This window comes from Camellia sinensis, chromosome 14, assembly GCF_055761805.1.
Source record: "Camellia sinensis isolate YWXY chromosome 14, ASM5576180v1, whole genome shotgun sequence".
Classification (NCBI taxonomy): Eukaryota; Viridiplantae; Streptophyta; class Magnoliopsida; order Ericales; family Theaceae; genus Camellia; species Camellia sinensis.
The window spans coordinates 128540266-128612354 of NC_138974.1; the positions used below are offsets into that span (position 1 = coordinate 128540266).

General features: G+C 38.5%; 2 protein-coding genes and 3 long non-coding RNA genes across 11 annotated transcripts in view; 3 read left to right on the forward strand and 2 right to left on the reverse strand.

Annotated features, from left to right (window-relative positions):
• Positions 1-8324: 8324 nt before the first annotated feature.
• LOC145806656 (uncharacterized) lies at positions 8325-28429 on the reverse strand. The gene is made up of 2 exons (XR_014349976.1): positions 28376-28429; positions 8325-8562 (listed from the first exon to the last, which is right to left on the reverse strand). It is a non-coding gene; the product is annotated as an uncharacterized LOC145806656 (long non-coding RNA).
• Positions 10622-12192, forward strand: LOC145807749 (uncharacterized). Of its 2 annotated transcripts, none has more exons than XR_014351105.1 (2): positions 10622-10818; positions 11330-12192. It is a non-coding gene; the product is annotated as an uncharacterized LOC145807749 (long non-coding RNA). The 2 variants fall into 2 exon arrangements; XR_014351106.1 differs by lacking the exon at positions 10622-10818 and adding an exon at positions 11120-11169.
• A 4590-nt stretch (positions 28430-33019) lies between the features above and the next one.
• PFD6 (prefoldin 6) lies at positions 33020-44348 on the reverse strand. Of its 6 annotated transcripts, none has more exons than XM_082904084.1 (6): positions 44121-44298; positions 43945-44015; positions 43703-43827; positions 43511-43592; positions 38899-38959; positions 33020-33572 (listed from the first exon to the last, which is right to left on the reverse strand). In XM_082904084.1, the coding sequence occupies exons 1-5, from the start codon at positions 44197-44199 to the stop codon at positions 38912-38914; spliced, it is 405 nt and encodes a 134-aa protein (XP_082760210.1). In that variant the 5' UTR covers positions 44200-44298; the 3' UTR covers positions 33020-33572; positions 38899-38911. The 6 variants fall into 6 exon arrangements, with proteins under 6 accessions (XP_082760210.1, XP_082760209.1, XP_028101708.2 ...); XM_082904085.1 differs by having other exon boundaries at positions 33286-33572; positions 38913-38959; positions 44121-44299; XM_082904083.1 differs by lacking the exon at positions 43511-43592 and having other exon boundaries at positions 38913-38959; positions 44121-44348.
• Positions 44349-70546: 26198 nt separating this feature from the next.
• LOC114301012 (uncharacterized) lies at positions 70547-70951 on the forward strand. The gene is made up of 3 exons (XR_003642889.2): positions 70547-70594; positions 70684-70782; positions 70882-70951. It is a non-coding gene; the product is annotated as an uncharacterized LOC114301012 (long non-coding RNA).
• A 270-nt stretch (positions 70952-71221) lies between these two features.
• Positions 71222-72089, forward strand: part of LOC114301025 (uncharacterized) — a 1757-nt gene continuing 889 nt past the window's right edge. The window contains exons 1-3 of the mRNA XM_028245919.2: positions 71222-71354; positions 71502-71635; positions 71920-72089. The exon at positions 71920-72089 is cut by the window's right edge and continues 889 nt beyond it. Of these exons, the coding sequence (XP_028101720.2) occupies positions 71222-71354; positions 71502-71635; positions 71920-72089 (437 nt within the window). The remainder of the gene's footprint in view (positions 71355-71501; positions 71636-71919) is intronic.

A 72089-nucleotide genomic window follows, 5' to 3' on the forward strand; every position in this document is an offset into this window, starting at 1 on the left:
CTTGATCGCTGGCCATTAGAGGTTTAGCTTCCTGGACGCTAATCGCGGCTACCACCAGATAGCCATGTATAAACCGGACAGAGAGATTACATCGTTCACCACCCTTAGAGGATTATATTGTTACAAAGTCATGCCGTTCGGACTAAAGAACGCCGGAGCAACCTTTCAGCGGATGGTTACAAAAATGTTCGCTCCTCTCTTGGGCCGAACAATGGAGGCCTACATCGACGATATGGTGGTAAAGAGTAAGGAGAAGTCTGAACACCTTACCGACCTAGCAGAAATGTTCGCCATACTTAAGTACCATAAGCTCCGTCTGAACGCCTCCAAATGCGCCTTCGGAGTTGGCACTGGAAAGTTTCTGGGTTTTCTGGTTACAAACCGGGGGATTGAAGCCGACCCATCCCAGATCAAAGCGATACAAGAGCTGGAGCGCCCGAATTCTACAAAGGACGTGCAACATCTCGCCGGGATGGCAGTTGCGCTGAACAGATTCATCAGCCGGTCTTCGGATCGTTGCAGGCCCTTCTTCAAAACTCTGAAGTCCAAGTTCTTCTGGGATGAAGAGTGCGACCGTGCACTGGCGGACTTAAAAGCATATCTCTCCTCAGCCCCAATTTTGGTCACGCTTCAGCCGAGCGAAGAGCTGTACCTCTACTTGGCTGTTTCTCAACACGCGGTGAGCGCGATATTGATTCGTGCTGAAGGCATCCAACACCTACCAATCTTCTATGTAAGCAAGACCCTGCTCCCGGCCGAAACAAGATATCTTCCCTTGGAGAAATTGGCGCTGGCCCTAATGATGGCGTCGAGAAAGCTGGCACACTATTTTCATGCCCATACAATAGTTGTGCTGACCAAATTCCCTCTCAAGGTGCTCTTTGAGAAGGCCGACTTCACCGGGAGGATTCTGAAGTGGGCCGTGGAATTGGGGCAGTATCACATCAGGTTCCGCCCGCGCACCGCGGTCAAAGCTCAAGTTCTTGCAGATTTTGTGGTGGAATTTGCCCCTGGGACGCATCCAGTTTGCTCGATTGATTTGGTTGGTGCGGATTTAGCACAACCCAAGGTTTTGGCAACGAAGACGAGCGTTGGCTCGCACGTGGGAAAAGGGCAAAGTTTGACCGAACTAGCAAAGTCCGACAACTCGTTGGAGGATGAACCCAATGGAGACGAGAAAAAAGACCAGAACGAGCCGGCCAGAGACATTGAATTGAGAAGCTCCCAAAACCCGTCTGATTGTTGGAAGCTGTTCATTGGCGAGATGTGGAAGCTCTTCGTCGATAGAGCGTCCAACAGGCACGGGGCCGGGCTGGGAATTGTGCTGACCTCACCAGATAGGCTGATTATTGAGCAAGCAATTACGCTCTGATTCCCGGCGTCCAACAACGAGGCAGACTATGAAGCCCTCCTCGCCGGTTTAAGAAGCGCATTGAGAATGAAAGCCACCGCCCTTATGGTCTTCAGCGACTCCAAGCTGGTGGTCAATCAGGTATCAGGGGAGTATGAGGCAAGGGATGAAAGAATGGCCAAGTATCAAGCGTTGGTGCGAGAAAAAATCAAGAAGTTCCCTACGATAAGAGTGGAACAGATCAACCGCGAAGAAAACAACTCGGCTGATGAATTGGCTGGGCTCGCCTCCACTCAGACAGCTTTTCCTAACCCCTTGATGATAGAGTTTTTACCCCGGCCAAGCATTGAGGAACCGGAAGCAACCGAGGTGCTTTGCACCGACTTGGGTCCTTCCTGGATGGATCCCATCATCACCTTCTTAAAAGACAGAGTTCTACCGGAAGAAAAGAAGGCAGCCCACAAAATCCGAGCAAAGTCAGAGCGGTTTTGGCTCTCCCCATCTAGAGCCTTGTATAAGAAGTCCTTCACCGGGCCGTATTTGAAGTGTGTCCACCCCGCCAAAGTGGAGACTTTTCTCTACGAAATACATGAGGGCATCTGTGGAAGCCATACTGGAGGCAGATCCTTGGCGTACCGAGCAATTTCCCAAGGTTACTGGTGGCCGTGCATGCAGGCGGACGCACAGAAATATGTTCGCAGGTGTGAGAAGCGTCAGAAGTTCGCTCACCAGATCCACCAGCCGGCTAGAGATTTGCTCCCTCTCACAAGTCCTTGGCCGTTCGCGCTTTAGGGATTGGATATTGTTGGACCACTCCCAGCAGCGCCGGGCAATCGCAAGTTCTTCATCGCCGCCACCGACTACTTCACCAAGTGGGTGGAGGCCGAGCCACTGGCGACCATAAAGGAAAAGGATGTGAAGAAGTTTGTTTGGCAAAACATCATTACTCGCTTCGGTATACCCAGGGCCCTCGTCTCAGATAACGGCACTCAATTCGATGGGAAGCTCTTTCGCGGACTTTGCGAAGAGTTGAAGATCGAGTTCTACAATTCGACGTCGGCCTATCCTCAGTCTAACGGTCAAGCAGAGGCCTCAAACAAGACCATCTTGGATGGGCTAAAGAAGCGGCTTGAAAAAGCCAAGGGGAAATGGGCTGAGGAACTTCCCAACGTGCTCTGGGCATACCGCACTACCCCAAGAAGGTCGACCGGGGAAACACCATTCGTTTTGGCATATGGCATGGAGGCAGTCATCCCGTTGGAAATTGGCATGCCAACCATCCGCTCTGAAAGTTTCCATCCTGATCTGAATAATGAAGCCGTGGCATTAGAATTAGACCTTGCCGAGGAAAGAAGGGAGTGGGCACTAATCCACATCTCAGCTTATCAACAAGAACTCTCTAAGAAATACAACAAGGCGGTGCACCCCAGGCTGTTCAAGGTCGGAGACTGGGTTTTGAGAAAGGTACTTGGCAACACGGTGGTCCCTGGCGAAGGAAAGCTCGGTGCGAATTGGGAAGGACCATACAAGGTGATTGGTCTAGCTGGCAAAGGGGCATACCATCTGGAAGATTTGGATGGCAAGGCTGTCCCCAGACCATGGAATGTAGCCAACCTTAAGGTTTTTTACTTTTGAATTGTAATTTGCTTATGTTGTTCCAGACCCTTAGCCTCTTGGCACTAGATGTAAAAGATAGCAATGCTTTTGTAATAAAAATAGCACTCTTGTTTGGTATTACATCTCTGTACAATGAAATCGCAAGGACACAAGGCAATCATGGATGCCAGGGGCAAGGAGACCACCCTGAATGAGACCGGTCTGATTTCATCTCGCTGGAATGGAGACAGACCGCACAAAAAGTTTCCGTAGGGAAAAGTTCGCATTAGCCTAGGGCCAAGCTGGTTTCCCTCGCCCGGTCGAAATGTTGGCGTCATGACCAACCTAGCTGAAACATTGGTGTTTTGCCCAATGTAAGGGCCGAGCTGATTTTGCTCGGCCCAGTCGGCATATCAGTGTCTTGTCCAATATGGGAAATGAGCGGATTTTGTTTGGCAGGATTTCTCGGTGCTGGCGTTTTGTCCAACCGATAAGAGGCCGAGTTGACTTGGCTCGGCCGAAAGGAAATGTTAGCAGCTTAACCAACTCACAAGGCGAGCTGATTTTTGCTCGGTCTCATTGATGTAATGGAAATGTATGATTCTGCAAACATTTCAAACCGAGCGGATTTTGCTCAGCCAAGTTACAATGTCAGTTCATTTAAATTTTCAAGGAGCTGAGCTGCCAAATGTTGGAAAACATTCTGGGTGATTTCAGCTTGGCATATTGCGCGGCTCAGCCGACCTGCCGGTTGTGAATTATCAACGTTTAAATCGAGACATTTATACACAAGCCAACCGAAAAGAAATAGACGATATACAAACAAAAGGTTCAAAAATTTCATTGATTGAAGAAGATTCAGTACAAAGGTGGGGCCTGGCCCGGTTACATGCCCAAAAAAAAAAAAAAAAAGGGGAAATTTTCAATCCTTTTCAAGATCTACAGTTTGTCCGACTGCCAGCACCGTCTGCTCGGCCATCACAATTGTCTGCTCGGGCAAGTTTTCCTTGGCGTCGTCGTCAGCTCCATCCCCCACGGCAACATCCCGATCAGCCACTTCGTCATCTTGTGATACTTCGGCAGTAGTTTGCTCGGCTTGTTGCGTGGCGGCGGCTTCTTCCTCAGCCTCCTTCCTTGCCTCCGCAATGAGCTGGTTTTGGGTAGCACTAGCGTAGGCCTGCATATAGACCGGGATATATGCTGCAGGGGGGTTCATGAACATTTTGGCATCTTGACCAAGGCCAACTTTTTCCACGGCAGCCTTCCAGCCGCACTGGAAAAAGATGTCCTTGGTCGCTTGGACTTGGCGCTCGTAGGTTTTCTTCCCCTGCTTATATCCACGGTCCTCTGCCTCATCGACCGCTTTGTCCCTTTCTTCCTTATGGGCGTCGCGCAACTTCCGCAGCTCTGCGAGATACCGAGCTTTCGTCGACTTCACAGCTCATTGTTTTTCCTCGCTAGCTCGGTCGACTTTTTGGAGCAAGGTATCTCGCTCCGCCACGACTGCTTCTTGCGCGGCCTTGAGTTTTGCTATCTCGCCTTTCTGGGCCTTATTCTCCGAGATGGCATCGCGCAGGCTCTGCCACACTTTGATCATCCGGTCGTGGGCCAAGTAGTTCTTTTGCACGGCCTAAAAACCAGCGAGAGATCGTTAGTACTCGAAAAACCGCGCAAAAACCGAGCAAACAGTTTGACATAAAAAAATAGAGAACTTACCAGCACTATGGATTTCGCCACCGAGCGGAGGACCTTGAGGTCGGAAAGCTCGTCATGTTTTTTCATATCGGCGGGCAAGATTAACCCCTTGGTCAAATTGAAACCAAGCGAGTAATCTTTGTCCACGTAGACGGAGTCCTCAGAAGAAACTGCCCGGCCCTGGTATTTGAACGCGGGCGCCCAGACCGGGGGGGTGTCTGGGCCCTTGCCCTTGGATTTGCCGGCCAGCGGTTGCTCGGTCCGGTCCCCCGGTTCGGTTAAGGCGACCTCAGTTGAATCTTCATCAACGAGGTTTTGCCCGGTCATCTCCTTCCTCGTCCTTTTCTTTGATCGGCCAGCCGGTTATTCGATGGCGAGAGCAAGCACAGCTCCTTCTGTTTGCCCGACTGGGGTGGAAGATGTTCACCCGGTCGCCTCTGGAGGCTGGGACAGCCCTTCCTCTCCAGTAATCATTGGTTTGATCGCCCTTATCTTGGCCATTTCTTGCTCGGCTGTAAGGGGGACGAGTCTGATTGGTGGCAAGTTAGGATCTGGTTCAGGGGATGGCGCACGTAGGAAGTCGGTGACTCTGCTCTTGCGCGGCGCTTGGTAATGGTAGGTTTGGTTGAAACCGAGAAGTTTTGATGCCTCCCTCTCCTCGGCTGGATGGCGAAGCAGGACTCTGATGGCCTCTTGGTTGGCCTGGTGGTAGTCCGCTGCTAGGTACTTATCTGCAGAAAGGAGATAAGTGTTAGACCGGTGCAAAATTATAATAATGAAATACAGAAAGAGGATAGTGCGGTCAGCCGAGCTACTTACCAGCACTGCCAAAATCTTTCCTAATGTACCAGCCCGGTATGGGCGCCTCGGTGTCCTCATAAGCACCGGACACCCAGAGAAAGTCGTCGTCGTTAGTTTCTTTGTCTGGGTTGCCTTCAATGAGTTTTGCTCAGCCCTTTTTGACTTTGAGGTACCAGCAAAGCCCACTCTTATTTCTACTTAGGCTATATTGGTGGAAAATTTCTGCAAGACTGAGATTTAAACCGAGCCTCCGGTTCAGCTCGGCGACGCCGTTTATTATTTTGTATGTGTTATTTGAAACTTGGGTCGGGCAAAGCCTCGTCTGCCTCAAAAATTCGCAGATCAAAGCTTGCACGGGGAGGCGAAGCCCTCCTTCAACAATGGAAACGACCGTGAAGGGGCACCGGTCTAAGTCGCCCCATGGTGTGTCTCCTTTTTTGGCGAGTTCTAAGATGACGTCATCAGGAATGTTGTACTCCCTTCTAAATTCGGCCATCGCACCAGGCGAGCTTACCATAAATCGGTACTTCCCCATTATCTCGGTTTTATTTGGTTTAGTGTGTATCCCGGTCAAAAATGCTGGTGTATTTGCTCGGACTTTGAGCTCCACCAGTGGTAACGCTGAAGGGCTTGGTCGGTCCTAGTTTGTTCTGCATTGATTAAGAAAGAATTTCAAGGGTTAGCACGGCATAAACTGCACGGCTCACGCTGGATTTTTTAGCTCGGTGATTGTTTTTGGGTTTTTGGTCGGTCTATCCCTATCTCGGCTGGACGGCACGGCTGATTTAGCCTTCCTGGTTTGGCTCTGATTCTATCTTTGGTTTAGTCAAGGCAAGTTTTAGCTCGGTTAGACCTGTTTGTCGATTTTATTAAGCATTTAGCTCGGTTGCGGCCTCGGCGAGCATCCACAAACCATTCTTGCTCGGTTTAAACTCTCTCTACGGATCTAAACGAGCATTTAGCTCAGTTTTGAACAGTGTTCATCCTGTTCATCTCGTTTATTCTATGCTCAAGGCTCATTCGTTCAAACTAAGGGGAAACAGGGGCACGAAAGCCCCTTCCACTCCACCAGTTCCAGTTTTCCTAAGGTATGGAACTATTTTACTAAAAATGAGGAACCTTAAAGGTCCCAGGCAGGGAACACCAAGCACAGTGGCAGAAAAACGCAGAGAATAGGGAGAACTGGAAAACGAGAGCAGAAAATACAAGGGAGGGGTAGTGTGACTTACTGAAAACGAATGAGAAGTGAGTTAGGCCTCGAGAGCTTGACTGCAACGTCAAGAATGGCAGGCACAGCAAGGGGCAGCAACGGTTGGGAGCTTGGAGCGATGGGAGGCTAGGGTTTGGAGCTCTGGAAGAAGATGGAGAGTGAAGGGTTCGAATGACCCTTGGTCTGTGCATAAAAAGGGGGGAAACCACCCAAACGGCGCAACCGTTTGAATTCTGCACGTGCAGAACAGCTGGCTGCACGACCCAATGGCGTGAAGCCACTTGGCACTGGAAACGCGGCTGTCAGTACGGCTGTACGGCCGTACGACCCTTGACAAGACTGCCGACACGATGGCCGGCCGAACGGGACAGCTCAGAGCCAGATATTTCCCCATGATGCTCGGCTCGGTAATGGCGCAATTCAACCGATTAGCTCGGTCACAGAGGTAAACCCAATCACGATAGCTCGGGTGGGTTTAAGGGGCAATTGAGAGGGGAGATTTGCACCTGACTATACGGCCGAGCTGAGATAATGTCAGACGTGACGGACCGCGTAGCGCCAAGGTAATCTCTGTTGACATGGCCAGCGGCCTGCCTTGTACGGTCAGAAATATTGATCGGTCAGGCACCAACTGGCATAGCTGAGCTGCGTCTTGAACGTGTTGGACGGAGCATGGGTTAGCGGATGCTGACCGGGCTAAAAGGCAGCCCGAGCTAGTCCGTGGGCGCGATCAAGGCCGGTGCACCTTGGACCGGTCAGTCGATATAAAGTGGCTTCGTGTGACCAAGATTGAAGGTAGACCGGTTGGAGGCCGGCATGCCTCGCAACCGGATGGTCATGATGAACCGACCAATGATAGTTCGGCTGAGGTGGGCAGGCTTTCGCTTGATGCCAAGTTATAGGTCGGCGACACATAGCTCGGTTATGAGCATGCAATAGCGACTCTCCACAAGTGACAGGCCGGTCGTGGTACTCCGGTTAAGTATGCCACTTGGGCCAATGGCGTGAAGGAGAGGACATCCGCTCCACGCACGCCTCAATACCGTTGGGCAGTTCTGTGTGTACTGGAGGACGGACTAAGCCTTTACACGCGTAAGGTGGTGAGAGGCGAGCACTGCCACCTGTCCAGGGAAGGACAGCAGAGGTAGTGCACGCACAATCTTGAGGCTGCATGGCCAACCTAGAAATATGGAGGAAGAGGGACGTTGGAGGTAAGCGAATTCATCCTATCAAAAACTCTCTTTCTGATAGCCTTCTTCTTTAGCTAGTGGCCTGACTTGATCGTCGGAGGGTCTTTCCGGCACACCACCGTTGGGCAGCTCACCATTTTTGTGTTGCAGAGATAGACGTCGTCGCAAGAAGCTTGACGACAAAGGAGTACGGAAAACAGAGGATATTTCGCCCCCGTACACATAAAATTCCACTTTTATCCCTATGCCTAACTTTCTAACCTAATTTTCCAAACCCTAACCCTAATCCCACCCACCATCTATATCACCCCAATACCGGATGTCGCTGTCACGTCCCAAAATTCGGACAATTAAATATTAAATTAGAACTAACCCCAATAATATTCCATTATCCAAATCTTTGGGGTGAAACAAAAAAAAAAAAAACTAAACGCCAACCATACCATCTATCATAATTTCATAACTAACCAATACCTCAACATTCAGGTAGTAACAACCAGTTAAAACTACTTAAATAAAGTACGGTTACAAACCATGTCAAATTATTCCAATGCTAAAGTCATTAAAAAAATAATAAATATATAAACTAATATCAACCCTAAACTTAAGAAAACAAAAGAAGTCCAAACGACAAGTCCAACACTACAGTAATTTTACGTCACCACCGTAGCCCCAACTAATCTTGAAACGAAGCTCGACTGTGCTCAAACAGAATGCACCTGAGTTGCCAAGAGACAAAACGGGTCAGTATACAGGTATACTGGTATGAATACAAAATTTAACACCCACGTGTCCACCAGACACAAACAAAAATATATTTAATTTTTGTTACGGGACAAGACAAGTAGTTCCAACCGTACCGAGACGAATGGATAGTTTCTCGAGATACGGTGGCATTTAGTTTCTTTCCCGTACACAACGAAATATAAATTGATTATAAAATGAACAAAATAGAAATAAAAATATGGTGGGTCAGCCCTGCATAAAAAAAAAAAATTAGTAAGACTCACTATCCTGTAAAGAAATAAAGTTAGTATAATTTAATCAGAAGTACCTTGGTGAAGAAATATAAAAATATACCGTTTCATGCTTAAATAATTCAAATTGACCAAAAATCAAAGAACTAAAGTTGTACATAATCAAATTTCCTAAAAGACATCGCAAACGAATTTAACAGAAACTGAACAGGTTGAGAGAAAAACTTGATAGAAGAACCTAGACAGATTTCAACCGAAAAATCTGAAATTGAAAACGAACAGAAACTGCCCTAAGATGATTTTTTTTTCGAAAAAGTTCAAAACATGAAAAGTGTGCAGAATAATGTTTTACTTCAGTTTACGTGAAACCAATAAAAATGAGCTCATTTCGTGAGTTAAAGCAGCCTCTAAAATCTTCATTGCTAAAATGAATCAAACTGACAATAACCAAGATCATCCGATTATAAGTTCTAATCGATCTTTTTAATAACAAGCTAAAACACAAAAGTTGTCTAGAATCACGTATACATGCCTCTACTCAAATTTCATAATTTATCGAGATCGTTTACTATTTTTTAAGATGTACAAATCAATACAATTCACACTATAACAATAAACTCGTAATTCTTTGTACCTTAACTCCCCCACTTCGGCCTCCACTTCCGGCCTACACATATATATCATGTGCCTCCCGTATACCTAACACCGCTCTGAAGCCAAACTTGCACGGGAATATCGTCCCGAGTTTGACCCACACTCCCCGGATGATTAGTATATACGTACACGCGTAAATCCAAAACACTCGTCTACTCATGAGAACGATGCAACAACATACATATACAAAACATCTCACTCTTGAGAACAACATAACAATGTCAAGCCTAAGACATTCAAATAAATCTCATAATCCTCACTTTTTTTTTTATACACTCTTTCTCACAACATTCAAATAAAATAATAATCCATGAAGTCATGGTGGCGTGTAAGGAATTTATCTATGAGTTTCTAATTTATTTTAATTTCATATATCTATAAGGGTGATTCCAACCATAAAATAAATCCATATAAAAATCATAAACCTGACATACACAACTAGTCAAATAATTAAAATCAATCAATCATTAAAAACCATAAATCTTACATACACAACTAATCAAAATAATTAAAATCCATCAAACATCTAAAAATCTTAAACCTTACATATACAACTAATCAAAATAATTAAAATCAATCTATCATCTTTATGTAAAAACATAATCAAACTAACATTAAATATAAATAAATAAATAAAAATAATGAATTAAACATAAATCAAGAGAAGTGGGATTTATACTTACAATATTTTTTTAAAAATCAAAAAATTATTTAAAGAACTAATGGAGCCACCAAAATAAAACCATAATTTTTTTTTTCTTTTTTCTCCACTTTCTCCTCCTTTTTCCGCCGTTCTCCTTCTCTCTCTCGGAATTGATCTCCTGGTTCTTTGATTAATCAATCTCTCTCTCTCTCTCTCTCTCTCTCTCTCTCTCACGCCACACCCACAGCACTCTCTTTTTTGCTTTCTTTCCCTTTCACTCCTAAACCTAATTGGCTACTATATTACATTATATCATATATATAATAACCTAATAAACTATTATATAATACAACATAATTATGATATATATAAATCTATATAATATGGGAAGAGAGTTTTTGAATTTATAGTAGAAACAATTGTCCTACTAGGACATTTGAATGGTAAAGATTTATTTGTTTATTTATATAGATGGCTGAGATTATCCCTAAATATATACCTACACATACTTCCCGCCCAAAGAAAGAGTGAACTTCCTCCTCTCCCACGTCTCCCCTCTATTCTATCCTTATCTCTCTCTACTCCCCTTCCCGCTTGCCCACGTCTCCCCTCTATTCTATCTTTATCCCTCTCCCTTCTCTGTTCTCATCAGTTCGTAACCGACGCTCCTCTTCATCACCGACGCTCCTCTTCATCACAAGGTATTCCTGTCCTTCTCCCTCTCTCTGTTGTATTTTTTTCCCCGAAATACAATCAGATTTTAAGTGAATCAATCTGTAGATTTGGTGTGTGTGGGTCAATGAATTGAGTTTGTGTGTGGGTCAATGAAATTTATGCTTTACGGTTTTTTGGTGATCATAGTTCAGAGGTTGCAATTTCAGACGTTGCGATTTCATCGCTCAGGTATGGCAATCTCTATCACAACTGTTCTTCTCACCCTTTAGAATCAGAATTTCATAGTTCTGAATCTTTCCCCAACCCATTTCAGTCCAGGGCTTCACACCCTTCTCTGTTCTCATCAGTTTGTAACCGACGCTCCTCTTCATCACAAGGTATTCCTGTCCTTCTCACTCTCTCTGTTGTATTTTTTTCCCCGGAATACAATCAGATTTTAAGTGAATCAATCTGCAGATTTGGTGTGTGTGGGTCAATGAATTGAGTTTGTGTGTGGGTCAATGAAATTTATGCTTTACGGTTTTTTGGTGATCATAGTTCAGAGGTTGCAATTTCAGAGGTTGCGATTTCATCGCTCAGGTATGGCAATCTCTATCACAACTGTTCTTCTCACCCTTTAGAATCAGAATTTCATAGTTCTGAATCTTTCCCCAACCCATTTCAGTCCAGGGCTTCACACCCATCAAGTGTTTGTTTGAATGGGTATGAGAGGGTGTTCCATTTTTTATTTATTGCTTATTTTTTGCTTGAATTTGAATTTTTTTGTGGGTTTGGTTGCAAAGTTGCAATTCATAATATTCTTTTGCTGAATTTTTTTGTGGGTTTTGTTTGGTTGGGTTGATTTTTAACTGAGTTTTGAATCTGGATATTTTTCATCTGTAATCAGTTGAATTCTGTAATCATTACTGGTTTTCTTGGTGGTTTTCTTGAGTTGAACCAGTCAGCAATTCACAAGACATTGTAGAGAAAGAAGATGCGAGAACAAAAGGGGAATAAAAATGGAGGATTAGAGAATCATGAGTCATGTTTAGGAGCAGAAGAGGACATGTGTTTGGGGACCAAGAAACCCTTCCAGAAATCAAGGAAAGTGAAACAACTAGAACAAGAAAATGAAAGAAAGGAACTGCAGTAATAGACAAGTGTGGTTGTGGGAGGAGTGGAATTGCCAAGATCCATAGTAATTGCAATCTGATTGTATACCAATTGATCAACTCTTATTTATTTCTTTATTTATTTATTGGGTTTCACTAACAAGATGAGGAAGGGAAGCACTTTGATTTGAAATATATATATGTCTATATATCTATAATAGATATAGATATTTAATTTTGTTTTATATTTGATGTGTTTGAAATTGTAAAGTGTAGTCTATTAAATAGATTTTTATAATTGCATTTTAATCTTAAATTTAAATAGTGTTGCGATAACAATTATTTATACCGTGCCTTCAGGCACGGGCATACGCTAGTATAAATATAAAATAATATATATATATATATATCTATATATATAACACTTTTTTTTTATATAACAAATATAAATATATAGATATTTAGATTAATTATATATAATTAAATAACATATTAAATTAATTAATCACCACATTAAATTCATTAAATATCACATTAAATTCTCATGTGACCACACAATTAATAAAGTCAAAAATAAAATAAAATAATAATAATCATAATAATAAATAAATGACTTAAGAAAATTAGGGTCGCTACAGTCACCCCCATTCCGGCCGACAACCTCCACTACCATGACCAACATCACCTCTAGCCACTAACACCTCCACCCTTACTTACCAACCACTAGCAATGCCACCACCCACACCACTCTTAAACTCTCTTTCTCTTTCTCTTTCTCTTTCTCTTTATCTTTCTCTTTCTCTATCTCTATCTATTTATCTCTGGCTAGATCGCAATCAGGATCACAGAAGATCAGTGATGGTAGCAAATCTATCCTCCTTGCACGATTGTCATGACTGTAGTGTTGCTTATGATTTTTCCAAATTCTGTTCAGTAGCTCAAGGCCGAACCACCACCATTTGTTCGGTGGTTTACATCCAAAATTTCACCGTTTGTTCATTACTGGTTTTCCGAACCAAGCGAGATGATTTCAAATGAAGAAAAATCAAACATGAGCATGTGGAAGAGAGCTCCAAGATAGTTGCATGGGTGGTAGTGATGGCAAATGATTGAGATTAGTACAATGAGAGATTTGGTTGAAAGAAACAAGGTGGAGGATCGCCGGTGGAAGAAATGAAAGATAGATGGAGCTAGAGAGATGGGCTGCTAGAAAATAAAAGTCACCAGTGAGAGAATGGGGGCTAAAGAAGGGTCTCTAGCGGAAGAGAAGGGTTGTGGAAGAGTTGCTAGTAAGGGAAAGGGGCTGCTGGAGGTGGGGGGAGATTGCCAGTTGAAAAGTGTTGGGATGAGAGTTTAAAAGGTATATTTGGGATTATGGAAGGGATCCAAAGAAAAATAAAGAAGGGAACAAATTTGGTAGTGGAGGTTTAAAGAAGTGAGGGTCCTACGAAGAAAGGCATTTAGCAGTTTTCAAAAATTATTATGTCTGTATACTAAATAATGATGTGTACTAAGAGGATTAATAGTGTGTAAATAGAATTACCCAAAACTAATATATCCAAAGCTCATTTATTCAATGAATGTTTTCGATGAAATAGTAAAACAAAAATGCTAGAAATCTCAAAAGTTTTATTAAATATTTTACCAAATATCTCATATGAATGTAGGACTCACATAGTGTGGATGTCACGTCCATATAAAATATTTGATAAAATTTTTAAGACTCCTGATATTACTTACGGTAAAAAGCTCCACTTTCTTTAGATACTCATATCTTGGAGGTCACTTACAAACTCGATCTATATATATCTACGCAAGCACAAGTCAGAGACTCATTTTCATGTATGTATGAAGAAGCACGCTTACTGCGGAGAGAGAGAGAGATGTTATATTACAATGGGCAATGCACTTAGATGGTGGAAGCACACCAGTGTGTTTTCGGTACATCCCTCAACACAATGAATCAAACAAGTTTGAAATAATAGTACGAGAAAGTTACAAATCTACCTAAGATTTTTTTTATTATTAATATTATCAGAACAAGTTGATGTTATACTGCTATGATATGGAATGTTGTCCGGGGTTTTTTTTTTTTTTAAAAAAAGTTTTGAAAGCGTATATAATGATGATAATTGAAATTTATATGTAAATTGGACAGAGCTAGGTGATGGGCCGTTCTATGGGCCACAGTAAAAAGGGCTAAGTAAAAGAGCTTTGCAGTTAGCCTGGTCAAGAAAGAGCTTTGTAGTTAGCCCAGTCCAAAAGAGCCTTGTAGTTAGCGCGGTCCAGGAGAGCCTTGTATTTAGCTCGGTCACCGCTGTTAGAGTGGTAGCAGTTAGCTCGGCTACACCCTTCTGGGTCGAAGTATTTTGAGCTTTTCTCAAGACCTTGCTACGGTTTAGCTCGGTCCAATCTCGTTATGGTTAGCACGATCTCAGCAAGAGAAGCCGATGTACACGCAGTGAAGGGAAGAACCGAGCTAGATAAAGCTCGGTCATTTCAGCCAGTATAGCATGGCTGTGATAGCTCGGTCATTTTGTCATACCACTGAGGTAAAACCATCTCATTTGGCTTAAGCAGTGAGGGGGGTGTTGAAAGATAAGCATTATCTTTCAGGAGTGTGATTTCTAGGAGGACTCTGCATGGAGGAATAAGAGTCCAACTAGGATTGTGCCACGCGAAACCTATAAAATCTCATAACATCAACTATGGAGAGGTAACACAACTTTGATTCTCGAATACACAGAGCTTTTGTCTATTTGTCTATTTTTGCTGACTTAGGCATCGGAGAGGTATCCGGCACACACCCGCCGGCTAGCTCACGTTTGTGTTTTCAGGGAGTAAAGCGACAACGTTTGGAGGAGCGCAGACTTGATCAACAGGATTATACGAGAAGATTATTTCTTGCTCGTACAATTGGCGCCGTCTGTGGGAATCACAGAAAGAACAAAACCCCTTGATCAAAGTTTTCCTCACTAGATTAGATGCAATGGGGCACAATGAAGATTTGCCGCAGTCCGCCATTGACGAAAAAATCCCAGAGGGAGGTGGGAGGCGCGAAGGTTTGCCTTCCATCCCTCCCATGGCAGATTTAGAGCCCTAACGACAGAACCCCCGGAGGGATGCAAGGGGGAGGCGGGGTAACAGCCTCCGTCGCTCATCAAGTCCTGATAGGCAGAGGTAGAGGATCGACCCTCAAGTTTTGGAGGATCGGGTAAAGGAGCAGGACGAGTTAATAAGGAAGATGGCGTCAAACATGGAGGCTATGAAACGCCAGATCAAAGGAAAAAGGGGTGGCGACAGGAGAGGGGCACAAAAACAACACGCCCCTTCACCACTCAGAAGATCGTGGTAGGCATACCACGCCATTGCAAGCAGAGAGTAGGAGCCTCAGAACAGGCGACACTCAATTAAGGACTTCCAGGGCTCGTTACTCCAGGTCTGAGAGAACGAGAACATTGAGGTCTTATACTGAAGGAAGCACCTATTGGCCCTCACGTACGCACCAGACATCATCTAGGCAAACGAAGCTGCCTAGATCGTCCGACTTACGGACTGTGCTTAAAAAAAGGGCACGACGGAAGGAAGATGCAGGGCACGCGACCTGCACAGAGTTTCAGTCCTTCAGCGGTTGGCTCCTCAGACGCATGGAAGCGTTGAGGTAGGAATGCCAATACCGCACCTTGCCTACAAACCAACAGATAAAGCATTGGCAAGGCTACATAGCTCGTCGTTGGTTCCGGCGATTAAGAACGCACCCTTACCTTCAGGCTTCATCCAACCTAAATTTAAGACTTACGAGGGGAAGACAGACCCTTACATGCACCTAAGCCACTTTCGCCAGGTCATGGCAATATACCGGCAGAACGAGGCTTTGATGTGCATCCTATTCCCATCTAGCCTTGGCGACCTAGGTTTAACCTGGTTCGAAAGGCTACCAGAAGGCAGCATAGCCTCCTGGACACAATTAGTGGAGGCATTCGTGACAAGGTTCAGAACGAACACCAAGACGCCAGCAGAGATCAATCAGCTACTCTCCATTGACAGGGGCGACAAGGAGACGTTGAGATCCTACAACAATCGTTATTGGAAGACCTTCAACCAGATAGGAGATTGCCCCACAAATCTCGTCATCGCGCAATACAAAAAGGGTCTTCCAGTCGGAAACAAGCTGAGGGACTCAATTACCATGACGCCCCCCTCACAATGGAAGCCTTAATGGAGAGGGTACACCAGCACATTCGGGTGGAGGAGGATGACACCCGTGCTAAAACAAAGTCTGATACAACCGCAATACCAAATAAAAAGACTTCGGAAAAAGTCAACGCGGTAGAACGTCCAAGCAGAAACGGGCGAGGCAGGCGGGATAACGAAGAGTACCAAGATAAAAGGTGGTTAAGAATTCGTACTGCCATCACCACGGTATTCAAGAAACCGATCTATCAGATTCTCAGTGAAATACGTGATGAGTCTTTCGTCCGATGGCCAACTAAACTAGGGGAAGCGCAAAAGGACTATGACGAAAGATCTTGGTGCACCTTCCATAAGGAAAAAAGGCACCGCACTGAAAATTGCACGCCATTGAGACAGCACCTGGAGGAGTTAGTGGCAGCTGGGCACCTTGACCAATACATAGAAGGAGGGACACAGCCAGCCTCCCAAAACCATGATCACCCAGACGAAACGCCGATCGACGCCCCACCTCAAGGCGTGGTAAACGTAATACATGGGGTATTCGAACCTGAGCGAGTATGTAAGCTCAGGGGAATGATAAAGAAGGCTGAGCACTTATGGGAGGTATTAAGTGCGCAGCCCACCATTAAAAATGGGAGAATAGAGGCCACGAACGTCATGTCGTTTTCAGACAGAGACTTGGCAAGGATATATTGCCCTCACAACGATGCACTGGTCGTCACTCTCCGCATCAAGGATTACGACGTCAAGTGAATTTTGATTGACCAAGGGAGCTCATGTGAGATAATGTATTACGAAACCTTCAAACAATTGAAACTGGAGGACAAAGACTTGACACCTGCCGTATCTCCCCTGATCGGATTCAACTCAATGCCAGAGTGGCCAGTTGGCAAGATAATCCTCCCAGTCAGAGCAGGAAGCATGACGAAACAAGTGAAATTCTGGGTATTGAAAGTCCCTTCCACTTACAACATAATCTTGGGGAGGACATGGCTGCATGCCATGCGATCGGTAGCGTCAACCTACCATCAAGTAATGCGGTTCCCCAACGAAGCCGGAGTAATTGAAGAGGTCTTTGGAGACCAAATTATGTCCGAGCAGTGCTTCGTCACAGTAAATGGCAGCCGAGCTGCCAAAGGATTTGTTCAGATGATGGAAGAACCTGAGAGCAATGAATTGTTTGCGGATGTTGGCAGAGCCGCTGAACATAAGGCAGTGGAAGACTTGGTACAGGTAAGAATAGATGAAAAGGACCCAGAAAAGTTCTTTTTGCTTGGCTCATCTATGTCCAACACCGAGAGAATAGAGGTCATGGAATTCTCGACCTCTAACATCGAAGTGTTTGCCTGAACACCGTATGACATGCCTGGCATTAACCCAAACTTCATTTGTCACCAATTGAATGTCCACCAAACTGCAAGACCAATCATACAGCGCACTCGCAGATCAGCACTCCACCATGCCGAGATAGTGGTGGAAGAAGTGGGAAACCTTCTAGCGGCAGGAGCTATTAGAGAAGTGCACTATCCTAAGTGGATATCCAACACAGTAATGGTGCCAAAGAAGAATGAAAAATGGCGTGTCTGCGTGGACTATAAAATAGTCAACAAGGCATGCCCAAAAGACAACATTCCCCTACCATGGATAGACCAGCTGGTAGACCTAACGACAAGACACAATCAACTTAGCTTTCTTGATGCGTACAGAGGTTACCATCAAATCGCTATGTATGAACCAGACCAGGGGATCACATCCTTTACAACGCCAAGAGGACTATATTGTTACAAGGCCATGCCCTTTGGCCTAAAAAACACAGGGGCAACGTTCTAGCGGATGATCACCAAGATGTTCGAACCATTGTTAGGCAGAACAATGGAGGCTTACATCGATAATATGGTAGTCAAAAGAAAAGATAAGAATGACCATCTCAGGGACCTAGGTGAGATGTTTCAGATCCTAAAGAAGCACAAGTTGCACCTTAATACATCTAAGTGTGCGTTCGACGTAGGATTAGGCAAATTCCTAGGCTTCTTGGTGACCAACCGAGGTATAGAGGAAGAGCCTTCTTAGATCAAAGTAATTCAGGATCTAGAGAGGCCCAACTCAGTAAAAGAAGTACAGCATCTCACCGGTATGGCAGCCGCGCTAAACCGGTTCATAAGTCGGTCGTTAGACAGATGTCGTCCATTTTTTCAAGCATTAAAGGCAAAGTTTAAATGGGATGAAGAATGCGACCGCGCCCTAGAAAGTTTGAAAGAATACATGTCTTCTCCACCGCTGCTGGTGACCCCAATACCTGGAGAAGAACTATTTTTGTACCTGGCAGTTTCACAGCACGCAATTAGCGCAGTGTTGGTTCGAACGGAAGGAATCCAACATCTGCCCATCTTTTATGTCAACAAGACATTGCTGGGCTCAGAAACCAGGTACTTACCATTGAAAAAACTGGCATTAGCCTTGATGATGGCCTCAAGGAAGTTATCGCACTACTTTCACGCCCACACCATAATCGTCCTCACAGCTTTTCCATTAAAAGCTTTGTTTGAGGGCGAACTTTTCTGGGCGAGTCTTGAAGTGGGCAATCGAGTTGGGACAATTTGACATCAAGTTTCAACCCAAAACCGCAATAAAAGCCCAAGCTTTGGCAGACTTTGTCACAGAATTCACACTAGGAAGTCATTACGTCTGCCTAGTTGACTTAACGGGTACAACCGAAATAAGGATGAAAAGTGGCACCGCAATAGCGCAACCCCTAATACAGGATACACAGCTACCCCTCAGGACAGACCAAAGTGAACAAAGGGAGGGAGAAACAAACCATGCAGCACCAAGCAAAGACCCATCAACAAATAAAGACTTGGTACAATCAGATAGCGAGGGGCAAACAGTAAGTGTGGACTTTGAAAAAAACACCAGCAACAATCAGGACCCCAAGGCATCATCCGATCCCTTTACCTGCTAAAAACTATTCGTTGGAGAGATGTGGAAGCTCTTTGTGGATGGAGTATCTAACAGGTACGGAGCAGGACTTGGTATAGTCCTTATCTCACCGGAAGGCCTAGTGGTGGAACAGGCAGTCAACCTTGGCTTTCCAGCATCAAACAATGAGGCGGAGTATGAAGCACTTTTAGCAGGACTGAAATCAGCATTCTACATGAAGGCCACCGAGCTCATGGTCTACAGTGACTCATAGTTGGTGGTAAACCAGATTTCAGGCGACTACGAGGCAAAGGATAAAAGGATGGCTAAGTACCAAGAGTTGGTCAGAAAAGAGAGCATGAAATTTGAAGTAGTACAGATAAAGCAAATTGACCGAGAAGAAAACAGCAGAGCAGACGAGCTAGCAGGCTTTGCTTCAATGGCAGATACATCCATTCCACATCCGTTACTGATTGATTACTTACCAAGACCAAGCATTGAAGAACCCGAAATAGAAGAGGTATGTTGTGCCGAACTAGGCCCTTCATGGATGGATCCCATTATAGTGTTCCTAAAAGACAGCATTTTACCTGAAGAGAAGAAGAAGGCCAACATGATTAGAGCAAAGTCGCAACGATTTTGGCTCTCCCCATCAATGGCCTTGTACAAGGAATCCTTCACAGAACCTCACCTGAAGTGTGTCTATCCCAGCAAGGTCGAACCATTCCTGTTCGAGATTCACGAAGGCGCATGCGGCAACCACCAAGGAGGAAGATCTTTAGCCTACAAAGCAATTTCACAAGGATATTGGTGGCCCTACATGCAAGCAGATTCGGAGAAGTATGTGAAGAAGTACGAGAAATGTCGGAAGTTCGCACACCAAATACATCAACCAGCCAGAGAACTTCTACCATTAACTAGCCCATGGCCCTTCGCAATGTAGGGCTTGGACATAGTAGGACCACTTCCGACAGCACCCGGCAACAGAAAGTTCTTCCTAGCAGCAACAGACTACTTCATAAAGTGGGTGGAAGCAGAAACACTAACAACAATAAAAGAGAAAGATGTGAAGAAGTTCGTCTGGCAGAATATCATCACTCGGTTCGGCATACCCAAGACGCTGATATCAGACAACGGCACCCAATTCGACGATAAAATTTTTAGAGGCTTTTGTGAGGAGTACAAGATAGAATTCTACAACTCTACACCGACATACCCCCAAGCAAATGGCCAGGCAGAAACATCCAACAAAGTCATCTTGGATGGATTGAAGAAAAGGCTAGAGAAAGCAAAAGGAAAGTGGGCGGATGAGCTTCCTCATGTTTTATGGGCTTACCGTACCACAGCTCGACGATCAACCGGAGAAATGCCATCCTCTTTAGCCTATGGCATGGAAGCAGTAATCCCACTAGAAGTTGGCCTCTCCACAATAAAAAGTGAAAATTTTGATCCAGACTTAAATAGAGAAGCCATAGCATTGGAGCTCGATCTTGCAGAAGAAAGAAGAGAAAGAGCACTGGTTCACATTGCCTCATATCAACAAGAGTTGTCCAGAAAGTATAACAAGACAGTACATCCAAGGTAATCAAGGTTGGAGATTGGGTACTGCGCAAAGTAATGGAAAACAACCTGATACCGGGAGACAGCAAGTTAGGGCCCAATTGGGAAGGACCTTACAAAGTGGTTGGGTTAGCAGAAAAAGGGGCATACCACTTCGAAGACACCTTCCCAGGCCTTAGAACACTGCAAATCTCAAACTATTTTATTTTTAGCTTCTCTTTAGACATACTTGTCATTTTTCTTTTCCTCAATAAAACAAGTAGTTTTCTTTTCAGCATAATTATTTTATTCTATAAAAGTTGTTTTAGTGAGCTAGGGGCAACAAAAATAGAGTTGGCCGAAATAACCAACTTTGCACTCTCTTCAGCTAGGATTAGGATCTAGGCTGAAGAGGTTGGCTGGAAAAACCAACAAACATTTCTCCTAAGCCCAGGATAAGGATCCAGGTTGTAGGACGTTTGGCCGGAAAAACCAAACGCTTTACTCTAGGTTGGCAGGAACAACCAACTTAGAAGTTGGCTGGAATAACCAACACCCCTCCTAAGCCCAGGATAAGGATTCAGGCTGTAGGACGTTTGGCAAGAATAACTAAACACTTTACTCTAGGTTAGCAGGAATAACCAATTTAGAGGTTGACTGGAAAAACCAACACTTTTCCTAAGCCCAGGATAAGGATCCAGGCTGCAGGACGTTTGGTCGGAATAACCAAACACTTTACTCTAGGTTGGCAGGAAAAACCAACTTTGAGCTCTCTTCAGCTAAGATTAGGATCTAGGCTGAAGAGGTTGGCTGGGAAAACCAACACTTATTGTTCTTCAACCGAGATAAGAATCTAGACTAAAGAGGTTGGCTAGAAAAACCAACACTTATTGTTCTTCAGCCGAGATAAGGATCTAGGCTGCAGAGGTTGGTTGGAAAAACCAACACTTATTGTTCTTCAGCCGAGATAAGGATCTAGGCTGAAGAGGTTGGCAAGTATGGCCAGTTAGATTGTAAAGTTAAGACCGGAATAAATATTTCGGCCAGAGAATTTACTTCATTCAGATTATATCATAGAAGTAAACCGAACAGACAGTTGAGGAAAACAAAAGATGATTTCATTGATAATGCAAAGCCAAAGTACAAAAGATGGGGCCCTAGCCCGGTTACAAATTCTTTTGCTAGATAAAAAAGAAAAATCAAGAGAAAAGATCGTCTAGGTCAGCGTCCAAAACAACCCGGTCTTCACCCAGAGGTAGCTCGGTTGTTGCAAGCACCTCTTGGTTCAGCTCGGTTAGAGGCACTGCATCAGACACTGCAGGAAAAGATAAGATGGACATCATCAGGGATATGGTAGTCCCTTCGAAACTCGGCCATAGCACCTGGTGAGTTTACTAAAAACCTATACTTTCCTATATGGGTTTAAATTATGTATAAATTAGCTTAAGTATTAGCTCGGTCAAGAAATGACGCTGAGTAGCTCGGTTGAACGTTCAAAGGAGTGCCTGGGCAACCTAGTCAGAGTCTGCAAAGTAAAAAAGAAAGGTGTTAAGCACAGATCGTTGGACCGTGCTAAAAGAAACAAAGGCAAGATAAATGAAGTCCTAGCTTGGCTACGCAGGATACTGTCCATTCATAGCCCGGTTTGAGCAAGGGTCTTTAGCCCGGTTGAGCATTTGGGGCAGCATTCTTAGTTCGATTTTGGCTAAGGGAGCTGGTTTAGCCCTAAGTTGTGGCTCGGTCGGTGGTTAGGGCTTTCTAGCACGGTATTACGCAAACCTAGTACGGTTCTATAGCTCGGTTAGGTGTAACAGAGGGTACTTAGACCTATGGAGATTACACGTATGGCGTGAAGTTTTAGTTTGGTCATCTAGCTCGACAGGGTGCACACCTTGAATACAAACAAGATCCTAGTTCGGTTGGAGTGTGATTTTGGATCAAAACTACCATGTCCCAGGTTATTCATATAGACAGTGGTTATGTTACAGAGGTTTTCCCAAAAAAATGGAAACAAAAATGCTATGTGTGTTGTGAAAAGCATACGAGTATTGTGTTATATATTTCAGAAACTAGACAAACAAAAAGGAAATGGGGCTGAGGTACTTACAGTTTGAAGGAAGGATGCAGATCTGAAACCACGAAAATGGTGTCGAAAATGCAAGCTTCACAGGTGCAAAGGTCACAGAAATGGAGACTCAAGCAAGAGAGAGAGAGAAGATGAATCGTGCAGGTGAAATGGTTTGAAGCATAAGGGTTTGTTTTATGAAAAGGGAAGCAAAATGGCAGGACTGTTCAAATTTTGCGAAGTACGAAGACGGCGTGACAGCTACGCCAGGCGAACGACAGCTAGCCACGTGTGCTCGGAATGGGAAGCGATTTAGTTTCAGTACGATTGAAAAGACGTTTTGTAACCGTACCAATCGGTAGCACGGCGACATACTAGCTCGGTTGAAAGGCTAAAGTTTTTTAGCACGGTTGGAAAAAGATAATCCCTATCATGCTGCGCAGATGGAATTAAGGGGCAATTGAGAGGGTAATTTATATGTAAATTGGGCCGAGCTAGGTGATGGGCCGTTCTGTGGGCCACAGTAAAAAGGGCTGAGTAAAAGAGCTTTGCAGTTAGCCCGGTCTAGAAAGAGCTTTGTAGTTAGCTCGGTCCAAAAGAGCCTTATAGTTAGCGCGGTCCAAGAGAGCCTTGTATTTGGCTCGGTCACCGCTATTAGAGTGGTAGTAGTTAGCTCGGCCACACCCTTTAGGGCTGAAGTATTTTGAGCTTTTCTCAGGACCTTACTACAGATTAGCTCGGTCCAATCTCGTTATGGTTAGCATGGTCTCAGTAGGAGAAGCCCATGTACACGCAGTGAAGGGGAGAACTGAGCTAGGTAAAGCTCAGTCATTTCAGCCAGTATAGCATGGCTGTGATAGCTCGGTCGTTTTGTCATACCACCGAGGTAAAACCATCTCACTTGGTTTAAGCAATGAGGGGGGTGTTGAAGGATAAGCATTATCTTTCAAGAGTGTGATTCCTAGGAGGACTCTGCATGGAGGAATAAGAGTCCTACTAGGATTGTGCCACGCGGAACCTATAAAGCTCATAATATCACCTATGGAGAGGTAACACAACTTTGATTCTCGAATACACAGAGCTTTTGTCTATTTGTCTATTTTTGCTAACTTAGGCATCGGAGAGGTATCCGGCACACACCCGCCGGCTAGCTCACGTTTGTGTTTTCAGGGAGTAAAGGGACGACGTTTGGAGGAGCGCAGACTTGATCAATAAGATTATACGAGAAGATTATTTCTTGCTCGTACAATAATGATATGACCTATGAAGGACAAATACGGCTATGAGTATTGGTACTGGTATGATATAAGTATGTCGATATGGTAAAATTAAAAAAAAACATAGAATATGGATACAGCTTGGTACGTTTGTTAAAAAATATTTTTTTTTTTAATTTAGAGTGATGTAAAAATTAATTAGACGGTTTAATTTATTAAGATGCAACCTATAATTAACATTTAATGCTAAAAGTAAAGGTATATAGCAAAATTAAATGTCAATATATTAAATAACTTATAAATCATAGTTTAATTTTAAAATCATGTTAAACATAAAACTAAAAATAAAAAAGAAGTCTAGCGAAAGAAGTTTTATCTTTGTAATATAAGAAAATATTGTTTCAACTGAGATACGGTACAGCTTGAGTATATACTAGATACGTCTGAGTACACTAAAAATTAAAAAGAAAAATTTGGATACGTGTTTCGTGTACCCGATAAGTATACAAAAGAACCATACGAAGTACTATATGCTGGTAAATGCCCAATATAAATACGACATATTTTTTGAAATACCCATACTTCATAGAATATGACCATAGTTTTGATTGATGGATAGAACCATGTGAATAATGTGCTAAGATATAAGTTTGTCTATATATTTTCCCCTCTAGAAATGCCTGGTAGCTCGACAAAATAAGGCTCGAATGGCTTGTCCGTCTGCTCTCTCTCTCTCTTCTCTATCTCTCTCCTTCTCTAACAGATTTTCTCTTTCCTCTCTATCTCTTTCCTTCTTGACTTTCATTCGAAGAATAGAGGCAACGATTCAACCGACGAAGCTCGATCTTTCGCTGAGTTTTTTATCCGATTCTTCTTCCTCTTCTTTTTTTTTCTTTTTTTTTTTCCCAGCGAGTTTTCTGGCCTCCTCTTGTAGCCGATCTCCTCTTCTTTGATTATCTTTTTCTTCGATATGTTTGGTTTTGATTTTGATTTTGTGGGTTTGGTTTTGATTTGATTTTGGATTTTGGGAAGGAAGAAGAGGAATTGATTTTGAATCTTGAGGAAGATGAAGCTTTAAGAGGGTCTAAAATATTCTAAGTGAAGAATGAGGGAGAGGAGTGAAGCTCTGTGTGATGGTGATTTTGGATATGTGATGGTGATCTTGAGGAATTGATTTTGGATCTTGAGGAAGATGAAGCTCTATGTTGATTTTGGTCATAAAGACTCCAAGTGAAGAATGAGGGAGAGGAGTGGAGCTATGTGTGACGGTGGTCTTAAGGAATTGATTTTGGATCTTGAGGAAGATGAAGTTTTGTATGATTTTGGAAATTCCTTGTCGTTTTTTTCTTTCTAGAGACTGAAGGGGTATCTGAAGTATTCTACGAGTGACATGCCAGAAGATTCGCAAATGAGGGCCCCCTCTATTATTGTGTTATCTAAAAAATATACTAATGATAATGTTGATGTCTGGCATTGTCCTCCAACGAAGGCCATTCCGATTCTGACACGGACTAAGTCTGTTGGTTTACCGGAGAGGCGATGAGATTTGTTGTTAGGAGGTTTTGGGGAAAGTGGTTCAGTTATTCATGAACGCAGAGGTCGTCTGAGTTTGTCAGAGATTGATGTACGCAGAGCTGGTGATGACACTAGTGATGTTGATCCTGGTCCGTCGATTTTAGAGGTTGGTGTTAGCAAAGAGGAAGTTGATCGTAGAGGATCAGTTGTTATGGATGCAGCAGAATTTTCTAATGTTTTACGAAATTTAATCATCAGTGTAAAAAATAGTGATGTGACTCAAGATGTAATAGTGGATGATAAGGGAAATGTAGTAAGTCAATAAAATTTTGAGTGGTTTCATAAATAAAATTAATAAAATTTTTCATTAATCATGACAGTGGTTACATTAACATCAAACCATTCTCTCATTTTTGGGGACATTGCATCTAACCAACTACTGTCCCCATTTGTTAATAAAAAACAAGGAATTCCTCCTCTAATAGTGAGATCTGGTTGGAACTTAACAAATACATGGAAATCTCTCTGGCAGTATACTAAATTCTTCATTAATTCGGTAGGGACTGTCGAGTATTTGATGTCGTCTATCACGTTGTAGACGGCGTCTTGGTCGTAGTCCTTGAAGCTTATTCTGCCAGAGAAGTAATTGTGTCGTCCGAGACTTCTGGCCCAGGCGATTTTGCCTGTTCTTGAGGGTCCTTCGAAGTAGAGGGAGATTGGGCGGATGGGCCTCTGCTCTGGATCCTGTTATCAGAGGAGGAGGAGAGTTCTTCATCAGCATATAAATTATTTATATTATTTTTGTGTATCCCTAATCTAAGGAAATCGTCTTCCCTCTAAATGGAGATACAACAATTTTGACATAACTTGTACTGAATGCAATTTCGACTTACAAACAAAATATTATTTTCTGTCGGCCTCTCTCTTTTGTAATGATCCCTGGAAAATGTTTTTAATTGGGGGTATTTTGTGACGTAATCGGTGGGACATCTTTCTTTACAGAGAGCAAAGAATTGTTCCTCCGTTTCTGCTTCGCCAAGTATTCCCTTCCAGAGTTCGTCTCTGTTTTTCGAAGGACTTCTCCCCTTTGATGAAAATTCTCCCCATTCGACGAACTCGCCCTCTTTCTGTATATACTGTCAACTTGCTGTTGGCGAGTGGAGTTTTTCTATATTTGGATGGTAGATCCTCCCATTGGTTCCAGTGAGATCGAAAAATCTCGGGTTGGAGGTTTAGATCTTCTTCGTGCATTGAACCATGGCATGAAGGTGAGGGTTTCCATCTTCATGGAGCTCCCTTGCGACAAGTATATATTATGGCTGACAAGCTAGTTGGAGGAGAGATTGGAGGAGTTCTAAGAGTTGTTCTTTTGGGCATGGGCATTGTGGGTAGGTGAGGAAGACATTCTTCGTATAAAAACAGAAAGAGGCTTGGCGAGGCATTATTTAGCTTATTTAGTGATTAACACTTAACTTACACAGGTGTGAATGTTGTTTGTCGAGGCTTTATATAGGGGGAGGTCACACCAGCTGGGGGGGCGCTATATATAATATTACTAGCGCCCCCTGTTGAAATTGTACCCGTTAGGCAATTTCATCCGTTGATGGACGTACGGATGGTGACGTGTAAGGCGGAGATTAAATCCGTACTCACACCAAATAGTAATCACTATTTAGTGTGAGTGGTGTGAGTAGACGTGGCCATCTCCTGTCCACCCATGTGTCACGATCGTGGTGGTTTTGCTTGGATATAAAGCAAAGGTGCACAGAATTCCACGTAAATGAACAGTAATGGGCGGGAATTCAAATTTTAAATTCCGAATCTCCGTATTTACAACTGTCTATATATCTGGGTCCAGCCTCAGATATTTGTCAGTGGAGAGAGATAAGAGAGATATGCTTTTGCAGTTTGAGAGTTATTACACTAAGGTGATTTTCTGGTACCTTGTTTCGTCCCTCATTTTCTTTCTACCAATTTTGTCGATTTATTTGGTATACAATGTTGTACTCCTTAGAAGAGTATCCCGAGAATTACGGGCAGTTCACTCAAATGTGTGTAGATCGCTTTTTGACGTGGCAACTAGGACTGTGGGAAGAGAGCCGACGGAGAGCTCCGGTGAAGTTTGTTCCGGTGTACGAAGATCAGAGGGCAAAAATATCAAAGCTAAGGTGTCTGAACAGAAGGGTTAGCAGATGTAACAGATCCTGTAGAAGTGTTCGTATAAAAGATTTGGAGTTATTTATAAAAAATGGAAGGAATAGGAAGCAGCCATTACCGGACCCCCCTTGCGTACCGGAGGTCAAGGACACCGACGACCAGTGGATATAGGCGTAGTTACCGTAGTCGTGCACCTTTTAAGACCCAGTATGTTCGCAGACGGTACGTTCAGAATATTCCCCGATTTATTAAAAAGACCAAGAGAGGAGTAAGGAAATTACAGCTATACAATGAACAATTAAGGGACGTTAAGTTTGATAATAAAGGCGTAGCGAGACTACTTAATGGTATTGAGTTGGGTAATAAGAGATCTGACCGTCAATCAGACAAGATCGTGGTTAAGGGTATCAAATTCATTGGTAATGTTCAATTGGGACAGGATGCTAAGGACGAAGTTGTGGTCCACCACGTGTTGTTTTTTGTCATCAGTGATAATAGTCCGTCAGATTCCGTCCTTACACCTGACAAGATGTTTATTGGAGTTGGCGAGGGTAATCCTAAGACCTGGATTGTTGATCTTGACCAGTCCGACCGTTTTCGGGTGCTAAAGAAAATGAGATTCAAGCTCGTTGGTGACACGGACTAAGTCCCATAATAGACTAACTCGTATTGACAATCTACTGGGAAAACAAATCACGCCTGCAAACTGTCATTACCGTCTAACCTCCGATCATAAACATTTACTCTGACCAACCCACTAGCATTAGGTGCGCAAAGGGGGAATATTTTATCAATATTTTATCAACCTTAATACTTTTTTGTTTGTATCTTAACCTCAATTGAGAAAATAAATTAGGCAACGCAAGTTCAATACAACTGAAATCACCTGCCGAAACACCTTCAACAACCCCAGTTTTTATATCATCCACCTCCATTAACCTGAACATTAAAAATAAAAATACATCAAAATTCAAGGACAAACAATTTTAAAGTACATTTGACTCCTTAAAGTAATTTTGCATTCCTTTCCACTAACAGTAGCAGCCACTAAATATATGGCACCCTTTTGAATGCTTCCAACATTTCTCAACAGCACACACACAGAGAGAGAGAGAGAGAGAGTAAAAAAAGAAAAAAAAAAAGGTGCCACTCGAGCCATGACTCTTTCGAGCTACTTAGCGGGACTATTTTCCCCTCAATATTAATCATGGCTCTAGCTTAATTGACTAATTCTTTGGTTACTAAATGTCTCTTAATAAAGAGATTTTGAATTTCACTTTTAGAAGTAGAATAAAAGGGTAAATTTTTCTTATAAACTTATGGGTGTGAGTTTTAACTTCTCTAAAATACTAATATAACAACTAACTATTACTTTTCACCGATAAAAATAAAAAAGATAAAAAATAAAAAAAATCTCCTGAATATTCCTTCCTCATGATTGATGCAACCCCCTCTCTCTCTCTCTCTCTCTCTCATGAAATCTTGGAGGTAACAAACATGATTGATAATGAGTGTTAGGATCGTATATTTTTTACTAAATAAATGATCAAATGTCTCATATGAATGTGGAGTTTATAAAATTGAGGACCCCACACCTATGTGAGACATTTTTGTTTGATAAAAAATTTAATATCCCTAACATTACCCAAATTGAATTGTCTAATCACCTTTCAATGAATTGTAGTTAATGCTTTGTTAATTGTACCAGACGCAAGTTATGCCTATTGTAAATGATATAATTTAATATTATGAAAGCTATAACTAAAAAAAAATGACAACTAAAATTTTATTATAATTAATATCAAAATGTGTCATAACTAACAACATAATAGGTCATAATCATTTATTCAAAGGTCGTAACTAAAGGTGTTTATGATACACCAGTGGCAGAGCTAGAAAACTAAATTAGATGGGGCACTTATTAATTAAAATTTCAAAAAATTTTGCAAAAATATTTCATGCAAGTTTTTATGATTGATTTCGAGAAACATAAAAAAAAAATAATGTTATTTGTAACTAGTGTATCATTGACAATATAAAAAAAATATATGAATATAAGTCTTAAAATAAATTATATAATGATAAAAAAAATTTATACAAAATTTGATTAAAAATTCAATATAATGGTAATATCACGTTATCATTGGTATGTGATATCACCCACTAATAGTAAATAAACACATAGAGAGTGAACCTCATATGTCAAATGTAACTAACAATCCAATAAATTTCATATCTTTATAGTGAGATTACTTATACTTGCATGTCACTAATAATGGCATCACAGTTACATTTAAAATTTTTCATAAAATTTTCATAGATAATATGATTTATAATAGTCTCTTCATTTTCAATCAAAAAACCATTATTGTTCTCATAATTTTTAAAATGTCATTAACATTTCACTTTAATAATATTTTTGTAATTTTTTTATTTAAAATATTTTCTTTATGTTTGCAAAATAAAAAAATAAAAAAATTCCAAAATCCAGGGAGAGCACGTGACCCCTTGGTCCCTCACTCCCCCCGCCACTGATACACACCCTGGAGGAAATGTGTACCATAGAATTTCCCTATATATATAAATGATATAGAAGTCTGCTTTTTATGTTCTTTTCTAGAGACTCAGCGATGTATAAAAGATATGATTGACAGATTATTAAAGAAGACCTGAGAGAGATAATTGTCTTAAATATTCTAACAAACTGTCATATTATTAGATTTAAAAAGTGAATATAATTTTTACATATAAAATGCGAATTAGAATTATATATATTATTTAAGAGTATTGCTATTCAAAATTAAAAATTAGACTCAATTTTCAAGTCTAATGATGTGGCAATGAATTAGGATATTAAAGGCAACACTCTCTCTTATATCTTTTTATAATCATCAACTAATCACATCACTTACATATCATTGAATCTATAAAATGAATTTAAAAAATAAATTTATATATTATTTTCCATTATTTTTAATCCTTAACTAACGGGGGCGGTTGTTTATCCAGTCCACACAGGTGGTCAGGGGGCACCGCCTCTGTGAACATTTCAAAATTCTTCTTAAATATACCATATTTCCTCTTGATTCTATGTTCTTGTTAAAATATTTGTCAAATCTTTTTTTTTTTTTTTTGGTGAGTGTGTGGGGTTGTTCCCCTCGTCTTAATTTGAATTTGTTCAAAACTTTATGGTGTATACTATATATAAATTATACAAACTTTATGATGTATATAATATACAAATTATAGTGCAAATTGGTGTTAATTAGAAACCACACTGATATTTAGGCTTATTTTGAGAAATGATTCTTTTTTTTTTGGCTTATTGATTTTTCTTTTAAATATAAAATAAATAAATAAAAAGTAGAGGAACAATATAACTCAAATAAACTAAAAAGTTGACTTTTTTCCTTGGTAAGTAATAAGTCATTGTGGTAGTGGTGGTGAGACTGACAAATTATTGAATCAAAATTGACTGTCTCATTATTTTGTTTGATTATGTCTTAAAGTAGTGTTGATTATAACTGAATGTGGTAAATTAGGTCATACTCCAAGTAGTCTTCAATTATGATAGGACTTAAATTGTTGTTACTTACAACCTAACATGGCTATTATTAGGGATGGATATCGGTGCGTTAATCCGGTCAACTCGTCCAGTCCAGTCTTATTTTTTTAGAACTTGAAAAGGTTGTTTTAACCCAGAAAGTCAAACTAGACCAACATTTTCAGTTCAAAATACTAATAGGTTGGGTTTGAAATTTATACTTTTAACTAGGGGTAGGCATCGGCCTGTTGGCCCACCTAGTTTGCCTATCCCAACCTTATTTTTTTAGGACTTGAGAAGGTTATTTTGGCTCATAGGGACAGGTTGGGCCAATATTTTCAACTTGATATATTAATGGACTGGATTTGGAATTTATATTTTCAACCCAGCTTAGCCTGGCTAGGCCCGCTATTAAATTAATTAATTATATATATTAAAATATATTTTTTTTGTTGTGATCTAAACTTTATCTTTATTGATTTTATTAAAATTCACATTTGTGGTGATGTAATTGAATTTTTCAATTTATACACAATTTTTTAATTTATAATGATATCAGTATATTTATTTAATAAATATAATATGTGATTGAATTTAATTATGAAATGTTTTTTTTTTTTTTAACATATAGCCTGATTGGTGGGCTTAGAATTTATAATTATTTTTAGACCAGGCTTGGGCAAATGTAAAGGCCCGATGTTAGGGCCGGGTTGGGCCAAATTGGGCTTGGGTAAACACAAAATTTCTTATTAGTAGTGTCGGCCCGGCCCAAATTGATAAATGCCCACCCCTACTTTCAACCCAGTCTAGCTCGCTATTAAATTAATTAATTATTTAATTATTTATAATACATTAAAAAATATTTTTTTTTGAGATGTAGATTTTATTTTTATTGATTTTATTGAAACTCACATTTGTAATAATGTGTGATTAAATTCATTTAAAAAATCGTTCAATTTATACATACAATCTTTCAATTTATAATGATGTGAATATATTTATTTAAGAAATATAATGTGTAATTGAATTTAATTATAGATTGTTTTAATTTTTTTTTTTTTAACATATAGCCCAATAGATAGGCTTGAAATTTATAATTATTTTTTAGACCGAGCTTGGACAAATATAGAGACCTGATATTAAGATCGGGTCAAGCCAGACTAGACCAAATTTGAACAAATATAAAGTCTCTTATTATATAGTGTTAATCCGGTCCGACAATTGTCCACCCCTAACTATTATTGATGTGAAAAACTATTGAAAATTTGGTAAAGGATTTAGTTAATCTTTGATTTGGTGAAAAAATTACCTCACCATTGATTTAATACAAAATTGATAAAATAAAACACACTTTAAACCAATTTTCATCAAATTTTAATTTTGACAAAAAAAATTAATGAAGGATTTGCAACAATTTAACAAAATATTAGAATAATTTGTAACAAAACTGTATAAAATATACTTTTACTGTGCTTAAAAAACACAAAATACTACCTTACTAGGGATGCTCTTAAATCAACAAAACATGCCTTGTGCTTGTGTTTGTGTGTGTGGAGTTGCAAGCCAAAAAAAGAAAACAAATGAAATGCAATGCAAACCCAAAACCAGCAGAGACATACAGAAAACTAGAGAGCCAAAATCCAAAGATTGGCCCATTCACCAATATAATGGCTTCCATCATGAAAGAACATGAGGGAATCCACAACTTTCGGACTTCTGGCTTCCTATTTTTTTCTTTTTTTTCTTTTTTAAATTTGTACACAGGTTTGATGTTCTATGACACAAAAATAACTTAAATAAGTTTTAAAAAAAATCATTATGGATATGCATGAGGGTGCTTTTGGGCTTGTTTGGTGCTGATAAGAATAATAAAAAAAAATTAAAAATTAAAAGCCCCCTTATCCCAACTTCTGGATAATCAGCGTATTTCAACTTATACAAACTATGTCCGTAGAAATTGCACAAAACAATTTGACACACATACTCCAAAAAAATAATTATTTTTTTAAATAAGAATAAAAAAAGCTATAGGAGCAGCTCATAAAAGCTACACCAGCTTTTACCTTGCTAGAAGCTATACCAAACAGGCCCTAGACACTAGTCCAACTCTTTTATTTTTTCCAGATAGCATAGACACTTGTTCAACTTAAGCAGTATAAATTGTAACAACTGATGGCCAACATTTTTTGTAACGATCTACATATATCAGATACAAGGATAACTCATTACACGTATTGGTCCACCGACTCGGATGCGTAGGAAGGATGCACTCCATACAATACAACCTAAACTTTGACATATCTCGCACAAAATGTTGTCAAAAAAAAAAAAAAAACACACATTTTCCTTGCAAGAACCAATCATCAAAATCCACAAACAAAATGGTAGGGGTTGGTGACTAGAATAGTAGTTTTGCTCAAAAAACAGAGATCAAAAGCACAGATGCTACTAACTAGGCAAGACACAAACCAGTAGAGGGCATTTATGCCTTTGCTTTTCCGGCCTGGAGAGATTGAATTCTTTGCTGCAACTTTAAAATCTGCAAAATATTATGAACAAATGGAAGCAATTAAAGTAATAGCCCACATTATTTGCACTATTTACAAATTTTGCATTCTTGTATATAAGACCTTCATTAAAAGTGTCCGGGCTTCTTAGCTTACGGGTTTGTAATTTGAAAGATTTATTTTAATAGGTAATTTTAAAACTTCTCCTTTGATATGACCTAAAGATGTCAAAAGAAAAAACTAAAAATGAGGAGCACAACAAATGCTATAGGCACAAACAAGTAATCTTTGCCTTTGTATAGGTGTATATCTATACTATCTATACTATATATTATAAAGTGAAAACCTCAGTTGGACACAAAAATGAGGTTGTGTATTGCTAATTCTTTTGTCAAAATTATTCAAATAAAAATATATTTTTACAATTGTTTAAACTATTCCCATTAGTAATTGTTTGGGCAAAAACGTAAGAAAACCACATTCCAAAATAATCAAATATCCTACTCTCCCTCAGCCACATGTCCTACCATGTTTCACACATTCATCGTGTGCATAGAATCGCTCTAGTATTAATAACAATGGAACAAAACAAGTTTGTAGGAAATAGTTGGGGAAGAGGGGAGTGAGAGATTACTTGTTTGTACCTATAACCTTTAGGAAGACTATAAGTGTATATTTTAATAATGATGGAACATAACAAACATAGGAAATAGTTATAGTTAGGGATGACAGGAGTGAGAGACTGTTTGTAGATTGTACCTATTGATGTATATATACACCTCTATGCAAAGAGATATACACCATAAGCTAATTTAATTGTTGTACAGATGCATCATGACATTGACAATAAACTTGCACATCTTTTGCAATTTCTAGCAAGTTCCATCAAATCAATATTAAAATCAAAATTTCTATTAATTGGTCAAAATCAAGGAAAGAATATGTCTAATTGAAATTTTCAAATTTGAATGAAACCAGTAATTGAAGTATACATAGCTTGATAAACGAAATTTTAGTACTATAATATTTTTATTAATTCTCTTTTAAAAATATAAAATTAACTTAATTTTCTATGAAGTGACAGGATATTATAGTCCTTCCTATAAATGTCTTTTATATAAAAGATCAATTTTTTATCAGCATGAAGATTCGAAAGCCTGTTCAAACTAGCAACAATATCTTCCAAAGAAACCTCTCTTTCTCAAGAAGGCCAATTAAACCTCATTTTCTTTACCTTTTAATGGTCAAATAGCAAACCAAGTTTCAGGGAAAAACAGAAAAAGGAGTGAGAAAAGTAGGACAATTGCGAAAGCTTGAAAGAAAAGAGAACACATTACTCTTTTTTCTCTCTAACGGCCCTCACACTATCAAATGTGGCCAGTTTATACAGTCTTCCATAAAAATATGTAACATCGTTAATGATTCAAGGGCAAATGAATTAATTTCAATAGTTTAAGGTTTTAATTGTTAAACTTGATAGTTAAGGGGATAAAGTGACACAAATGTGATAGTTTGGGGGTCAAAATGAAGTTTTCAATCAAATTGTTGTAACATCGTTAATGATTTGGGGCAAAGTGAAGCAATTTCATTAATTTAAGATGTTAATTGTTAAAAGGGAAAATTACATAACCCCAAGGTTTCACCCTTGTAACAAATTCAATCCTAAGTTTCAAAAAATTTCAAAAAAACTACCATTTTTTACATAGCACACAATCTTAGACATTCGTCCATCTTTACTATATTGTCTAACAGAGAAAAAAAATTGTAGTACATGTGACAAAGTATCTTTTACTCTTTTAACTTAATGTATATCCCATAACTAAGATTGACCATACCAATTACAATCCCAACTTATCAATCATCCAACAAATCAAAACCATCCGCATTAACACATTTGAATTTGATCACTCACCTCTGCCTTTCCCACATCTCGCAGCTAGTGGTTGCCCTCTCCCTCTCCCACCTCCACTTAACCCTCCCACCACAGCCGCCCTCTCAACCTCCACCAAACCTTTACCAAAATTGTCTCCTCCATTGAGAAGATGAGAAGAATAGTCTTCAACCCCCAGCACCAATCCCACCGTCTCTCCCCCTCCAACAACGCTACCCCTAGCCTTTGTCTGCCCCTCTACCACCGCTACCCCTACTCTCTCTTCCCCCTTTACCACATGACAGTCCCTCACACTTCAATTCACCAACATCACCCCTTCTCATTCGATTCACTTCATCGATCCATCATTGATCCAGGGTCAATGTAGGATGCTTGGGTGCACAATGTCACACTGACAATAAGGTAATTGTCATTCTTCAAGTCACCACTGTCATCAAGTTGTGTGAGCGAATAAATACATGTAGGTATATATCAATATATATACTTATCTACACTACTATAAGAGGCTCTTACGATTTGCTGAAGTGCATCGCTTCTATTTTGCTATTTTCTTCCACAATTGCCCTACCTTTTTGTGCTTTAAAACAAGGAACAATCAGAGCTTTTGGGGCATTCACCATTCAGTTGACCTTATTTAGAATATCACATTTATTGTTTGAGTGAAACTACTTTCTTGTCCTTTCTTCATTGGGAATATTATAACTTCTCTTGTGCTTGTAATGTTTTTATATTTTAGGTTCTTTACAAAATTTTGACAATTTTGGTTTCATGAATTTACTACTTTGACAGTTTTAGATTCTTGCTGATTTCTGCATGGCAGTATTCAGACCTCCTGCACCATGATTGTTTTTTGGTAACATATCAACAATGTTATGATGACCTTATTTTTATATCATAATTTATTTATCATCTCATGTATCACAATTGCATTAGACAAAAACATAAGTGATGGGGACTCTTTAGACTAATGCAATGCTGACACATGAGATGATAAACAAATTATGGTACACAAATATGATCATCATAGCATTATTGGTAAACTATTTCTGAGTTTCTTATGTATTCATTTCATCCATTATTGTAAATGTTTTATCATCTTTGGAATTATTTTTAGGGTCCTGCTAACAAGTGAGTTGGGCACTTGTTAAGAAATAACTAATTTATATGTTCAAAGTTTCTAACATATATGTTTATATATGTTAGAAATTTATTTGGTTTCTAAAGGCAAATGCTAATAAGTACTCTTGAGACACTTGTTAAGGTGTAATTAGTAAATCTATTTATACTAAAAACGGAGTGAATTGATAAATAAATTTTTTATCATTAAATAAGCTATTAAATGCAAAGTTTTCAACTATTTACTAAATAATTTCTTTTGCTACCATATATAAATTTGGTTGGAGTCATGATGAATACACAAGTAAAATGATAAATCAACTAAGTAGCTGAGAAATGTTATTTAACACCGCATATAATTTCACCCCTTTAACTCGCCTCATATGTGTATTCATGCAATAAATACCATATGTATATGTGGGCCCATCATATTTAAAAAATGACGAAACCCGTCATATCACATGCGAAATCAAATAAGAAGCGAAAATTTTTGGTGAAATATTTAGGTTATATATAGTAGCCCTCAAAAAAGCTTATACCATGTTGTACTAAATGAAATCCATTTAATTTTAAAAAATTATGTCTTTAATTACAATGTAATTAATTCAAAGTACGTTAAATCTAAATATATGGCAAGACCATTTTCAATATTATTATTTTTATTTATGTATTTATCATGGCTTCAAACAAGGGCATATTTGATAGTCAATAATTTAATAACTACTACAATTACTATAAGTAGTTGAAAACCTCACATTTAATAACTTATTTAATGATAATAAAAATCAATATATTAATTCACTAACTTCTTAATATGTAATAAATAATTAATTACAAATTAACAAGTGCCCCAAGAGCACTCGTTAACATTTGCCATATTCTTAGGAGGGTGTGTGCTGCACTCACAGAGGACTGCTAGTGATATACTACAAAAAGATGGGGATGACGTCAAATACCAATAATGCTAGGATGCCCATATGATATTTTGTTTACCACCAATACAGTGTTGATACATGAGATGGTAAACAAAACATTATGAAAAAAATATGATCATCATAATATTATTATTGATTCTTATACATATGTATTAATATTACATGCCACAAGGCTATAGCTCTACCACTGGCATGGCAACATCATGTGTAGCACGGAGTATATATAGTATCTACCTAAGACTACAGCTCTACCACTGCCATGGCAACATCATGCGTAGCACCAACCATATATACTAGTATATAGGTATAAGTATCAATATACCCAAAATAATGTTTCAATGTTGCAAGGGTTGACACAATGTTTTAGGAATACAATTTTTGATATTTTTCGAATTGTCTCTAAAAATCCCGAGGATCATGAGACCCGGCCATTTGCTTTTGCAAGCACTCCAATTGGAAAAAGATCAAAGGAAGAAGAGGGTGCAAAATGACAATATCATCCTCCCTTCGTTAGTGTCTTTAACATAGATGGATTGATGAATTAAATTGATATCAATTTATGAGTTCAGGGTTTAATTTGAAAACATTAAAAATTCAAGATTTAATTTGTGACAGGGCTCATACTTTTCAGTCTTTTATGTAATTTTCCTTTGTTAAAATTGAGAGTTCAGAGGGCAAAGTGACACAAGTGTAGTAATTTGAGAAGGCAAAGTGAAATTTCCCAATTTTCTATTTGTGGGTCCGTTTCTTTCCTTTGAAATTAGACAAGTTTTAAGTGAAATTTCCCAATTTTCTATTAGTGGGTCCATTTCTTTCCTTGAAATTAGACAAGTCTAACTAAAAATTTCTTTCCAAATTTTAGGTGGTTCAGGTAAACATAATTGTTGAATATCAAAAACATTGGGTGTGTTTGGTTTGTGTTTGTAGAGTAGTTTTTGAAATAAAAAGTACGAAAACTTATTTGATTTGCCTTTTTTCAGAAATGGTTTTGAAAAATTGTTTTGGGGAGAGAGTTTTAAAAAAAGTGATTGATTTGATGTGTATGAGAGAGAGAGTGATTTTGGAAAGTAGGTAACCAAATAAAATTTTGAGATTTTTTTTGGAAAAATTTGTTTGGTTTGATTATTCTTGAAAATTTGTTTGTAGAGAATTTTTCCCAAAAATTTTTCTCTCCTGAAAAACAAACCAAACAAGGCCATTATTTTCCCAAAAGCAAAAGTGTTGTATCGCAATCCTAACCAAACAATGCCACAACTTTTATAGAGTTAGCATTAGCATTAGGATTAGCATCAACATCAACTACCAAAAGCCATGAAAAATTATAACCTAGTTGATCATAATTGAAGACTACATGAAGTGGCATGGATATAATGAGAATGAAAATTATAACATGTAAAGAGAGGAAATGATACTAACCGCATCTTTCTTACTATTTTGTTTTTCTTCTAGATCTTGTAGAGTTGCATCCAAACGTTTCCTATTGTATGGAAACACAATTTATATTCACATAGAATATACCAAAGCACCAAGAACAATAAGTACAATAGAAGTGGAAGGAGAAGAGTAATAAAGAGGAAGAGGAGGAGAATATGAAAACGGATACATGGTTTATTACATAAGTGCTTAAATTATAGTTAAAACGAATGAAGTCACTACCAAGGTAATGCAAACATACATCGTAGATAAAAAATAAGTACACAAAAGTATTCTATTTTATGGCATGTGTTGTATCTCAACTCAACCCAATAAGCATATAGCAATTTATATTTCAATGCCCAATCTAAAAGTTTCCACCAACATATGTACTGCAAACATACTTATGTTGTACAGAAACACAATTTATATTCACATAGAATATACCAAGCACCAAGAACATAAGTAAAATAAAAGAGGAAGGCGAAGAGAAATAAAGAGGAAGAGAAGAGAATGTGAAAAGAGATACATCATACATGGTTTATTACATGAGTGCTTAAATTATAGGTAAAAAGGATGAAGCCACTACCAAGGGAATGCAAACATACATTATAGATAAAAAGCAAGTACACAAAAGTATACTATTTTATGGCACGTGTTGTATCTCAGCCCAACAAACATAGAAATTTATATTTCAATGCCCAATCTAAAAGCTTCCACCAAATTTTAAAACAATGACGATAACCATAATAATAATCCAATAGACGGGGCATGGAAATGAGGTATTGGACACAAGAAACACCCTAAATCTGGATACCACGACAAATATGTGTGTGAATTTATTACATTAAGGCCATAAATGGGGTTTATTAGTGTAAAATCCCACCAACATGTACTCATATAAGGATATGTTCCATTACAAGTTCATCAACTAGTTAAGTCCCACACATAATAATGTTTGTGAGCATAACATTTTTTTAAATTGCCATCTCATTTTCAGACAATTTTACCCTTGAATATAATTGCACCAGCATGAGTGGCATTGCTGACATGTCAAGTGGTTCTTTTTTCATACTTTTAAATATCATATTCAACTTTCAATGTACACGAAAAAAATATATATATTTTGGAACTTATTCGTTGAGATATATTAAACAATATCCATATTGAATATGAAATTATGAAGGGGAAAAAAAAAACAGAGAAATTTTTGGTTTGGAGTTTCCAAAAACAGTTTTTCTGAGTTTTCAAATTATATTTTTATATTTTTAGTGATTTTTTCCAATATTTTAATCAATTTTTTTTACTTTTTAGGTCCACTTAATCTTGATATACTTAAAAAGTATAAATCTCGGGTTGGCCTAGTGGCAAGGCCTTGAGTCTTGGGGGTGTGCTCCCTCCAGGATTCAGGAATTGACACTTCTTACGTGTTAACAATTCTTAGAGACTATCGGACTAGGGGAACACCCTTGAAATCACCATAGTGCATTTGCGGGAAACTCCTGACCAAGGGCCTATGCACCTCTAGAGTCGGGCTTTGATCCGGACACCCCAGTGCCTAGGGGTGTTCAGAAATCCAAACCACCCAACGAATCCAACCAAAACCGCTCAACCCGAGCACACCATGGACGGTTTCTTCATTATCTTAGTCGGCAACAGTTGGAAGTCATGAAATCCATTCAGATTTTGATCGGTCATCGAATTTAATTGAAGATTTTCCATCTAGCCCGACCTGTATGAATTATATATATTATATATATATTTATTTATATTGATCGTTACAGGCCATGCGATGCTTCTCCCTTTCTTGATAAATTGAACTTTGCCTTCCCAAGACAAGGACTGTACACTTCCCTCAATAATAGTTATTTCAACTTTTTAATTCAAAACTTTATTTATTTTCCAAGAGAAAGTCTCTTTACTTCCCACATGATGCAACCCCCTCATAGTTCAATCGTCTCTCTCCATCTCTCATCTTAATGTCTCTCTCTCTCTTCCCTTCCCCATCTGTTTTTGTCTCTATATGACCTTCTCATTTCTCTCTCACAGACCCTTTGTCTTTTCCCACCCTATCATTACTCCTTCGTCTCTCCTCTCTTCTCTCGCTCCTTTCTTCTCTCTATCACAAACCCTTTCGACTCTCTTCTCTTTCATTCTTTCACTTTCTCGTCTCCCTCTTCCTCTCACTCAACCATCTCTCTCTTTGTACCATTTTCTTAATTTTTCAAGTCTACCAAACCCCAAGTGGCAAAGTACATAGATTGATGAAGATGAAGATGACTGGTGGAATTTCACACAAAAAGCTTTATCTTTTTATCTCTCTAAAGTAATGTCCAGCCGCAGAACTCATTCTTTACAATTTGATATTTGCAATTGTGGAGTGCCTTTTCCCTCTATTTTGTTTTCTTTTTTCTTTCGATTCTATATCTCTAATCTAGTTGTATGAGGATGGTATTTGGATTGAATCATTATCATTATATAAATGTGAGTTGTATACATCTTTGATTTGGATGTTTGTTACATGCTAAGAGAGGCTGAAAGGTAAGGAAATGGATGCGTGAATCACCCGTCTGATCTGACCGCCAAACCAAATAGTTTGGCTCGGTCAATTTCGAACGTTGTAACAGTCAATGGTGGGTGATCATTTTTCAAACCCGACATGTTCAATTAGGTGGACGGGTTAGGGGTGAACCCAACCCCGGCCGACCCGTGAACACCCCTACAGGTGCCAATCCAAAAAAAAAAAAGGATACACTTAAAAAGTATAAAATTTGTACAAAAGTCCTTAAAAAATTCATTGAATACAATAAAATATGAAAATATAATGAATTTTCATTTTTTCTTTTCTTTTTTGTATTTAGTAAATTTTTTTAAAAAAAATCCCACAAATATATTTTTTAAGTATATCTAGATTAGATGTATCTAAAAAAATAAATAATTTGCATACAATATTTTTAAAAATTCACTAAAAACAAAAAAAAAAAAAAAATTGAAAATCAAAAAACTCAATTTTTAGAAAAAACAATATAAACCAAACAAGACTTAATTACACAATTTCCAAATTTTTTATCCTTTGAGATAGTCATGCTAATAATTGTAAACATTACAAATAAAAAACTATATAGGGTTAATTACACTTAGTATCCCTATACTTTTAATTGTGATTATTAAGTCAAATTACAATGTCACCCTTCTGTCTATATGGCGTGAGGCTAATAGAAATTGGCATATGAGCCAAACATGACATTTTTATTAAGGCACAATTAAAAGTAGAGTGGTCAAGTGGGATTTTGGTGAAAGCTGAAAGACCGGAGTGAAATTTTAGTGAAATTGCAAGGGTCCTCAGAACAAAATAAGGAAAATAAAACATGAAAGATCATGAAATGGGATATATAATAACAAACAAATGTTGGGAAAAACAACAAAAAATACATCAAGAAAAAAGGGGGGGAAATTGAAAAGGAGGATTTTTAAATTTACAAAGCATCTACACCCATCTATCCATCACAACAAACAGCAATGACAAATTGTTTTGTAATATAGGTTTCTCTATTGATACACTAGAAATTTCTCCACTGTGTATTTCTTGTTCAATTTGTCGACCCCATTGCATTGTAGTTCTTTTCTACATTCAAACAATTAAGTAGCATAAATTTCATCAACAGGGCATTATTAAGATTCCCAAATACCAAATAATTCCCTTCAATTTTGGGTTCAACTACACCATTCCCATTCTCTGACAGTAAGGTTGTGCTTGGTTAATAAATTTGGGAAGGAATTTGGAAGGGGAAATGTGCTTGGTTAATAAATTTGGAAAGGAATTTGGAAGGGGAAAGGGAATGTAGGTGAAATGTAGTTATATTTCACAAACATTTCACCTACCTTTTCCTTTCCCTTTTCAAATCCCTTCCCAAATCCATAAATCAAACACAGCATAATACGAAAAAGGGTCATCTCAAAACTGCTAGAAATTTCAATAAACCATCATTAAGGATCTGCGAATCAAATCGTGTTTTCACTAAAATTATACCCCCAACCAATTAAACAATGACAATTTTAAAAAAAAAAAAAAATTAAAAACCGACAAATTGAGACCTATAAAGCACGGGTACTACAAAAATGGTGTCGTACGACCACCTTAGTGGGTGTAGATACGCATACCGGATACGCCGAATACATGCTGGGTATGACAAATACATTTAGGTACAGCATGAGTACATCGTGTGTACAGCATGGGTACAGAGAGTTTTGAAAATGTTAAAGCCTTTATTGCAACCTTTATTAGCTAGAATTTATTGCAGTCCTTATTATTCTTCTTTCAATTTTGAAAATATTAAGTAATTTATTTCCAACACCCTTTACCCATGAGTCATTATTTTTCTCTTTTGTATCATATTTTAAATAATCAAAAAAGAAAACGAAAAAATTATATAACTTTTTAGACATGCTGTTCTCTTTTTAATTTTGAAATTGAAACTTTGATTTATATGTTGGATGCTTAACTATAAATTTTTTTTTTTTTTTTAAAAAAATTTAAAAAAAAATAATTTTTAAAAAAAATAAATAAATTTTTTTTAAAAAAAATAACGTATCCGTATCCGTACCCGTACCGTACTTTTTTAAGAATTTGCCGTATCGACATACTCATATCGCACCCGCGCTTCATAGATAACGACTTAGGCAGGAATTCAACATGCCTATAATTGCATAAACAAGAATTCCGAATTGGCAAGAACTAAAAACGAAATCCGTGAAGAAAGGTAAGGAAAAAAAGAAAAAAAAAAAGAAAAGAAAGAAAGAAACATACAATTCAGCAGAAATGTAATCAATTCGCTTGCGGACATTCGCATTGGCCTCTGCTAAATCCTGCTTCACGAGTACAGGTCCTATCAATTTGTACACATTCGCATCTTCATTCAACAAATCCAGCTCCTTCAATAACAACCCCAATGATCACAAACCATAATCACAATCAAATGAGTTATATATTTTAATATATATATATATATAGAGAGAGAGAGAGAGAGAGAGCGAGAGAGACAGGGAGACCTTGAGGACAAGCTCGTTTTCGCCGAGCTGGATGGTGTACTTCTTTCTGACCTGATGGTTCTTTGCGATATCTGTTTAAAAAAAACACACAAAAAAAAGAAAAAGAAAAAGAAAAAGAGGTTGAATTAGGGTTAGGGTTAGATTGGAGGACGAGGATGAGAGAAAGAGAGAGTTGCCTTTCTGGAGTTTGCTGAGATCGTTGCCTTTGGACTCGAGTTCTCGCTGCAGCTCTCGCATAGCACTCGACGAACCCATTTTACTTCGATCGGGTCTCTCTGTCTCTGACCCTTTTGGGTTTTTTTTGGAGTTGGTGAATGAGATTTATGCAGTTGCAGCGACACTTCTGAGGGTTGTTCGGTGAACTAAATAAGCGTATTTTTTATTTTTTTTATAAAAAGATGTGTAAAAAAGTAGAAAGGTGACGTGATAAAAAAAAATAAATAAATAAAATTATTTGAGACTTCTCAAACTTGGCTTAAATAGGCTTGGGAGAAGTTTGGGAACAATATTAAAGAGTTAATAACGCTATCAATAAAAAAATTATATATAAAATGTTAAGAATTCTAAGGCTGTGTTTGATTTGTGTTTGTAGAGTAGTTTTTGAAATAAAAAGTACGAAAATTTGTTTGGTTTATTTTTTTCAGAAATAGTTTTGGAAAATTGTTTTGGAGAGAGAGTTTTAAAAAAAATGATTAATTTGATGTGTATGAGAGAGTGTGTGATTTTCAAAAGTATGTAACCAAACAAAATTTTGAGATTTTTTTTTGAAAAAATTTGTTTGGTTTGATTACTCTTAAAAATTTGTTAATACAGAATTTTTCCCAAAAATTTTTTTGAAAAACAAACCAAATAAGACCTAAATGTTTTATTAATATTTTTATTAAATATACGCACCGATTTATGAAAAGAGAAAATTTGGATGGTTTCCCTTGCATAACCGTTGCGTAACAATACTTCACAATAATGCTTGCCTTGAATTTATTCTTGAATTAGATACTTACAACTGGACAAAATATAAAATATAACTCGATAACAAAAAAAAGAAATAAAAATAACCTAAAACACACTAATAACATTCGATGCAAACAAAGCAAAACTCAAAATACAATCATGGTGAACCAAGGCAAGAGCCAGCCTTCTTCTACAATTGCTCTGACTTGGGCAGATATTTAGACCCGGCCTAGTCCAAATAGACACAGTCGGGCCCCAATAAGGCACGGCCGGTCCAAAAAAAGATGTCAGTGGATATGGTCCAGCTGTCATGCACTGCCTCTTCTCAAACTTTATAAAAAGTGCTCCTATGTTGTTTTTTCTGGCAAAATAGCATGTCTTTAATACTTTGCTCTAAAGATGGAGATTTTACTCAACAATAGGCTCCGAGACTGGATAACCACTTTGGACAGCTTGGAAAAGGTGACTTTTTGCGATTGTGGCATAAATGCTATGTTTCCTTTGAGTCGTACTTCGCTTTGTTTCCTGTTCCTCCATGTCGATGTTCAATGTTAGAACCTTGTAACACACGTCTTTTGCTTCAGGGCCCAAGAAATGTGCCCCACACTCAAAGAATTTCAAGCTTTGATGGAGTCCGGGCGTGATGAGAAAATTGTGCCCCAGCCCTGCTTTGGCCATCCAAAGGTTTTGGAACAGATGTGTGGGCTTACTTTGCATGAGACTCGATCTCTGGCCCACGACGGGGAGGTAGATATTCTCGGTTTGATTTATCGCTTTTCGAGTATTGGGGACAGGGGTGACCTTCTCCGGCGAGGTTATCGTCAACATGCCCTATACTTCTCCTTACTTGCGCACTTCCTTCTTGCCCTTAGTTATGATGGAGCTAGCAATAGGTTGATCGAAGTGGCCCAAAGCCTAAAGGAGTATCTTTTTCAACTATAGCGATCCCGATTTTCCCTTCCTTTGTTTATTGTATTCCGGACTTGGTTCCGTGGTTATGTTGTTATCTTATTCTCATTTTCATCCTTTACTCTTTGTATTTGAGTCTTGGGTTGTGTTGGGCAGGTTTGGAAGAGATTGGTTGTGTTTAGAAATTAAAAGTTGATGCCCAGATTTTGGCCTTCACGCTCGAGCGGGCGTTTTGACGCTCGAGCGTGAATATTCATCTCCCAGTATTTTCTCTGCAAGTTATCGTACACTCGAGTGAGAGTTTTGACGCTCGAGCGGGCCCTTTCGATTTTGTTCCTCCGCTCGAGCGGGGACCATGGTCTACAAAACTTCTGGAAGTGTGCAATCGACGCTCGAGCGGCGCTTTTCACGCTCGAGCGTGAGTTTGTGTCTGACGCTCGAGCGGGGAGTTCCACGCTCGAGCGGGGCGACTTTTATATCAGTCCGAAAAGTGACATTTTGGATCACTTTTTGACTTTCTTTCTCTCTCCTACTTTTTTAAAACCTTCATTGGAGAGCACCTTACTCTAAAACTCCAACTTCTCTCTAGGGTTTGATCTAGTATGAGTGGTCTTCTATCCTTGGGCCTTTGTAAAAAGTGTGGAGCTTGTTGAGGGCTACATTTTGATCCGAAAATATTGGGGTTTGGAACACTTTCAAATTTCTTCATCTTCTCCTTTGAGCTCCGAATTTGAGGTAGGGATAACTACTCATTTTTATGGTCTTTGACATAAACTATTGGTCATTTTGATGTAATGTTGAAGTTGGGTAATTTTGGGTGTTAGGGTTTCAAAATGAATAAAGAGGGGTTTGGTTATTTTGACTCATAAATGTGTATCTTGGGTCTTAAAATGATGGTATTGATGTTGTTGATGATATATGAGACCTTTGGGTCATTGTAGAGAAAAATGTGGAGAAAGCCCTAAATTGTTGTATGAATTAATTTATATAATTAATTTGGGAATGTTATGGAAATATGGAATTGAGTTGGAAATAATGAAATTAGCCCATTATAAGAGGGAATGGTGGGGTTGGATTTATTAATCGCTCACTTATGAAATTGTTGTCAAATTATCTATTGATGCATTTATTATCTGTTTAAAAATAAATTGCTTTGGGCTATTGGTGGAGGATAGTCTTGATTGTTGTAGACAATGCATGATGATTAGGCGAATTAAAACTAATCAATTGATTATGTCATCGAATATGACGGTTGGAATAATACATCAAATTCATGTATTGACTGCTCATGTATATGATATGTGTTTATATACATTGTGTTGTGTGGGAGGAGATAGGGGATGCACTCCACGGTTTAGGGAAAGATAGGAGATGGACTCCTAAACCGGATTTTATTTGGGAGATAATAGGAGATGAACTCCATTGATACAGCAAATATGTGTATCGTATATGAAGTATGAAAGTGTTTTAATGTGTTATTGATACAGCGAATCTGTGTATCATTTATAAAGTATGGAAGTGTTTTGATGTGGTATTGATACAACAAGTATTTGTATCTATTGTGAATTATAGAAGTGTTTTGATATGAGTTATAGTCTCATTAAATTATTGGCTAGGTTCTGAGCCTTATTCATAAATTGAGAACTGGATAAGTAATGGAAAATGGAATGAAACATGGACATATTTGTCATGAAATTGAAATGTGTTATAAGTTGGTATATATGAGTTAAACATTTATCGAATGCTAATGTTTTAGTTGTTGCTCATATTATGTTTAGCATATCTCTACTGGGCGTTGGCTCACCCTATATGGATATCATTTTCAGGTTCAGTTATTATGCCGCCTCCGAGGTCTTAGCTTGGATGGTTGTGGCAGTTAAAGGCTCTTGCTTATTTTTGTATATTACATGTAAATCAAGCCAATGACTTATTTTGTGTTTTGAGTTAGTACTCTCTTTTTGTAACCAAGTGTCGACTTAGAAAGTTGTAAGCCCGTAGGGCATTTACTTTTGATGTCAATATGTAATACTTTTGTAATGAATACTCTGATGAATGAAATTATGCTTTATTTTCTTATGTCTAAGCATATCAAGATTGTATGATTTATGGGTTTATTTCGAAGGCGTTACAACTTGGTGTTAGAGCATACCGGGTTTGAATACTTTGGGTACGTGGAAAGTGGTTAGTACCATAATGGGTTTGTCTCGCTTGTTAGAGACTTATGTATGACATTATGTGTTTATTTGATGACATGTTTATGTGACTATTTGGGTATGGGATTTAGTTTCTAGGATGTTGATTGGATCCTTGGGTTTCTGTGAGTCTTGTTGGAAAATCACTTGATCAATGTTGTTTCTAACCGGAACTCTAGTAACGCCTCGGGACTATCATTATCCAGAAATGAAATTCGTAGGTGCTTATGTGATTATGTGTTTACGTGGAATGAATTACAGTTGTCCAATGTATTACGACGCGAGTGTTATAGCTTCGACACATTTTTGAATGTGCTAATGTCTTCGTTACCTTAATTAGGATGTCAGGACGAGGACGAGGTGGTAGGCGTGGTAGGTGTAGTAGGCAGGAGATGCCTATACCGGATGAGATTCCGGCGCAGCAGGAAGGGGTTGGTCAGGCCAATGTGGCCGAACCAGTAGGTCAGCAGGCCATGGGCGCCTTAGCCCGCGAGATAACAAGAGCTTTGAGGGAATCCATGGGCATTCTCAGAGTTGAGAATCAAGTCCCAGCCTAGGTTGTTGATGCAGGGCCTTCTTTTTTAAAGAGGGAGTTTTTCTGGTCAAATCCGGATGAGTTTGTCGGTGATCCGAAAGAGTCACTTAAGGCTGATAAGTGGTTGGAACAGATGACTAAGACGTTTGAGATGCTTGGCATCGAAGACGGGGCATTGAAGGTGACCTTGACATCTTTCCAGCTTAAGGGGGATACGGGTCAGTGGTGGAAGTTCATGAGGGGTCGTATTGGTGGCACATGGGAGGCCTTTGTAGATGTTTTCCAGGAGAAGTTCTTATCTCCATCTGTTAGGGAGAAGCTGAGGGACTAGTTTTGTCAGCTTAAGCAGCTGAGTTCTTCAATGGTCGAGTTTGAGGCCGTATTTACTAGTTTATCCAGGTTTGCACCTGAGTTTGTGGCGTCTGAAGAACACTGTTGTCTGGAATTTGAGAAGAAGTTGAGGCATGGTTTCAAGATGAGAGTTGGGGGGTCTATGACCCGGGAGTATATGCTTATTGTGGATGCTGCGGCCCATATGGAGATTATGATGCAGGAGGAGGATAAAAGGATGAGGGGCTCCAAGAGGAGTCAAGATGGTCAGGGGGACGGTAGGAGGCAGAGGGGCTCTAACCCTCAGCAGTCCCAGGGTGCATTTGCTAGATCGATCTTTCCAGTGTCGAGTGCAGGCTCGGGAGAGGCAGTCAGGGAGACGTTACATGTTACAAGTGTGGTCAGCTAGGCCACAAGTCTCCAGCTTGCCCGCAGAGGGGAGGAGGTCAGAGAGCAGCTTTATCTTCGGCTCGACCTCAGAGCCAGAGTCAGGGCAGAGGCCAGTCGCTCTTTTGTTACCAGTGTGGTGAGGCGGGGCACCCGAAGAGGTTTTTTCCGCAATTGAGTGCCACATCGGGTGCGTCTGGTTCTAGGCAGACGCGGAGTTTTCAGCCAGCACAGTCAGTACAGGCCTCGAGGGCCAATCAGGGAGCTTCATCGTCTCAGTCTGTGCAGCAGTCTTTTGCTCCTAGGGGTGAGCAGGTAGATCAGGGGCCTACTGGGCGTGTGTATACTGTTACCGCGTAGGATCTAGTACCGGCTCCATCTGTTGTGAGAGGTACCTTTTTGTTTTGCAACTCGGTTGCCAATGTGTTGATTGATACGGGTGCATCTCATTCCTTTATATCTGCTGCATTTGCATCTGTTTTGGGGCTGGAGTTGGCACAGTTAGCATCTCCTATTTGTGTAGTATCACCTGTTGGGGGTGAATTGATTTTGAAACAAGGGTGTAGAGGGTGCGATATAGAGGTCACCGACCGCCGACTTCCATTTTCTTTTGTAGTTATAGCTATGTCGGGGTTTGATGTAATTTTGGATATGGACTGGTTATCGTCATACCGGGCTGTTATTGATTGTTACCACCAGAGGGTCACTGTATGTACCTTGAGCGGGGATTGTTTCCATTTCTTGGGTGATCGGGTTGGTAGTGTGTTCCCACCGGTGTATGATCCGCGAGGGCGGAGTGAGCTTAGTGGTCTTCTCGCTAGCTTTATGAGTGGTGAGTGTGATAAGACCTAAACTGCATTACCGAGAGTGGTTTGTGAGTACTCGGATGTCTTTCCCGAGGATCTTGTGAGTTTGCCACCACATCGAGAGATCGAGTTCTCTATTGATTTAGTGCCCGGCATGGCGCCGATTTCCATGGCACCTTATCGTTTTGCCCCAGCCGAGTTGAGTGAGTTGAAGATTCAGCTCCAGAAATTGCTAGATAAGGGTTTTGTCCGCCCTAGTATTTCGCCGTGGGGAGCACCAACCCTCTTTGCTAAGAAGAAAAATGGTGCCTTGAGACTTAGTATTGATTACCGGAAATTGAATCGGGCTACGGTTAAGAATAAGGACCCTATGCCCTGTATAGATGATCTGTTTGACCAATTGAAGAGGTCCCGTTGTTTCTCTAAGATAGATTTGAGATCGGGTTACCACCAGTTGAGGGTCAAGGAGGAGGATATTCCGAAGACGGCATTCCGTACGCGGTATGGCCACTATGAGTTTCTGGTTATGCCATTTGGGCTCACCAATGCACCGGTAGTATTTATGGATTTGATTAACCGGATCTTCCGGGAATTCTTAGATCGTTTTGTAGTCGTTTTCGTGGAAGACATTATGATTTATTCACCATCTGAGGAGGAGCACGAGGAACACTTGAGAGTGATGCTTGAGTTGCTTAGAGGCTATAGACTGTATGCCAAGTTCGGGAAGTGTGAGTTCTGGCTAAGAGATGTCAAATTCTTAGCCCACGTGGTTTTCAGGGAAGGGGTGTCTGTTGATACATCCAAGATTGAGGTAGTGTAAGATTGGGCACAGCCTAAGAGTGTTTTTGAGATCCGCAATTTTCTGGGATTAGCTGGGTATTACCGCCGGTTTGTGAAGGATTTCTCCAAACTAGCTTCGCTATTGACTAGATTGACGCGGAAAGGGGTCAAATTTGTATGGAGTGAGACTTGTGAAAAGTCGTTCCAAGAGTTGAAAGTTAGATTGACCACCGCTCCAGTTTTGATTATTCCAGAGAGAGGGTTGGGTTATGCGGTTTATTGTGATGCCTCACGAGAGGGTTTGGGTTATGTGTTGATGCAATAGGGGAAAGTGGTAGCATATGGCTCGCGGCAGTTGAAAATACACGAGAAGAATTACCCTACGCATGACCTAGAATTGGCAGCAATGATCTTTGCCTTGAAGATTTGGAGGCATTATCTGTATGGTGAGAGGTTCGAGGTGTTCTCAGACCATAAGAGTTTGAAGTACCTATTTACACAGAGAGACTTGAATTTGAGGCAGAGGAGGTGGATAGAGTTCATCAAGGACTATGATTTCGAGTTACACTATCACCCGGGAAAGGTCAATGTTGTGGCCGATGCCCTTAGTAGGAAATCCATTAGTGATGTTGCTCGTATAGCCATCCGAGAGTGGGAGATGTTGGGTGCACTTGGCGAGTTTGATTTGCTTCTGGGCGAATTCGTTGAGGCTGCGGCCTTGTTTTCTGTTGTTACACAGCCTACACTTGTGACTCGAGTGTTAGAGGCACAGAGAGGTGACCTTGAGGTAGAATCCCTCCGAGAGAAGATCTCCAGTGGGAAGGTTGAAAAGGGTTTAGCTGTGTATCCCGACCTGAGTGTGAAATACCGAGACCGTTTGTTTGTGCTGGAGTCTCGCCGAGAGGAGGTACTCCGAGAGTTTCACCATTCACGTCTTATGGTGCATCCGGGAGGCACTAAGATGTATTATGATTTGGGTCGCCAGTTTTGGTGGCGGGGTATGAAGAAAGATGTGGCAGTGTTTGTGTCTAAGTGCCTTACTTGTCAGCAAGTGAAGGCTGAGCATCAGAGGCCAGCGGGTTTGTTGCAACCCTTGCCTATTGCCGAGTGGAAGTGAGAGCATGTCACTATGGACTTCGTTGTAGGTCTTCCGAGGACTTAGCAGGGTAGTGATGCTATTTGGGTGGTTGTAGACCGGTTGACTAAGTCGGCGCACTTTATCCCTATGCGCGTGAAGGATTCGGTAGATCATCTTGCCGACTTGTATGTTCGGGACATAGTGAGGTTGCACGGAGTCCCAGTGTCGATCGTCTCAGATAGAGATCCACATTTTACTACTAGGTTGTGGTAGAGTTTGAAGAGTGCCTTGGGCACTAGATTGACCTCTAGCACGGCTTATCATCCTCAGACTGACGGGCAGTCCGAGCGTACTATTCAGATCCTTGAGGATATGCTTCGAGGTTGTGTTCTTGACTTTAGTGGGTCGTGGGAAAGGCACTTGCCCTTGGTGGAGTTTGCCTACAATAATAGTTTCAAGTCGAGCATCGGTATGGCACCGTTTGAGGCTTTGTATGGCCGATTGTGTAGGTCTCTAGTATGTTGGGCCGAGGTGGGTGATGCACCTTTGTTGGGCCCGAATTTGGTGAGGGAAACGACGGAGAAAATTGATCTTATCCGTAGGAGGCTTGTTACAGCCCAGAGTCGGTAAAAGAGTTATGCCGACCGTAGGAGGAGGCCTTTGGCATTTGAGGCGGATGATCATGTTTTTCTGAAAATATCACCTAGGCGGGGTTTGATGAGGTTTGGAAAGAGTGAGAAGTTGTCCCCTCGGTTTGTCGGTCCCTTTGAGATCCTTGAGAGGATTGGGGAGGTTGCTTAGCGTTTAGCTTTACCGCCACAGTTGCCCGGGGTGCATGATGTGTTTCATGTTAGTATGCTTCGGAAGTACGAGCCGGATCCATCGCATGTATTAGATTGGACCGACTTAGAGGTTGATGAGGATACCTTGTATGAGGAGAGACCGATTCGGATCTTGGATAGGCGGGATCAAATCTTGCGAGGCAAGACCATTCCCTTGGTGAAAGTTTTGTGGAAGCATCACGGAGTGGAAGAAGCCACTTGGGAACGTGAGTTGGAGGTCCGCGAGCAATATCCGGACTTGTCTGTCAATGTGTAATCATGTATCAGTAATTTAGTAATATTGATGAACTTTAAGAGCATTGAATATGTCTTAAGTTGTAAAACATTGTAAATGTTTCGGTTTATAGAAGTTTATTTTAACATTGCATATGTTAATTCTGTTTTAGAAATGCAAATATAATGTTGGCATTGAATATGTTTTGAGATGCATGTTGATAATGCATGTTGGAGATTATGTTGTAATTTGCCTCTGGGATAGAGATGGGATGACCGGTGATGGGTCAGGTTATGGAATGTTGGTTGGTAATGTTATGGAGAATTGAGGAAAACTTGTTTTTCAAAACTTGTATCTAATTTCGGGGACGAAATTCCTTAAGAGGGGGAGGTTATAGCGATCCCAGTTTTTCCTTCCTTTGTTTATTGTATTCCAGACTTGGTTCCGTGGTTATGTTGTTGTCTTATTCTCATTTTCATCCTTTACTTTTTGTATTTGAGTCTTGGGTTGTGTTGGGCAGATTTGGAAGAGGTTGGTTGTGTTTAGAAACCAAAAGTTGATGTCCAGATTTTGGCCTTCACGCTCGAGCGGGCCCTTTGTTGTTGCTTATCCGCTCGAGCGGGCGTTTTGACGCTCGAGCGTGAATATTCATCTCCCAGTATTTTCTCTGCAGGTCATCGTACGCTCGAGCAGGAGTTTTGACGCTCGAGCGGGCCCTTTCGATTTTGTTCCTCTGCTCAAGCGGGGACCATGGTCTGCAAAACTTCTGGAAGTGTGCAATCGACGCTCGAGCGGCGCTTTTCACGCTCGAGCGTGAGTTTGTATCTGACGCTCGAGCGGGGAGTTCCACGCTCGAGCGGGGCGACTTTTATATCAGTCCGAAAAGTGACATTTTGGATCACTTTTTGACTTTCTTTCTCTCTCCTACTTTTTCAAAACCTCCATTGAAGAGCACCTTACTCTAAAACTCCAACTTCTCTCTAGAGTTTGATCTAGTATGAGTGGTCTTCTATCCTTGGGCCTTTGTAAAAAGTGTGGAGCTTGTTGAGGGCTACATTTTGATCTGAAAATATTGGGGTTTGGAACACTTTCAAATTTCTTCATCTTCTCCTTTGAGCTCCGAATTTGAGGTAGGGATAACTACTCATTTTTATGGTCTTTGACATAAACTATTGGTCATTTTGATGTAATGTTGAAGTTGGGTAATTTTGGGTGTTAGGGTTTCAAAATGAATAAAGAGGGGTTTGGTTATTTTGACTCATAAATGTGTATCTTGGGTCTTAAAATGATGGTATTGATGTTGTTGATGATATATGAGACCTTTGGGTCATTGTAGAGAAAAAGGGGGAGAAAGTCCTAAATTGTTGTATGAATTAATTTATATAATTAATTTGGGAATGTTATGGAAATATGGAATTGAGTTGGAAATAATGAAATTGGCCCATTATAAGAGGGAATGGTGGGGTTGGATTTATTAATCGCTCACTTATGAAATTGTTGTCAAATTATCTATTGATGCATTTATTATCTGTTTAGAAATAAATTGCTTTGGGCTATCGGTGGAGGATAGTCTTGATTGTTGTAGACAATGCATGATGATTAGGCGAATTAAAACTAATCAATTGATTATGTCATCGAATATGACGTTTGGAATAATACATCAAATTCATGTATTGACTGCTCATGTATATGATATGTGTTTATATACATTGTGTTGTGTGGGAGGAAATAGGGGATGCACTCCACGGTTTAGGGAAAGATAGGGGATGGACTCCTAAACCAGATTTTATTCGGGAGATAATAGGGGATGAACTCCATTGATACAGCAAATCTGTGTATCATATATAAAGTATGGAAGTGTTTTAATGTGTTATTGATACAGTGAATCTGTGTATCATTTATGAAGTATAGAAGTGTTTTGATGCGGTATTGATACAACAAGTATGTGTATCTATTGTGAATTATAGAAGTGTTTTGATATGAGTTATAGTCTCATTAAATTATTGGCCAGGTTCTGAGCCTTATTCATAAATTGAGAACTGGGTAAGTAATGGAAAATAGAATGAAACATGGACATATTTGTCATGAAATTGAAATGTGTTATAAGTTGGTATATATGAGTTAAACATTTATCGAATGCTAATGTTTTAGTTATTACTCATATTATGTTTAGCATATCTCTACTGGGCATTGGCTCACCCTTTATGGGACATCATTTTCAGGTTCAGTTATTATGTCGCCTCCGAAGTCTTAGCTTGGATGGTTGTGGGAGTTGAAGGCTCTTGTTTATTTTTGTATATTACATATAAATCAAGCCAAGGGCTTATTTTGTATTTTGAGTTAGTACTCTCTTTTTGTAACCAAGTGTCGACTTGAAAAGTTGTAAGCCCGTAGGGCATTTACTTTTGATGTCAACATGTAATACTTTTGTAATGAATACTCTGATGAATGAAATTATGATTTGCTCTCTTATGTCTAAGCATGTCAAGATTGTATGATTTATGGGTTTATTTTTAGGGCGTTACATTAACAATTCATACGCTTTTTGCTCATGAGACTTCGAAAAGTCTGATCCTTGCCCATTTTACTCTTGCTAGCATTGTTCTCATACTTCTTGTTCAACCTCCTCACTTTTTTCAGACAATTGGGTCTTGCTAACATTAATGTGCAGCGATATAATGATGAAATTATAAAAAGCATTGATATTTGCGAGTGGATCAAACCTTTTTTCACAGTATATTCAATCGTACCTTTCAAAATCACAATCTCATCCTCTTCATTCCACAGACTTTGAAACAATTGCTTCTTCGTATCATCACCAGTCTTCTTGGCCGAGTCCTTTTGAATAACTATATTAGAATCCACCACTTTTTTCTTCGCCATCTTCGATTCCTGATTACTGTTGTTCTCGCTCGCCGTAAGCCTTTTCATTGGAGATTTCGCCGAACCAAGCTTGGATCTAGGTTTATTAGTAACTTTGGGTGGATCTTCTCCCATGGGTTTGGAAGCAAGAGGCTTGATGCGAGGATTGGTGGGAGAAGTATCTGATTTGGAGCCTGAATCATCTTTAAATGAAGATTGGGGATTTGGTGTTGAGGTCTGAGCTATCACTAGTTTCTTTAGAGACAAAAAAGGATTTTTTGATGAAGAAGTGTAATTGAGTTGGTTTTGTTCAGATTCAAAGTCTTCTTGATCTTCATTCTCTTCTGATGAAACTTCTTCTTTTACCTTAGAAAATGGTTCTAGTTCGGGTAGACCGTTGTTTGCCATTTTTGTAGAAAGAGAAGGAGAAGATTGGTGAGAGCTAGGGTTAGCATCTCCAATGTAGGAGCCAAAATGGGAGAATTAGGCATTTTGCCTATTGAAGCTGGATCTCGAAGCTCCAACGCGCTCTACAATTGAGGAGGCATTTTGCCAATTCTCATTTTGGCTCTCCACAGGTAGCCAGCGTCCATTACTAGGCAAAGCACTCTTCCCGCCATTGTGTTGGCCTCCATCGCTGCTTGTTCCATCTCTGTTTCTAGCCCATTAATCACAGGTATGGCTCTCTTTCTCTTTCTCTTTTTCGACTTCCTTGTTCTTCCCCATCATCTATCTGTAATCGTTTTCCATATACCGAACCATCTCCTGCATTCCGAAATCCTCTCTCAAACCCATTCCCTTCTACAAAACCCTCTTTTAAACCCCTCTCCCTATGTGCGAATCCCCTCCCAAACTCTTCCATTTTCTGTGAAACTTTATCCCAAACCCTCTTCTATCTTGCTATGTTAAATTTGTGCAAAGGAATACATGATTTAGGGCAATCCATTTGCAAAAATTGGATTTGTGTACTAAAATTGTTCACTGTAAAGAAATTGTGTACTGAAATTGTTTCAGTGGCTGCTAGGTCATGCTGCAAATTACTGGTTTTAATTGTTGCTAAGGAAGAAAATGATGTTATTGCTATGGAAGAAAATGATGTTATTGCTATATTTGTAATTTATGGTTTTAATTGTTCCATTAAACTTTGTTGCATTTGTAATTGTTTATGGATACACACATTTTCAAATTATAGAAACTGAAACATAGAAATTTGTAATGATCATTAATGGAGATCAATTTCATAACCTTTGTAAAATTTTGGTTTTTCTTTCTAGTATACCAGTAGTAGAAATACTATTAAAATTCTATTGCTGATATAATACACATTTTGTTTTGATCAACAATATCAATGAGAATTAACATAAAAATTAAGTAGCAAAAATTCTGTTGCTTTACTTTGCAGTTGCTTATATCTTACTTGAATTATTGGTTTCAAAATCTAATAAGCTGCAAGTATGGCTGTCTCTAAGTGCATTATGTCCACCCTTCTGAAATTCATTATTTTTGGAATTAGGCCATGAATTGATACTCTTTTTTTTTCTTTTTGTGTGGTATGAACAATTGTGCTTTAGATGGAATATCAAGGAAATGCATATTTTAGCAACCTAATAAACGACGAGTTTGACCTTGACCATGATTTTGCCACTGAATCTCCTCAACCTAAATTCATTACATCACTTTTATATGGCTTGTTGCTAGCACATTTTGTATTGTTTTATTTAGAGTAAATGTCATGACCCAAACCCACCCCTATGGATTAAGATCATAACCGGCCAGTAATCCAGGGATTACCTGCGGCCTCAAACCAATTAAAACATATCTTATCAGAGTGAAGGGGCTGTAACGGAAGCAAATTTAAAACTTTGTCCATAGAGTTGTGCTTACATGATAAAGCAAAATCATTCCATAAACATTTCATAATGACTCACACATATACAAAAGTTATTCTTTATCCAGAAACTTTCAATTATACAGTCAGCCAAACAAAACTTATATACAAAGGTGATCCAACGTTTCCACCAACATAACAAAAATATGACAAAAAACAAAAGGGTGAAAACAAGTCTCGTGCATGAGACATAAGGGCTGACTCCTCAAAACTTTAACTATCTTTCGCATACTTCACTGAGGCTGGGTTGGGACATCTCTTGGCTCACCTACAGACACATGAATGAGGGTGAGTGAAAGCCCAGTGAATAATATCAAGTAAGGAAGATACATGAACGAACTTTGAAACAGTTATATCAGACGGCCTTGGGCCCAATTCATGTTTCTATCTAATGTATCAAACGACTAAAGTGCTAGACGTATCACACGGCCTCGGGCCCAATTCACTCATATCCGACGGCCTTTGGCCCATTCATTCACGTCCAACGGCCTTTGGCCCACTCGTTCATATCTGACGGCCTTTGGCCCAATCATTTGTGTCAAACGGCCTTTGACCCAATCATTCATGTCAAGCGGTCTTTGGGCCAATCTTTCATGTCAAACGGCCTTTGGCCCAATCATTCATGTCAAAACTGCCTTTGACCCAATCATTCATGCCAAACGGCCGTTGGCCCAATCTTTCATGTCAAACGGCCTTTGGCCCAATCTTTCATATCAAATGGCCTTTGGCCCAAACTTTAGCATCACAAACATTTGTCCATAATTCAAATTATCAGACTTGAGGAATTCAAATAGGAGTAAGCAATTGGACAAATAACATACTTCAAATATCTTTACTAAGATATTACTCACAGTGATCTGCCGGTGGATTTGCTCTCGTGCTTGACCCTACACATTTCATGAACATAATGGGTCACAAACGATTCAATCCGTTCTTAATTCATACTGTCATGACCCGAACCCGCCCCTATGGATTAAGGTCATAACCGGCCAGTAATCAAGGGATTACCTACGGCCTCAAACCAAACAAGACATATCTCATCAGAGTAAAGGGGCCAAACGGAAGCAAATTAAAAACTTTGTCCATAGAGTTGTGCTTATATGCACATCATAACATTTCACATAAGTATTCGTTAATAACTCACATCAAAAGGGAAGTTAACATATAATCTTTACATAACAGGATCATTCAAGTTTTAGTCAGCCTAGCCAAAACTTATATACAAAGGTAGTCTAGCTTTTTTGCCTACATAACAAGATTATAACAAAAGATCAAAAGAGGCGAGAGTGAGTCTCATGCGTGAGACGTTTGGGCTGACTCTCCAAAACTGGACCTTTTTCACAGACTTCACCAGGGTTGGGTTTGGACATCTCTTTGCTCACTTACATATACATGAATGAATGTGAGCGAAAGCCCAATGAATAATATCAAATAAAGAAGGTACGCAATTGAGATTCACATATATCAAACGGCCTTGGGCCCATGTCGAATTCGATTTAGTGCATTATTTTGGTACATTAGGCGATTCAAGCCCGAACATATCAAACAGCCTCTGGCCCATTTCGTTCTTTGACAAACGGCCTCGAGCCCAATTCATTCATGTATATCAAACAACCTTTGGCCCAATCAATTGTATCCAACGGCCTTTGGCCCAACCATTCGTATCCAACGACCTTTGGCCCAACCATTCGTATCCAACGGCCTTTGGCCTAATCATTCATGTATGTCAAACGGCCTTTGGCCCAATCAATTGTATCCAATGGCCTTTGGCCCATTCATTTATTCATTCATTCATTCATTTATGTCAAACGGCCTTTGGCCCATTTGTTCATTCATGTCAAACGGCCTTCGGCCCAATCATATGGCATAACAAATATTTGTCCACAATTCAAATTAACAAGCTTATGAGACTTATAAGGAATAAGCAATAGGACAAATAGCATACTTCAAATCATCTTTACTAAGGTATTACTCACAGTGTTCTGCCGGTGGATTTGCCCTGGAGCTCGACTCTACACATTACATAACACATATGGGCCACAATCAATTCAATCCGTTCTTAATTCATACATCCCTCTTAGGCTTCTTTCTTATTCTTTTAATTCATTCATAATGCTCAATGCATGCCTAAGAGTACTTAGAAGCGAAAGAGAACAAAAAATGAAACACATAACACTTTTACAAATTTTCTGAAACAGGGGTCCCCGCTCGAGCGTGGGTTCTGCCGCTCGAGCGGACCGTGATGGTCTGCATAAATACTAGTTACCTCATTTCTACGCTCGAGCGTGAATTCGAACGCTCGAGCTGAATGTCACACTACATGGCTCCCCGCTTGAGCGTGAATACCCCCACTCGAGCGGACACCAAAGTCTGCAAAAGTTCTGGAAACCAACATTTCACGCTCGAGCGGCGCTTTCCCTACTTGAGCAGACATGCCGATTTCTGGAAATTCCAGCAAACTGCTTGAAGTTCAATCTTGCATTCAAACCCATGTATCTTGCATATTATGACTCAAACTTCACATACACATTTACTAACATGATACAACACCAAATTCGTCACATTATGAAGCTCAAATTTCATGAATTAATTACATGCATGCCCCAAATTACACCAAACTCATTTCCAACATGACAAATTCATGTATTCAAAACTCATACTCTTATGAATTGTACATGCATGTGAGATATAGCTCCCATTCTCAATTTACATGATGTAGAGATGACCAAAAGCATGAACTTCAATCAAAATTCAACATGGATCATGTATTTCAAGCTCAAACATACAAATTCATAGCAATTCTATGCATGCATGTACATATAAGCTTTAAACCCTTCAATTTCATTTCAATTTATGGTCTTGATCACTATCAAACTTTGAATTCACAAAACTACAAACTTAAGCTCAAAAATCTTTGCTTAAGTACTCACCTAGGAGCTTCAATTCTCACAAATGGTAGTTAAACCTTGAGCCTAGCCTTCCAATTTCACAACTTTGAGCCAAATACACAATTCTCATTCTCTCTCTCTAGAGCCAGCCTCTCCCTCTCTCTCTAGAGTGTGACTTCAATTTTGAGTTCAACAAAAATGAGAAAGATGAGTGTATATTGGCCTATTTATAGGTTCTCTTAATCACATTTAATTATAGCTAATTAATAGTACTTAATTAATCGTTCTGAATCTAATTATTTTGATCCGAATAAATTTACAATTAAATTTCACCGTAGGCTCTAAAAATTATGCCAATCACAATGGCGTAGTCAATTTTGGCTTCTGTGGCTGATAAGGCCTTCAATTTAAATTCTAGAGCAGCTAAATCAAACAGATTTTTCTACGGTGAACAGATAGAAATTCAAAACCACATATATTCATATAAATGGCACTCAAAATCATATCAAATACATAATCACAATTATGATTAAGATTAATTAACATAATACAAACCAGAGTTATCACACATGCATCCCTCTTAGGCTTCTTTCTTATCATTTTAATCCATTTACAATGTTTAATGCATGCCTACGAGTGCTTAGAAATAAAATAGAACGGAAAATGAAACACAAAACATCTTTACAAGATTTCTGAAACAGGGCTCCCCGCTCGAGCTCAGGTTTCTCCGTTCGAGTAGACTCCTTTGGTCTGCAAAAGTACTGGTTACCTCATTCTTACGCTCGAGCGTAACTTCGGACGCTCGAGCTAAATGTCAAACTACATGGCTTAACGCTCAAACGTGAATCTCTCCGCTCGAACGGACATCCATGTCTGCAAAAGTTTCGGGAGCTAGCATTTCACACTCAAGCGGCCATTACCCCGCTCGAGCGGACATGCCGAGTTCTGGAATTTCAAGAACTAATCTTGAAGCTCAAACTCGACATTCAAAGGCCCAAAAGTCATGTTCTTGGTCCAAAAATGTGGAAACACATTCTGTGAGGCCAATTGCTCAAAATCATGATCCAATTCTCAATTCATCTCAACAAAACACATAGCTTCAAAATTAAACTTCAATATATATATAGCCAAACTCCATAAATTCCTTGAATTTCACATGCATGTGTACTATAGACCCCAATACCTGTTTGAATGGCACAAGTTTAGGGGTGGGCGCGGGTCGGTTGCGGCTACGAAACCTCCAATCCGCCATCCGTCCATCAGATTGGCAGATTGGAGAAAATCAATCTACATCCGTCCGCTAATCCAGTGGATGTAGATTGAGCGGATTGGCGGTTTGGCGAATGGATGCGAATCGGTTTGGCGGTTTAAAATTTTATAAATTTTCAATATAATTCAACTTGTGCACTTCCTCAAAAAAAAAAAAAAAAAAGTATTACAGTCAATGACTTAAAAAAGTAAAGCGGTGCTAGAGGCCTCGAATTCGAGGCCTCAAATTTGCCTCGACAACAAATTTTTTTTTTTTTTTTTTTTTTTGTTTTGAGTGGTGGCTGTGTTAGTTAGCTATTTTTTTATTTTTATTTTTGTTTTTTTTAAGGGTGGTTTATGTGTAGGAATGTGTCAAAAAATTAGACATTCCACACCAACTCATCATATAAAATTATATGAAATTAACAAAATTTAACAAACAACCTAACTAATTAGTCAATTTTATCACTTAACCAGTCCAACCTAATTGACTAATCAGTTAAGCTGCTGGTTAAATTTTGTTAATTTCATATAATTTTGTACGATGAGTTGGTGCGAAATGTTTAGTTTTTTGGCACACCCCTACACATAACCACCTTTTTAAAAAAAAATACCAAACCAACATAACCCAACAAATAAAATAAAATAAAATAAAAAAACCAACATAGCCCAACAAATAGAAGGAAAAAAAAAAAAAACTCAGCCTATGTAGTTTGATAAGGTGAGTGAGTTGGGTTAGACTTTATCAAACCATACAGACTAAGTTAGTGCGAGATGTCTAATACACATAACCACCCTTGCAAAAAAGAAAGGAAAAAAAAAAGATAGAAAAAAAAATTAAAAAAGACCAAACACACAGCACACTAAAAAAAAAAAGAATTTCGAGGCAATTTCGAGGCCTCAAATTCGAGGCCTCAAGCATTAATCAAAAAAGTATTACAATCAATACATGTCTCATCCAAATAAAGAAAGTTTGAAACTTTAGAATATCACAATCACTGCATGCGTCATCCACATATTACAATCACACCATGTCTTATCCACATAAAGTATTACAATCTGTGGTTCTTAAAATATAAAAACAATTTAAACCACCACAACCATGAACAGAACAGTAGCAGTTAAAATATAAAAACAATTTAAACCACCAAAACCATGAACAGAGCAGTAGTAGAGATTGTATGTCTCTATATTGTTACATCTATATCTGTTTTTGAAAACAAAAACCAACTAGCATATATCATATTTTCTATTTATTATTTTTAGAGTTAGATTTAAAAACCAAAAAATATAGATAAATAATACGTTTATTTTTTCAATTCAAAAAATATATTCAAGTTGAAATTTTTTTTTCAACAGAATATTTAAACTCTTTTTCAATTGAAAACAAAAACAAAATATTTAAACAAATTGAAAACACAAAGTCTTATAATTATTAGGGGTGCTCGCTGTTTGACGGTTTGGTTGCGGCCAAAGGAACCATAAAACCGCCATTCGTCCACCAGATTGGCGGGTTGGAGAAAATCAATCCGCAACCGTTCGCTCGTTATCACGCATCCGTCCAAAATGTGGCGAATCGGTTCGGTTTGGTCAGTTTTGGTGGATCGATATATCCGCTGCTCACCCCTAATGTTTATACTCACGAAACTCAACAAAACCATGCTTGCATGTGAGATTTGGTGCCCAATTCTTCTTGTTCAACATAATTCATGCTTGAATATACAAAATTATAGCAATTATGTACATGCATGTACAAACAAGCTCCAAATTCAATAAATTCAATTCAAGTTATGTTCTTGATCACAATTTAACCTTGAATTCACAAAATCACAAACTCAAACTCATAAATTTACTCACCTAGAAGTTCAAGTCTTCCAAATTCTAGTTAATCCTTAAATTAAACTCCAATCTTTAAGCTTCTTGAGCAATTCTCTAACTTGAGCTCCCTCTCTCTCTCTAACCGGCACACACTCTCTCTCTAGAGTGTAATCTCAGCAAAAATGAGCTTAAAACCATAATATGAAGCTATATAGGCCCTTATATAGGATGGCCTAATCAAATTTTGATTAAGGGTAATCAATGGTGCTTAATTAATCGTTCTAAATCTAATTATTTTGATCCGTATAAATTTTCAATGAAATTTTACCGTAGGCTCTAAAAATTACTCTAATCACAATGGCGTGATCAATTTCGGTTTATGTGGCCGATAAGGCCTTCAATTTTCAGTTCATAGCAGTAAGTTGGACAGATATTCCTACGGTAGACAGATAGAAATTCAAAACCACATATAATCACATAGATGGCACCCAAAATCACATTAAACACATAATCACAATCATAATTAAGATTAATTAGCATAATAGGAACAGGGTAATCACAGTAAATATGAAACAAGCTGCAATGATATATTGTTTTATTGTTTTAGTTTCTGAATTTTCTAATAAAACAATGATCAATGATCACAATTTTTTTTATATCAATGATTATAAAAAAAATTTCCCAAAAATAAGTTAAGGATTTATTGACAGAAAAAATTTATTCTAAGTATCACTAAAGATCATAGATTAAAAACAAATCACTAGTGATATATTTTTGAAAGCACATAAAGTAGTACAAATATTTTTGAAAACACACTCACTAAAGCATATAAACTAGTACATAAATCAATAAGAACCAACTAGTACTTCTCACAAGCAGTCTCCATGTAGTGTCCACAAGTGTTCGACTAAGTCCTATTTGAGTTTGGAGTGAGTTCCTCTATCTCTGATGCGATGATGATTTTGAATGAATTCAAAAAGTTCTGGTGTACGCTCATGAGACACTGGTGGAAGACTTTCACTAATTGTATCATAATTAAAGTCTATTCCATTGGCATCACTCTCATCTTCAACAATCATGTTATATATTATTATGCATGCCATCATAATATCTTTCATTATTTTCGTTTTCCAAAAAACGTACAGGTCCTCGCACAATCGCGAAACGTGCTTAGAGCACACCAAATGCTCGCTCAACATCCTTCCTTGCTGATTCTTGAGCTTTTGCAAAATATATTTGCTTATTCCCTTGTGGAGATGAGATTGTTTTGACAAATGTTGCCCATTGCGGATATATACCATCGACAAGATAGTATCCCATTGTATAATCATTTCCATTGATTGAGTAATTGACTGGAGGAGCACGACCTTGAGTAAGGAGTGAAAATACAAAAGAATGATCTAATACATTTGATGTCGTTATGAGATCCAGGCATCCCAAAAAAGGCATGCCATATCCATAAATCTTGAGAAGCCACAGCCTTTAAAATAATAGTTGGTTCATGGATGTGACTAGAATACATACCTTTCCATGCAGTAGGACAATTTTTTCACTTCCAATGCATACAATCAATGCTCCATAACATACCAGGAAACCCGCGATTACTTCCCATCGCTAATAATCTTGAAATATCATCGTTGTTAGGGCTCCTCAAGTACCTCTCAGAAAACATTGCAACCACCGCCTTAACAAAGTGTTTTAGACTCTCTATGGCGGTAGGGCTGGCCCTGGCCTAAGGCCCCAAAATTTTGACCAAAAAATAGGACCCCCAAATTTAGTAAAATGTTATAGGCCCAATGATTTTTTATTTTTTTTAGGATCAATTTAAAAGGGCTTCAAAATATTTTATTGGGTCCATGTATGGTTTAGCCCATATTTATTTATTGGTGTATTTTGGCACATATTTATTAAAATGAAAATATATATTAAAAAAAAAAAGTGTTTGGGCCCAAGAAGAACAATACATACAATATATGGGCCCTAATTTTTATTTTTTTTTTACTTTCTTTATCTATTAGATTTTTGTGGAATAAATAATTTTGCCCTAATTTTTTTACCTAGCTATTAGTTTTAATTGAATAAAATTTTCCTAATTTTTTTGTCATAATTTTGTTTCATTAAATTGTTTTGTTTATAATTTTAATGATTATATGTGCAAGTAAATTTTTTTGTAGCTACAAACAAATAAAAAAGTTGTAACTTATCGTTTTATCTATGAACTTTTTTTTTTTTAATGTAAGAGGGGCCCCCATTTCTAAAATTCGCCTTAGGTCTCCTAAATCTTGGGGTCGACCTTGTATGGCAGTGCTTTCATCAATTTTCACATAATCATCCACCGAATCTGCTGCTACTCCATACGCGAGCATCCTTATAGCAGCTGTCATTTTTTGAAGGGAAGACAAACCAATGATTCCAACAGCATCTGTTTTCTGGACAAAATATAGATTGTATGCTTCCACCGTAGATAGAATATGAAGAAAGAGAGATCGATTCATCCGGAATCTCCTCCTGAATAAATGGGCAGGATATACAGCTGTTTCTGAGAAAAAGTCTCGATAAAGTCTCTTATGGCCTTGAACTCAATCGCGATAAATAACTGCATGGCCTTCAATAGAACCACTACATCTTTTCGAACATCTTTCTCTATTGAGTCGCCCTTCTTTCATTGTAACTATCGTTATTAGCTGCAATTTGTCATCACCGTCAAAGTCGTTAAGAATCATTTTCATGGTATTGCGAGCCATGGTAATTAAAAAATGAATGAAGTTGAGAAATATTCAAATTGGTAAAAATGAAAGAGCAAATCCTTTTTATAAACAAAAATATATGACCGTTAGGAATATGTCCGTTAGAAAATATTATCGTTAGAGAATAATACCGTTTGAAAATATGACCGTTGAGAGAATATTACCGTTTAAAAATATGACCGTTGAGATAATATGATTGTTTGAATTTTTTTTTTATAAATAATTTAATTATATATTTTAAATAATAAATATTTGCAAATACCATGTCAATATATGTAGCATGTCATAAAAAGATTATTTATTTATTTATTAATGTTTATAATAGTTTTCTTTTAGAAATTGGTTAAGTTGGTTTGATTGGTTAACTAAAATAAAGAGCATGGTTGGAGTGTACACTAGCTAAACTAGTTAGGCAAAATAAAGAAGGTAGTTTTCTGTGTACTTTGAGGAGGCATTTTAGAGAGTATGGTTGGAGATGCTCTAAACAGTATCGAAGTAGAGAGAGAAATGAGATTTGATTTAAGAGAGTCAAATTTCTATGTGATATATGAGTGTGGGCTTGAGAGATCTTACATATCATAAAATAATATTGTGGGTCTCTATCATTACTAAAAATGAGAGAGGGACCTTAGACTAATTTTCCCAACAAAAAATTATTCATTCTGTTTGGTTTCAGTTTTCATAATCCACTTTTCAGAAAATGTTACTTTTCGTTTTCCATATATTTTTTTTGTTTTCACTATTTTTTTTAATAATTTAAATATTTGTTTCCCTAACATAATACACTTAAAAAATATAATATTTATGAAAAAAATATTTAAAAAATTCACTAAATACCAAAAATATAAAAAAAAAGAAAATTCAATATATTTTTTGTATTTTTGTGTATTTATTAATTTTTTAAAATATTTTTTCACAAATATTTTAATATTTAGATACATCTAAGTAAGGTGCATCTAAATAATTAAAAAAATTGGTTAAAATTTTAAAAATATTCACTAAAAACAAAAAACTCAATACAAAAACAAAAAACTTAATTCAGAAAACTAAAACCAAACACATTGATTATTATTATAACTGTATATTAAAATAAAATTCTTACCCTATCTATAAAAATAAAAAATAAAAAAAATATTACCTTCTTCTCTCAAACCTTAATTCCTAAATCAATTGTATTTAACTCTCTTTAACATTTAATTCATATAACATTACTTTCATTTTGATCTGTAATTTATTGGTCGTTTGAAAGAGAAAATTAGTATAATTATATCATTTTTATCATTAATTTATTAGTTATTATCATTTTAATCTTATTGAAAGACAGATTATATAATTATATAAACTTGTAGAGTTTGTTGTATTTTTTCTAAAATGAAACAATTTAGACCCAGTCCTTACAATGTGGATGAAAATCCTAGTGAATAGGATTAAACCTTAGTGAATACAATTATTAGTTCTGATGAGAGTAATTTTGTCTTGTGAGAACCACTAATAATATTATTGCTATAACTCAGCAAATCATTCTTACTTTTAAAGGATAAGAAAGTTGTAACTGGTGGCATGAAAATTAATTTTGCAAAAGTCCATGACAGAATTTCATGGGATTTTCTCTAGTAAAGACTCAATAAACTTAATTTTGCCTCAAAATTGGATTAATTAAAGATTCTCTCCTAATCTTTTAGTGCTTTGTGTGGAAAGATTGTCTAATATGCTGATTGACAAGGTGAAAGATGGCAAGTGAAAAAAGGGATTAAAGCTTCTAAATAGAATTAATGCTCAAGATGTTAATGCTTGAGGGAAACTACCAAAGAAGCATAAATTAATGGTGAGGATCTCAATCTGCCATTTAGATACTTGAAATGGGAAACATAAATTAAATTAAAAAAAAAAGAAAGCATTTTATAACAAAAATCTTCTAATTTACTATTAGAGCAGGTAGGGAATTAGTGGCATTCAATACTTGGTTTCCAATTTTTTGGCTCATGTCTTAAACACTCTCTCTGTCAACTGTTATTTCAGAAATTAACAATTATTTTAACACATTGTGATAGGAAGAGAAAGAGAAAGAGAAGAGAAGAGAAGAGAAGAGAAGAGAGTTTGCCTCATGTCTTAATAAAAACTCTGGAGTGGTGCAATGGCAGTTAGGAACTGCTCCTGTGCAGTGGTAGTTTGTGTCTTCATATCTCTCTTCCCTCACTTTTTTGTTTTTGTTTTTGTTTTTGCTTTGAATCTAGGAGGCACTTGCATTCTTTCCTCACACCACTCCTCAAACCCAACTTAAATTTCTTTGAATGAAATTAATGGGTTTATTATATTTCCTCATATGGGAGATTTGGAATATTTTTAGTTCCCATACCATACATATTCAGAAGAAAACTTCCCTCTTCTCTCTATTTTACAGCCGTTACCAACTCTTCTTTCTTGCTTACCCCAATTGCATACTCACATCACAGCTCTTACACAGCTCTCTCTCTCTCTCTCTCTCATACTCATATAAAGTCTCTTCCTCTATCTCCCTTACGTATATGCCTTTTCATTTTCATTTTTTTTTAAAAAAAATTATTTTTCCCAATAAGATATTGTTTTCTGTAATTCGTGTGCATGTCCAGGTAACCTATGACATGATATCTGTGAAACTTAGCAATAGCATCTTCACTTTTCTCTTTTTATGTATGTAAATGGTTGTGTGTATGAATATATAGGAAAATACAAAGATCGGTGTGGAGAGATGGGCAAAGAAGGAGAAGCCCGCGTATCGCAGCCCTTAATCCATGGAAGCCAGTGCCACACCGACCAACACTACCAACCAGTCCCTCCTCCTTTTCTTCGCACTCACACAACTGCTTGCGGATGGAGGACGACCACCACCACCACCAGGGTGCCCCCTCCGATACCACTACCAGGGCCAGCATCAAAAGAAAACTCCAACAACCTCTACTTAATTCTCTTCTAACCAAACCCAAACAGGTTTTTGCATCTCTGAATTTTGTTTTGTAATTGTATGTATAAATTTGTTTCTTTCTTCTTTTAATTATCAACTGTTATGTTCTTTTATATAATTGTATTAGTTTCTTTTATATATCTTTATTAGCGGGTAGGGCTTGGGGGTGGACAACAAAAGATAGTTTATGTGCTTGTATTTCAATCCCAAAAGTCTTGGAAGATAGAAGGCAAGCCACAGAATATAGTACAAAGTCACATGCCATTCATGCATTCTTCTTTGCATATGACATAATCCTGTACAATAAATATATCATTATTTTCAATGCTGGCTGTCGTTGTAGTTTGTTTGTTGTAGTAGTGAATTCTCTGCATCAACTTTTTTCCATTAATTTATTTTGTAGATTTTTTCTTATTAATTTGTTTGTTTGCTAAACTGGCTGCGAGTAGCTTAATTATTTGGTATCATCATTTTTTGTTTGTCTGTCAAGTAGAGACAAACAGATCAGACTCAATAATTCTTCAAGATTGTAATAATAAAGATTGCTTTTAATCTGATCTTAAGGGGCTATTTGTGTACATGTGAAATTATTTATGGGCTTCAAATCTTTAACATGTTGTATAAGTGCTGGTTTTAAAATCCATTTCAAATTATGTGCAGGGCATAGAGAGCCCAAATCATGAGCATCATTCAACCAATTGTGGTGAGTCGTTTTGCTCCATAACATATGTCACTGTTAATTACACAAATTAAGGTTTCTTACTCGATGGCATGTCACATCACTACGTAATTCAGTTGCTTCCTAAATCAGATCAACCATTGGTTATCAAACCTAAAGGAAGTGCAAAACTTGATGATAATGCTACCTCCTCTGGTTGTACAAATTTTCCGTCAAATTTGTAAATTTATCATATCGATCATGAGTATGAGGATAATGTCTTAATCGTAGCTTGTTATCGCTCCACTAGGTCAACCATCAGTTATGTCGCCCGTTCCATTCATGCCAGAAAAACGCATCCTTGAGCTTGTCTTGGACATATTGCAAAGGTGAGTACTACTCAAGTGTATTTTGCACCTTTTGAAGTTTAGGAATGGTAAAAGGAGAAAATGATTTAGGAAGAAATTTTGCGATGGTATATTTCTTGGAGGAAATATTTTGTTGTTTAAACATTTTTCTTTTGGTATCAGGCGAGATACAAATGAAATATTTGCTGAACCAGTTGATCCCAAAGAGGTTTATTTTTGTTTATTGATTTCATCATTTGATTGTTTTGTTCCCTACTAACCCACTATAATTGATGAAATTTCATGCTTCTATGTGAGGTTGAGGATTATTACGAAATTATTAAAGAGCCTATGGATTTTGGCACCATGAGGGCTAAACATCATGAAGGAATGTATACAAATCTTGAGCAATTTGAGGTTTGTTCCATTGTTGAAAGTTACTGTCATAAATTATTAATCTACTTCACAAGTTAAATTGTTCTTCACCATCTATTTGGTGTCTGTTATAATATGCAGCATGACGTATTTTTAATACCAAGAAATGCGATGCATTTTAACTCCACGGGTACCATTTATTTCAAAGAGGTATTGTTACCAGATTCTGGAAGAATTGTAGCTAACACAAAGATCTTTATTTTTCTTCATTACTTGAATACCGTAGTTTGATATTTCACAGGCTCGTGCCATATATGATCTAGCTAAGAAGGTTTTTCATGTTCTAAAAACTGATTTTGAAAACTTTGAATTGGAGTTCTCGGAGACAAGACGGAGATCAAGTAGGAGGCCTCAGGGAGAAGCCAAGGGTTTGAATTTTAACTCGAGTCCTAGGTTCACTACAAATGTCAAATCCAGGTGTATGACTACTGATGTTTCGTCAAAAGGCACACGACGTTCTTTAAATGGTCCATCAAATCTAAGGAGAAATATCCAAGGAAAACCTGGGTTCTCTTGTACTCGTGTTGACACTAGAGAACATGATTTTCCCGCTGGTAAGTCTGGAATCTTTAGTTTCGTATTTGCTTTCATTAGTGTTTGTGTGTGTGTATGTGTATGTGTGCATCTCTATGCAATGTGCATGCAAGTCTTCTTGTAAAATGTAGTTTAATTGTCTTGTGTTCCTTGCATTCTGTAAACAGGTGCTAAAGACGGTAGAAGATCTAATTTTGTTGAAGTGGATCGGCGTTGCACATATAAACCATGGTTATCCTTCCACAATGAAAATGATTCTATTTTTTCAACAATTCATAGTGCCCCACAACCATTGTCTCCTGTAAGATTCCTTTCCTACTGTTTCATTCTAGTGAAATGATCTCTCTTACCTGTCTTATAACTATTTGCATCTCTTTTAACTCTATATTTTCATTTCTAGATTGTATTGAACCATCTAAAAATTGGCCTTGCTAAGACAATTTCATGTGCTCTAATACATCTAAATTGTTTATAGTGGTAGTTTTGAATCGCTTTAGTATTAGCTTTATGAATGACAAAGATTGACTTGTCAGATAGTCCTGATTATCTAAAGTGAGGATAATTACTTGGTGATTGTGGCTGTAGGTGAATCAATGTGATATTAGCTACAGGGAAAGTTTGATGTTGTTTGCTAAAGGTTTAGGACCAACAGCCCAAATGGTTGTGAACCGAAAGTTACAAGGATGCTTGAAAGATGATCCCAATTTTCAAACTCCAGCTTCAAACTCTTTCATACAAGTTGCTACAGGTCAAGT

Bases quoted from the DNA above. Each gene is read 5' to 3' on its own strand.
- PFD6 (XM_082904083.1), bottom strand. From the start codon at position 44,199: ATGGGTTCGTCGAGTGCTATGCGAGAGCTGCAGCGAGAACTCGAGTCC. The intron at 44,016-44,120 runs GCAACTCTCTCT...TTTTTTAAACAG, and splicing joins TCTCAGCAAACTCCAGAAAG to ATATCGCAAAGAACCATCAG. The intron at 33,573-38,912 runs GTAAGAAAGATG...AATATTTTGCAG, and splicing joins TCTAGAAGAAAAACAAAATA to ATTTTAAAGTTGCAGCAAAG.